This window comes from Silurus aristotelis, assembly GCF_946808225.1.
Source record: "Silurus aristotelis genome assembly, chromosome: 25".
NCBI lineage: Eukaryota > Metazoa > Chordata > Actinopteri > Siluriformes > Siluridae > Silurus > Silurus aristotelis.
The window spans coordinates 12,026,360-12,098,448 of record NC_139598.1 but is presented as its reverse complement, the minus strand read 5'-3'; the positions used below and the strand labels follow the sequence as shown (position 1 = coordinate 12,098,448).

The following is a 72,089-nucleotide window of genomic DNA, read 5'->3' as shown; positions in this document are numbered from 1 at the left end:
AAAATGTAGACAACTAGTCAACTGTATCCATTATCACCTAATACAAGATTACAGTTAACAAAATATTAGATTAACAAGATATTTAAAGATATTTTCACTTGCTAAGATCACATTTTTTCAGTGATAATAGGTAGATTTAAACACTGGATCTGTTTAATTAACTTTTTTCCTGGATAGGATTGCATCTTATCATATCTAAACACATTTATATAACCTGCAAATACAATTGCAGCTTATTGTCACTGTTTTTGAGAGAATCCTTTGTCTTGGCACTCCAACTGTTATTTTGAAGTAGACCTGGAAAAAATGTCCGATAAACAAGGAACTTATTTGCTGTGTTGATGAGTGAAATGCCTTTATTTTAAGACTTAGAGGGGAAACAAGCACAGGCATTTTGTCAAGAAAAAGGGAAAAGGAAAAGAACATGTTTTCTTACCTTCTGTTACTTTTCAATAAAGGTGGGAGCGAGAAGACAAATACATCAAGCCGGGCATGTTCACAGGAACAACCTCACTGGCTGACAAACACCTTTCCCCTGAAAATTTGTGAATTCAGCTTCCTGCCCCACACTCATGCTTCTGCCGGAAACAGATGGTTGCCGGAATTGTCCTCAAGCAAAGTTCTAAAACTGTTTGTCAAGAATGTGGTTGACAAGCAGTTGGGGTATTGAATACATTTATACTATTTAACATTTTTTTGAAGACAATCAACTCACTGGATTTGCTTTAGTCTCGTGTGGAAAAGAAATAAAAAATAAAATATTTATAAGTTAGTCTTTCAAGGATGTTTGATAGATATGGTTATATATATTACCAGGGATTGCATCCCATGCAATATATATGACTAAATATTTAGTAATTTTTAGTATTAAATAAAATAATGGTTAGAAAATCATGGAGTAGAACAGTGCTGTGTAAATTTCTAAAATGGCTTGAGAGTCAGAGCTGTCTAGGGTCCTGAAGAAAAAACTGTTCTTCTGACCTTCTGCTTTCCAGATTAATTTAGCTATTTATGAATATACTTTTGCTCTTTATAATATATGTATATACTTATAACAATGACAATATTTGCCACTGATGATGATCCCAGTATATATTAAGCAGCATGGTATTGAAATAAAAAAATTGCTCTCCTTTACCGTCCATCTATTTCAATTACCCTGTTGTAACCCCCAGCTCTCTGCTGTGTATGCACTGCTTATTCTAGCATGATACCCACACTCAATACTTTGATCAAAAACATGCAACCCTGACAGACTGGCCTCTGCACAAGGGACTAATGTGAATGACCTGGCATAACCTTGACCACATAGGCCACAGTCCTGAGTTTAGATCAAAGTGACCCGGACAAACTTCCTTCCTGTGAGAATTCACTTGATCACTTCTTTAAATGTCCCACTGCACATGGTCATGTTTCTCGTTTAGCTCCGAAATTAGAGCTATGTATACTAATATATGTTACACCAAGTACACCAAATCCATACACCCACCAGAGCTTGATCTTAAAAGACTAACCATGCCTTTACCATGCCATATATATATATATATATATATATATATATATATATATATATATATATATATATATATATATATATATATATATATATATATATATATATACATATATACACTTTTTAGATTTAAGGAAACAGAGGACAATATTTTTTTAACCTAGAAACACATTTTTATACTCTAAAAATAATACCAAAACAAACCATTTACTTCTAAACAGGTGTTTAAGCACATCAAGGAGTTAAACACTTCATATCATTTTGTATATGCTTGAGCCTGATAATCTTAACACCAAATACATGTTTCGTATTTAATACTGTAAACCATGAAATCTATACTGTTGTTCTGTGTTTGCTGCCTGTATTATTTGCAATACATGTTCCCTAATCGGATCTGATTACAGCAGTAGTCTTTAGCAAATTTACTTTTGTGTCCTTATACCTTTTATTAGCAATTCAGACAGGTGGACTACATTGTTCAAAAGTAGGAAAAGAAATGATACAACACTATAGACGGGCAATGAGTGTTTGTGTGGGCAGGGTTTTTTTTAACGTCTTTTTGTAGATACCAAAATTCCCAGTAAAGATATAGGAAGATCCGACAGCTTTTACCTTGTGGGGATCCCATACTGGTTAAAAATAAAATATAAAAGAGGCAAAAGGTTTTCTTTTAAGGTTAAAGTTGAGGTTAGATTTGGATGTAGGCAAAGCATTAATTAGCTCAGGAGGATGAAAGTGGAAGGTCCTCTGAAGGATTGTAAGACAAGTTTTGCGTGTGTGTGTGTGTGTGTGTGTGTGTGTGTGTGTGTGTGTGAGAGAGAGAGAGAGAGAGAGAGAGAGAGAGAGAGAGAGAGAGAGAGACTTTTTCCCCTCCACCTCCTCTTTGCAAACACCTCTGCTACTCTCATTCTCCGCTGGAGAAAAACGGCAAGGAACCGCGACGCGCAGGGCCGCACATAGCTGATCAATATTCGATTTAGTTGCTAATTTAGGGCCTTTCTATAGCTGTCATCCCGTGATGTATGAGTCCTAACCCGAGGTCGCCGTGGAAAAGAAGAAGAAGGTGGAAAAGAAAAAAAAAATCAAACACCAGTCAACTTTTCACTTAACAATAGACTGGCTTGAATATTATTTATGGACGAAAGCGCCACTTTATGGGTGAATAGCTCCCATCGCTGGGTGATGAACCGGGATTGTAGGCCTAAATACACAACATACAGTGACATAGTCTGATGCATGCACAAGACACAACGGAGCGGAGTAACGCAAACAACAACCAGGGATGGACGTGACGATGAGCAGCATAGTGCCAAACACTCATCCCAAACAATATATATAGTCAAGTGCTTATAGACTGTTATTTCCCAGAACATACTTTTGAAGGAATGCAAAATGCAGGTCAGAGAAGACTGGATCTCATAGTGCATATGCATCGACCTACATACCAAGATAACGTAAAGTATCATCATACAATATCTACATTATTCCAACACGTACACGCGCACAGACACACACGGGCGCGCGCGCTGCTTTATTTCCCCCCCCCCCCCCCCCTCAATCTCTTCCCGATCGATCACTGTTCTCAGGATGTTATCAATAATTTGAAAGCTTGATTAACTTCAGAGTTTCCATAACAATTCTTCGCGTTCATACTCTCCCGCATTTTTAATTAACACTTGCTTAATTAGTTCGAGATCGTTTAGGACTGAGATGCTTGGCGGAGGCGGGATGGTGATGAGGGGAGGTGGGGATGAACGTAAAATCTCGGGCTGATAAATTGATACATTATCGGGAAAGAAATGTTGTAGGGATTTCTTAGCGGAACGAATCATAAACAGACATCAATCAAAGAAACAGCTCAAGACAATGTAGACAATATGTAATAAAGAAATGCGACCCCCCACCACCACCTCTTCCCACCCGGTTATTTAATTATTACACGCCTTTGCGCCAATTTTATGAACTGGAATCATTAGAACGGAGTTTGCACAGGCATAATTTTTCTCCTCGGAATAAATATTAATATAGCTAATTAATATCAGCCAACGCATAGATCATTAACAAATAGCTTAAGTATATGACTGCCCCGTGTTAGTGTTGGAAATCATTTGTCTATCATTATTGCAGTGCTTTGAGGCCTCCTCGGTCCCACTGACAATAAAAACGTCTCCTAAATGGTCAAATTGTCATTAGATTTTAATTGTGATTAAACCTTCCTGCTCATTCATCTTAATTGCTGTGCACATAACACCTATGGCTCTAAAGCAGTAATATAGAGACCTGTTTGTTAGGATATTGGGTGCTCAAGCAAATCAATAGCTCAATGTGGCTTCAGACTGAGGTTTCAATCAAGTGTATCAATCAAACTGGATTATAATAATTCTACTTAGGCTAATTAGGTTTTATCAGACAGCAGCTTTAAGTATATTAATGATGAGATGCGAGTGATACACACGAACGTCGTGATGCCAGTCTAATTAATAGGTTGCACTAATTAATAGGTTACACAAAAGAACAAGGCTCTATCTTCTGTCGGTCTTTAAGGTGGGGATCACATGTTATTCAACTCTATTTATTTGCACAAGACAGGCTCTAAGGGCCATCTGGGGTCCCTCGATCATTTGTATAATCACTTGAAAGAGTTCATCATTAAAAGAGAAAAAAAAAACGGTTGTTCTAATGACAGGGGAATAGTACTATCTATCAAAACATTTATTATGTGAAAACATTATCTATCTTCTTGCGTGCACAAAACTTACACATACAGAGTGACCAAATGTAACTGTACTTGAATGAGGGCAGGTGGTTATATTGTGTGTGGTCTTTGATTAATACTGTTCAGACACATGGTCATGTCAAACCTGGACATTTGATTACACTCAATATTGCCTTTGAATAGTGTGTAGAACAGATGCCAGCATATTAGAATGTTAATGAGGTGGGAATTAAATGAATGGGAAAAAAGGAGTGGGGCATTGAAGGGGTTGACTGGTGAAATTCCCTGACCAGACCAGACCTGCAAATCTCACTTACTCTCACTTGCCATTAAATGCATTTGCAGAGAATAAACAAAATCAGCGAGTAAAGATGAATATATTCAAAAGGATGAGCCAGCAGGCAGAGATATTCTATACATAGTGTATGCTTAGATATATAGTAAACATATATAATGAATAAGTTAAACATTATTTAATATAAAACTATAAGTGTTGGGTGCAGCAAAAGGCAATTTAGTAGTTCAAAGACTTTTCAAAAACTGTACTGAGAGGTTTGCTGTTTAACTCAAGCAAATGAACAATTATTTAGCAATTGTATTTTGCATGTATTTTTATTTTATTTTTAGCCATAGAGGAAAAAACTGCTGAAGCTTTTTTTCCCTAATCCTCCACTAACATTAACCCTTGGGGCTTAGTGAGTGAGAGAAAAGATAGGCATGGGATAGAGACGGAGGTGCGAGAAAGAAAGAAGGAGAGAGAGAAAATAGGGGGGTTTAAAGTGTTGATAATTTAAATAAACCCTTTGGCAGACTAAAACTGGCAGCTAGCTTCCCCTCTGTGCACATGAAGAGGAAGCAAAACAAAGAAAAGGGAAAAGAATAAGGGCAGAGGAAAGGGTGAAATAAATAGACACATAGAGGTGTCTCCACGTGTGTTTGGCACCAGTGGGTGAGTGAACTAAAGGTGGCAGTAGATCATGGAAAGGTGGAAAGAGAGATATATGCTGGAGGACAGAACAGGAAAGCATGTGGGAGCTTGTAAATCAGGCAAAGTAAGTTACGCTGCAGTAGCAGAGATATTAAAAAGGTACTGATAATCCATTATAAAATGTTAGACTTATTAGAAATACAAGTGACCAGCTAAGTGACCAGCTTGTATTTCACAAACTACACAACAGCTGCTTCGTAAAAGCAAGAAAATAAACTGGGCGTTAATTTGTTTAATATTATTGTAAGCAACCCAGTAGATATTACTACAAATAATCCAGTGCTAATGGGGCTTCAGTTAGTTATTTATCTAATAAGGTAAAATGTGTTCATTATAGTTCAATACTGGTCTTTTATATCTAGGGGAAAAAGTTTTGGAACACCTCACTTTTCCAGTACGTGTGCTTCTTCCCCAAACTGTTGCCACATAGTTGGAAGCACACAATTGTATAGAATGTATTTTAGTGCAAGCGGGATCGAAATGTTCCCTTCACCTAAACTAGGAGACCAAATCTGTTCCAACATGACAGTGGCCCTGTGCACAAAGCCAGGTTTGGAGTAAAAGATCATGAGTGGCCTACTGTAGAGCTCTGACCTCAACCCTATTGAACACCTTTGGGATAAATTAATTTATTGACTGCACCCCACACCCCCTCACCTTACATCAGTACTTGACTTTACTAATGTCCTTGTGGTTGAATAATCACAAATCTCCACAAGTCACACTCAAAATATTTATGGAACATAAAAACATGGAGATTATGTCGACAGTAAATAGTAACTAAGTTTGGAATGGGATGTTCAAAAATCATAAACGAATTAGGTGTCCAAGAACTTTTGTCCATGTGCTGTAGTTTAATAGTAATATAGCAGTTCTATTCAGCAGAATAATGATGTGGTTATCTGATGTGTGAATGGTTATCTTGCTACAAAAACTGGCTTTTAAGATATTATTTTTTAAATGTGATTGAAAAAGCAAGAAAGAAAATTTTTTTTTATAGTTTGCCCTGGACCTTACTAAACTTCATCCCCAGTGGACATGTTTGCACACATGAATAACTCTCTCATAAATAACATTTAACAATCGTCTTGAAGCTTAGTCTTTTTGACAGCATCAGACCTTATATTCTTTTACTTATTTAGACTAGGCATATACAGCAGGTTACTGGCTAACTGCTATTAACTGTTATTGTCTGTTGTAAGACTATTTTGTACAAAAAAAAGTGAAACTTAAATGTAAAACATATATAGATATTTTTAAAAAAACTGGTCCAAAAAGCGTACAGAATTTAGGAACCTATTTCAAGTGCTTGGTCTAACATAAAGATTTCTGGGGATAATACTAAATGTTACATTTCCCTCATTTTAGGGTATCATCTCAATACTGCAGACTTGAACCTAAGAACTGGTACTGTTAACACAAAGACTGTTACTCACACTGAACATCCTTTCAGCGGACATTGTATTGTTTGACTTGATAATAAACATCTTCAGAAGAACAGAGGTTTCCCTTATCACTCTGGTTCCCCCATAAAAGTTCCCTGTCACATTTGACTTGCATGTTATTAGTCCAAATATTAATCTAAATATAAAACTACATCTTCATTTAATGTCTATATTTCTATAAAGCTGCTTTGAGACAATGTCTGTTGTTGAAAGTATATTGATTTTACAAATTAAAACGAATGGTTCTGAAAAATAAATTGTTCCTGATTGGTCATTTGATTAACCCACATGAGCACCAGTGGGAATTTTAAGCTTCCTGACAGCACAGGAACAATATAAACTTTTTGCAGTTCCTTCCCTTTGTCCCTTGTTCACTCAGATCATTTAAGATCTCCTGCTTCATGATTGTATCTCTGTTAACCAGTTTATATTAACAAACATGAAAGACCAAAAATTCTGTTGAAAATGTGAACTCTAACCAATGGTTGCAAAAATTTTACAAAATAAAAATAACTTAGTAAGGACTGTGTTTTTGTCCATACTTAGTTTGAGAAACTTGATCATTTAGGTGAAGGTGTATCTGTGTCTGTGTGTGTGTGTGTGTGTGTGTGTGTGTGTGTGTGTGTGTGTGTGTGTGTGTGTGTGTGTGTGTGTGTGTGTTGGGGGGCTCTTTGACATAATATGTTATCTAATCACCAAGCAAAAGTTGCTATCCAAACGCACAGTATTTCACATTAACGAAGGTGAAAACACAGCGTCAGCTTTGTGTAGTGGAATATAGGTGTGTATGGAGTATGGTCAGCTGTGGGATGAAGGGTCACTTAAAGAGACATTTGGTTGCTTTGGACTTTTAATTAGTACATAGTAACATAAATAATGCATTAAAAGTAAACAAAGAACTCAATTTTTTTCCCATTGTTTAATTTACATTGTAAAAGTTAGCATTAGCTTAGAAACTGTGCCTAAAATGTCACTAAGGATGAATTTGTTTGCTGAGGTCAGTAGACATATGCAGAGGTCTGTAGAGGAGTGCTGAGGTCTGTAGCAGTTTGCTGAGGTCAGCAGTGGAGTGCTGAGGTCAGTAGAGGAGTGCTGAGGTCAGTAGACATATGCAGAGATCTGTAGGTCAGTAGAGGTGTGCTGAAATCTGTGTCTATGCAGTATGGACATGAAATTTGAGTTTTTTCTTGCTACTGTCACCACCGTCTTGCTCATTAGGGATACATTTATAAATCTAAAATGCATTTTAGGCATCTGCTGTGTGACATTGTCCATTATTAAAAGCACTATACAAATAAAATTAATGAATCGAAGTGAATATTTAACTTTGTGCAGTCCGAGGTTTCTTACTAGAGAAGCAGAACAAAAATAAAAATAATTTATTTGCCTATTAGATGTAGACTTCTTTTGCCACAGTTTGCTCATTTACGTTGACTGAACTGTTTGGGGTAAAATCCGGGGCCAGGAGAATTACATTTACGTTTGGCAGACACCTTTATCTAGAGCGACTTACAACTCGGCAGTTAAGGGGTTAAGGGTCTTGCTAAAGGGCCCAGCAGTGGCAGCTTAGGGGTGCTGGGATTTCATCTTGTGACCTTTTGAGTCCAGTAAAATCATGTTCGTATTTAAAATGTTTAATGTAAAATTCACATATGAAGTTAAAAAAAATACTCCAATAATATTTTATTTTTGTTTTTTGTTTGTTAAAATATTTTTCTTATTGGTCATAATTTTCTTATTTTGCCACACCTGATGACACATCAGGGGCCTGATAACAAACTCCTACATGCTCATAGAGCAAAGAGAAATCTCAAATTTCCTGACCAATGATTTATTATTAAGACCATTAAAGGCTTAATTTTGTTGCGATTTGTGTTTTTGTGCATTTTTTGTCAATGGGTGTATTTCAAAATATGATGTAAGCCAAAATCTACCTGACACAGACAAAGAGTATGACATATGGCACAGTGGGATTACACAGTGTTCCGGTATAAACAGGAGTGCAGTAGAAACGAGACGCGCGTTTTCGTTAGAGGTAGTAGGCCTGTAAGATAAAGCAGCATTCTCTCTCTCTCTCTCTCTCTCTCTCTCTCTCTCTCTCTCTCTCTCTCTTACACACATACACAAACACACACACAAACACACATGCGACCTGGCTCAGGCTTCGGCGGCGCTGAAGTGAAGCGGCGACACGGAGAACCATAAATCTTCATATAGCGGCTGTTTTGATTAATGCAGCCGAGTCGAGCTAGGGGGCTGGACCTATCCCATTACGCCCTAATGGAAGATGGAGCGCCGCTGTCTCCACCACTAGGCCCCTGTCATTTGTTCCACTTTGCAGTCCATTTGGCCGAGAGACTACAAGCCACTCCATCAAAAATATTTTCAGAGTTAATTTCCGCCCGCTTAATTCGCCTTGATTCGGATTGCGTATCGAATGGCAGGATCGATTTTCGCCTGGCGTCTAAATTAAATAAAAGAAAGGAGGAGGGGGGTGTATGCTTTAAGACTGCATTTCTTTCTTTTCTCTTTTCCATTCGTCCCCCTTGCCCCCACCCTCGTTTCCACCCATCTTCCACTTCGGTTTGCCCCTCTCTTCATTTTCTCTCACTGCATCCAGGTTCCCTCCTTCTTCTGGTTTGTTATGATGTTAGATTGTGGAAGTCACACAGCTCCTCCACACACACACAGGAAGACTAATTAAATGGGTGGACAGGTTCATGGGTCATTTACAGATGTGCACAAAAGAAGACATCATGACTATGCATTTCTAAGGCATTTCTGGCATTTCCTTAATAGCTACATTTCTTAGAGTACTAGCTGAATCAGTGGAAATCTTTTTCAGGTGGGCATGAGAGCCTGGGCATCAAGAGAAGTAGCAGACTGCTGGAAAAAAGTATCGAGGAATGGGGAAAAAAAGGCTACAAACGTAAAAAGCGCAGTGACAAATTGGTCAAGTGTGTCACAAATTCCCTTTTAGATTTAAAGCCGCATGTAGCCCACCGTCATATCTTTCCAGAGTAATTTATTTTCTCATCTCTCTCTCTCTCTAGCTCGTGCTCCTTCTCTGTGTGAATTTATCTGTCGGCCCTCGTGCGTGAGCGGCAATCACGTGAGCCAAAGTGGAAAGACAATAAAAGTCTCTGGAGAGAACTGTTTCCCCCTCAGACTTTTTGATTTCGTCTTTCTTTTCAGTGGGTTTACTTCTAATGCATTCCCTACCTTCGAGCCTCAACGCACACTGAGTGGTAAGCCACTCATTTTCAACAGAAAACTGCTAAACTGAGGAATGTTAAATGTGTTATGGATGTAATAACTGCTGGAGGATACATGATACAACCTTGGTATTAAAAGTATTAAATGGAATAATCAGCTATTGTTTGTGTGTTACAGCTGGGACAACACTAAAATGTTCAATGTGGAAGGGGTGCGCATTTCGCCCTTTGAAGAAAAAAGTATTTTGTCACATATACATTACAGCATAATGAAATTATTTACATTGCATATCCCAGCTTGTTAGGAAGTTGGGGTCAAAGCACAGGGTCAGCCATGAGATGGCCCCCTGGATAAAAGAGCATTAAGGACCTCGATCAAGGGGCCAACTGGGGCTTGTACCCTCCACCTTTTGATCAGTAAAACTAAACCTTAGCCACTGAACCCAATTTTTTAATGTCCTTTCTTTTTCAGGTTTGTGTAATATAGACTTTAACCAAATGTTATGCTCTCAAGTCCTAGTACTTACAGGTCTTGAACTGATTCTGTAACCTTCAGTGTCATTACCAGATATATGATCTGTAATGCTGGATGATCTGATCGGGCCTAATTTGTTTTTAATGCTGTGTTTTTCTTGTGCCTTGAAAATAGTTATAATAATGTAATTTTCCCACTTTGGTATGTTTGAAATGTGAAGTGGGAAAAACATGAACATCTCTTTGAAAGTGCACTTGTTCTTCATAAAATACTACTTTATAACTATTCCTTCTACAACAGTAAACATGAGGCATGCACCACAACAGAGTACATGTGAGTAGCTTAGTATGAAGTTACACAGCTAATAATAGCAATTAGCTTAGCAAAAGGCTAGTTAGCGGTAGTTTTTTTACAAATCAATTAGTTTATAGCATATTAACTAAAACTGCTATAAACTAATTGAAAAAAATTTTGATTTTATGTCACTTTGTAAATAGGAAAGGGACCTGATAGTTGAGGGTATCGCAAATAAATAAGTTGAACTTTCAAGTTGACAGAAAGATTTCAGTGGGTTTTATCAGTTCAAGGTGGGGAATTACAGGTTACATGTTCAACCGTAAACATAGCATCAGTGCTTAGGTCTGAAGAAGGGGCCCTGCAGCTGTGAGACAGCAATACTACTTGCTGTAGCACCATTGTTCATAGTACAGCTTGCAGTGTTTATTAGGTGTATTGATACAGATTAACAGCTCTATCTTCACACCTTTTAGAAATGCACAATAAAAGCTGGTTACCGTTTGATTTTATCAGTGGTGGACAAAAATGAAGTAAATGAAATTTGTATCTGTATCTGTACTGTTTTGGCTGACACTTGGTAGTATCTACTTAGCATAAACATACAGTTTAGTATCAATTCAACAGCAAATATAACAATTTGAGAGTAATAAATGATGGAAGAAACCTCTGACTTTAACTTCTCACAACACCTGTGGCCTTAAATGCACGATTTTTTTAAATAGTTGTAATAATGCTCAGGATCATTTTAATAGATATCAATCAGTGTTTGACTTAATATCATTCTATTTATAGATTGGTGTGTTAAGAGTAAGATATTTTAACATAAATTAAGTTGATTAAGCATCAGTCTTATCACAAAAATGGCATAAGGAACATTATATATATATATATATATATATATATGCCTTGGCAACACACTCTAGCTGGTAAGTATTAACTATAATAAAATAGCCAGCTTAATTTTGAGGCTTTGTGCACCAGTCTAGTGCACCTACTAATTAGCTGTTATTGATCAGTTATTATAATTACTTATTATTAGTGGTATTGATCTGCTTTTGTTGTAGTGCATTTAAAAGTCAATATTTTCATAGCACGGTCACTCACTGCATGTTAGGGAACGTATTGTAGCAGCTATTAATTTTGTAAATAAACAATAATCAAGTAAATAAGGTAGCTATATAGTTTAGTAATGATTTGTTCTGTAAAATTCTGTAGAAATATATGACAGGTGCCTATATATTCTAGATATAGTAAGGTCACAGAAACAGTGAACGCTTACTAACCAAGCTTGTTTATCTCCTTTGCTATTCTAGTAATGGGTCATGCTAAGCAGGTGTGGACAGGACAAGAAGCTTTTAGGGGAATATTAAGGGTATGGGTGTATGCATAGAGAAATACTTTAATAAAAAAAAAAAAAAAGGTTATGTAAAAAAAATGTGTTAAATAAAATGTGTTATGTAATGTTTGCTCATTGTGGTGTTTCTGCTATTGAACCAAGAAGACTATTACTCATTTTAAGACAATGTTTTAGAATAGGCATTTCAGCTAAGACAGAGTGGACATTAACCATCTCTAAGCAAAGGCGACGGCCTGCAACAGCCTTGGAAAAAAAACTAAATTATATATATATATATATATATATATATATATATATATATATATATATATATATATATATATATATATATATATATATATATATATAAAATATGGATTGAAAATGTAATAACATGTACATAATATACCCTTTGCAACAACACTTTAAATGTAGCTCAAGTGCCTCCTATTTCTCTTGATTTTTGCTGAGATGTATCTACACCTAGATTGAAGTATAATTGTAGTAAAGACATGATTTGGAAAGGCACACACCTCTCTATAGAAAGCCTTACAGCTGACAATGAATATCAGAGTAAAAACAGCTCAGATACTGGATTGATGTGAGGAACAGATCTGGGGATGTCTACAAAACATTTCTGCTGCACTGAAGATTCCCCATTATGGTTGCATAAATTTGAAATGGAAGAATTTTGGTACAACCAGGACTCTTTCAAGAGCTGGTCGCCCAGCCAAAGAGCGATGACCAAGACTCTGATGGTCACTCTGACTGAGCTCCAGAGATGTGGAGATGCGACAAAGTCCTAGAAGGGCAACCATCACTGCAGCCCTCTACCAATCTGGGCTGAGTGGCTAGATAGGAGCCGCTCCATGGTGCAAAACCTATGAAAGCCTGCCTGGAGTTTGCAAAAATGCACCTAAACAATTGTGAGGTTGTGAGAAGATTCTCTCGTTTGATAAAACCAAGAGTGAACTGTTTGTTTTCAATTCTAAACCTTAAATCTGAAGGAAACTAGGTATCACTCATCACCTGCCCAATACCATATTAACAGTGAAGCATGGTGGTGACAGCATCATGCTGTGGGGGTGTTTTTCAGCAGCAGGGACTGGGAGAGTGGTTAGGGTTGAGTGAAAGCTGGATAGAGCAAAGTACAGAGATATCCTCAATAAAAATCTATTTCACCGTGCTCAGTACCTCAGACTGGTTCACCTGTGAATGTCCTAGATTGGCCCAGCCAGTGACTTGAAAGAAAGACATCTTTACTTGAAAGACATCTTGACAAAGACATCTGATCCAACACAGTATTTAATTAGCAGCAGGGGTGTCACTTTGAGTCCCCTGGTGATACAATGCCACTGGGCTCTCGATCTACTATCTATCTATCAGGAGCCTAAAGTAACGAATTCCATTTACTCAAATTACTGTAATTGGTTCGTTTTTTGTACTTCTACTTTTAAAAGTAGTTTTTAAAATCTGTAATTTTACTTTTCTTAAGTATGTTTTGTTTGAGATATTGTACTTAACTAAATTTTAAATCATATCCATTACTTAATAAAAAAAATTTTTATAAAATAATGCAAGAGAAAAAATAATTAGCCATGGTACCTACTGCACTGATTGATTGATGAGTGGAGAATAAACACAGTAAACTCACAAGAAAGAATGATGGAGACAAGACAGACGCCATTGACGCCAAAGTTGTTCAATTTGTGTGCTCACTGTCTAAATTCTGAATCTGCATTTGTGATTTCTCTCATTCTCCCAAATAACATGGAGGTTTTTTGTTGCTAAATTGCATAACTTAAATTAGACTCAAGTCGTAAACTGTAGTGGTTTTTTTTATTATTATTACACTTTAATTTGTAAAGGTTTTCCTTTAATTAAAAAACAACTAGAGATTTATATCTCATTGTCCTTTTTGAACTACACTAAAAAGCACAATATACACAATAGTACACACTAGGGACCATAACTCAGTAAATCTTAGTCTGATTAAATTTGAAATGAGATACTTTTTACTTTTACTTTAGATTTAAGGATCTTTTTTGTACTTAAATAAAGTAAATACATTTTCTTACAATTAAGTAAATTAACAGTATTTTTACTTGAGAATATTTTATTACTCTTTCCACCTGTGCTCTCTATGCACATAAAATGTACACTTAGCCTTCTCATACCGGTGTTGGACATATATTATATTGTGGATAGTGCATGTTGAAAAAGTAGTAAAGTGGAAAGAAGTTATTTGTTTAGATTGTATTAAAATGACCAAGAAAGTTTCTCATTGCTTACATTATTCTATTAATCTTAATAACTGTTCCTGTTGATGATGTGCACTTTTTCATGCTTGTACATTGATGTCTTTAAACAGTATATATATATATATATATATATATATATATATATATATATATATATATATATATATATATATATATATATATATATATATATATACAGTGAGGAAAATAAGTATTTGAACACCCTGCTATTTTGCAAGTTCTCCCACTTAGAAATCATGGAGGGGTCTGAAATTGTCATCGTAGGTGCATGTCCACTGTGAGAGACATAATCTAAAAAAAAAAAAATCCAGAAATCACAAGGTATGATTTTTTAACTATTTATTTGTATGATACAGCTGCAAATAAGTATTTGAACACCTGAGAAAGTCAGTGTTAATATTTGGTACAGTAGCCTTTGTTTGCAATTACAGAGGTCAAACGTTTCCTGTAGTTTTTCACCAGGTTTGCACACACTGCAGGAGGGATTTTGGCCCACTCCTCCACACAGATCTTCTCTAGATCACTCAGGTTTCTGGCCTGTCGCTAAGAAACACTGAGTTTGAGCTCCCTCCAAAGATTCTCTATTGGGTTTAGGTCTGGAGACTGGCTAGGCCACGCCAGAACCTTAATATGCTTCTTACAGAGCCACTCCTTGGTTATCCTGGCTGTGTGCTTCGGGTCATTGTCATGTTGGAAGACCCAGCCTCGACCCAGCTTCAATGCTCTAACTGAGGGAAGGAGGTTGTTCCCCAAAATTTTTTTAGATTATGTCTCTCACAGTGGACATGCACCTACGATGACAATTTCAGACCCCTTCATGATTTCTAAGTGGGAGAACTTGCAAAATAGAAGGGTGTTCAAATACTTATTTCCCTCACTGTGTATATATACAGTATATATATATATATATATATATATATATATATATATATATATATATATATATATATATATATATATATATATATATATATATATATATATATATATATACATTTTTTTTCGTCTATAGGTTCTTTTATTATTGAAACCTGAAAGTAAATTGAGGGTCATTTCTTAGTGGACAAAAAAAGGCGATGTCTCTTGGTGTGACTGTATTGACTTTGAGGCTATTGAGGCTACAATACACTATATCAATTTCAGGCTACACATCAGTTACCATCTGATTCTTAAGAAAAACTGCCCCAACCCCAAGTAATGAAATAAATACACATCACACACAGTCAAATAGCCCCTGGTAAAATACTCATTGTGTCAATATTAATCTTACTGGCAGAAGATCGAAATATGGCAACTGTCACACATCATCTTCCCTCTCAGTTGTCTCTTTCTGAAATTGGGAAATATAGAACCGAGTAAGCAGCAGAGAGAAACAGAGAGAGGCCTAGGTCAGGTATGGGCACTGTGGAAATGGGGTTCATTTGCAAGTGGAAAAATAGTATAGGAAAAGCTAATACAATAGTGTGACTGAGAGAAAAGGAAAGGGGTTTAGGAAGAAAAGGAGAGCAATCAAATGGCACGCAGGGAAATAGATATGGAAGATCCAGCAGAGATGATTTTATAAGCATGCAATTACATTCATTGGGGCACCATGGTTTCTTTTATTTAATTTATAGACCTGATTCAAGTTTCTCAGCTGTTATTGTATTGAAATTTGACTGTCCGTGGCAGACACAGAGGCCACAGATAATGACTATCAAAAACAAAATACACTTTCCACCCTAAAAACTCTTTCACAAATAAAAAGGGGATGCTCCATGAACAATAATAAACTTTTCTCTGTTATATAACTGTGAATAAATATACATTAATGTATGTAAAAAGAAAAAAAAAAAGAAAAAATAGGTTTTTGGATGTTAAATGTATTCTCAGAGGCATAATTAACACCAGAGGAGGCATCGTTGAAAATACAAAGCACTCTTTAGGGCTGAAGTCTCTAAAGGGCCCTATTTATGCTCTGGGAACACCTCAGAGGATGTTAATCCATGTATCATAAATCTGCCAATTGGTCCTTAGGGAACATTGAGGTCACATGGACAAGACTGAGGATTAAAGAGACTGTATTTAGTGCCTATTGACTGACAATTAGCACTGATGTTGTAGTTATTAGTGTTAATTACAGGATATTAGCCCATAAAGGCCTATAAGCTACAAGGATCCATAACTATAAACCTTAGCGAATGTAATTAGTGGTATTTGACTGAGATTTACAATTTCTTGTACTATGCTGCTTTACCGAAGAATAAACAATGCCTGTTAAAGAGTCCCTTTAGTTTTAATGTCACTTAAAAAAATACTGTAGGATAGAATTGCTACTCAGTGATGTCATAATTTAGCTGAAATAATTGTCCTGTTTCTTAATTCCACATTATGCCCTTTGGGTGATGTAAAAAAAAAAGACACTTCTGCTTCTAATACTATATCCTTTTCTGGACCTTTCAACATTAATAAATTTTTCTTTACAATAATTACAATTTTACTAGATTGATAGACCAAATAACGCAAGATGTCAAGCATATTTCTGCAATTGATTATCAACTGATGTGGAGTGTTGGGAGGCACATCTTAGCTTTTAAACATCTGTTCCAGTGTCTATGTGATAAAGGTTTTGATTTCATTATCCTTGCTGTGTACTTCTCTGCCAACATAGGTAGCATACATTGGTGTACTGATTTTTTTTCAATGATACTATTCCTTTTAAATTATTGTAAATTGAATGCTCACAATAATTTGTTTATATAGTGCTATATAGTGCTCTTATTCTGACAAATGTATTTAAAACATCTAGAGCGCATCCAAACAGCACTGTGTAAAAAGACGGTATCTGAAGAGTATGAAGAGAATACACAACACAAATATCATTTGCCTTCGAATGACAGTTCAGGATACATACAAACATGTATATAATACAATTTGTTCATCAAAATCTCCAGATGAATTTTGGGATATTTCAGATGCTTCCAGTATGTTTCTCTGCAGAGTAAAATCTAGACGGTTCACAGATCTTTCACATTTTAAGGCAATAAGAATCAACACATTATCTTACCCATCAGACATTTGTAATTTACTCATGTTCCTTGAACACATACACACACATGTACATTTAGGGGCAGTTTATAGTAGTCAGTTCACCAAATAGCAAATTCTGGGGAGGTGCAAGGGCCACACAGAGCCACACACAAGCAGAGGTTTAAAATGGGTACTCTGAAGTTGTGATACAGCAACCCTACTCACTGTTTTACTGTCAACCACTGAACTATGCATGCAGTATATTTATATGCGATCTGCAAAGTTTTGACTATTCTTGCATTTATTTTAATGATCTTACTCATAATAAGCTAATGAGCTGGACCCCGTGCACTGGTGGAGGATGTACTTAAACCTCTTAAGTCAGTCCTCACAATCTATATTCAGTCTTTTTTGTTAAATCCTTAAATCTCTGTTAAAAGGGTTTAAAAAAAGAACCTCTGTGCACACCCTCCAAATAAGCTTTTGATCCCAACAGCCATTATCCTTTCACTTACTTTTTCAACTATTTCAGATGGTTTTATTCTGTGATCTATGTAAAATATCTAGTTTCATATTCCTTATATAAAACTAAAAATTATATTGATCTACTGTAATGAATCAATGTATATTGCATCAATGTAGCCTGATGGAACCTGACTGATTGCTGGCGTTAATGACTTCATCCTTTTAGAGCTCAGCTATGTGCAGTCTTAGCGGCTGTGTTTAGTAGTAAGGATTAGCCTTATCGGCTACAGGAGCACAATCAGGAGCAGATTACCTTTTTGATCTACATCCACCCCAATTTGATTTGAGATTAAGTGAACCTTCTTGCTAATGCCAGTTGAACTGAACCTGCTGTTTTCTATAGTCCTTCTATTGTCTTGGACCTTAACCTGGAAACTAATGTTCTTACCCAGCTTACTGCTTTCCCAGCATCCTAAAGCCATGTTGTTCTTCACAGTTACTCATTCCCTCACTCCCTCCCTCTGGCTCTCTTCCTCCTGTGATAAATGAGGCTGTCCGTTTGGGTGCAGTTCATATTTACTGAGCAGGGGAGCGCTGAGTGTCAGTCTCGCTCTCCCTTGATATCTCTATCCCCACACTAAACAGACATTCAAAGCCAAAGGTTAGGCCACAGGCCAGCAGAGGAAGGAAAAGGAGGAGAGGAAAAAAGAAGAGAGAAGCGATTTGGGGACTGTCACCAGAGTAAATGCACAGGCTGCAGCTGGTCAGTGGTTACAGAGGAAAGTGAGAGCAGAGGCATTCCAGCAGCGGGGCTGAGTGCAAAGAGTTACTGTTGTACTGTTGATGAAAGCAAGCTGACAACAATTGCCGATGCAGTGAAGCTAATGGAATATGAGATGCTCCTCATTTTTACTTTGACAGCACCAACCCCATTCACTCACAGCACTAAGCAGCATCCCTGCAGCTCTGCTCAACAAAACACACCACATTTCTTTTTGCCTGTCTGTGGTTTAAGGCATTTTGGAAAGCCATACATTCCAAGACAACGCTACGACAAGCCCAAAAACATGTCCATCTAAAAATACACAGTTTCATCTACGCCCACACAAACCCTCCCTCATACACATGGTGTGGGTTATTCGGGGGAGCAGAAAAGCGGTAATTTGACCCATGTTCTGACCCCTTCATGAATGAGAGAAGTGGATCCAGGCTTGGCTGAGCCCAAAGGGACACGGGTGAAGACGCCCCAAAGCCCTGGGAAGACCCCGAGAGCCGCCAGCTCTTCCCACACACTGACCTCCAGGGCCAATGAGCAGCAAAACCACTGCACTGTGACGACACCATGACACCAAAACACCAAAGCCAACAATGTGTTCCTCCATTAAATTGACAAACATATAGACAGTAAATATGGTCCAAATTGAGCTGCTCAAATAACATCGGGAGAAAACCTGAATGCTGAAGGAAAAAAGTACAAGTGGACAGTTACTGGATCCAATATGAGTGTAATTTAATTTTCAGACAATAGACAAAGGTCTATAGGTGGCAGTTCAGAAAATGGTTTAGAAAATTGCAATAGAATTTAAGTGTGGAACTTTATAGTATTTGGGTTTATCTTTACACTATTCTGTAAGAGTGTGATAAAAAAAAAAATCTGTCACATAAAACATAATTTAAGATGTCTATCTATCTATCTATCTATCTATCTATCTATCTATCTATCTATCTATCTATCTATCTATCTATCTATCTATCTATCTAGCTATCTAGCTATCTATCTAGCTTGTCTTAATTTTTATTTCCACTTAAAACTATATCAATTATTTGAGTTTAGTAAATGGTCACACATTTCCACAGCTGACATGTTTTATGTGCACATGCGATTCATTTGCTTAGGGAATAGTTAACGGTCTACATAAATGGTCTCATTTTGTAAGTCAACTTCAAATGTTATTATGACACTAAGTGACTAGTGACATTTGAGGACTTCTTTTATTCATACAAATGATGTTGGTATTCATTCAAGTACTGATAATCAACTCACTTAGGTATGTGTCTAATTTAAATCAAAATCAGTTTAAGTCTCTATTAGATCATCTCTTAGATTATCTCCAATCCAGGTCTAATGGCTTCTGCCCTCTGTTATAAATGTATTGTATGTATAAACTATTTCTTTCTAAATACACCTAAACTGATACACAGACCTGTGATTGAGAGAATGACACAGAGGCTAATACTTAGAGAAAGGGAATAATTAGAGGCATTATGCACACACACACACACACACACACACACACACACACACACACACACACACACACACACACACGCGGTTCTACACTAGAATTCCCAAAGCACCTATCGACAGCTATCTGTTTCCCTCTGGTGCCTTAAAAGAGGAACTGCTTCAACATTAGTGAGCAGTGAGAGTATGCTATTAGCATGGCCACTGTTAATTATATTTTGAATATGCATTTAAGTACAGAGCCATTTTCAGAAGCATCATTTTGCACTTCACTTTTCAGGTCGGTATTTTATCTTTACTTTATTTTTCTTGTATCTTGTCATCTTTACTATCATGGGGGCAAAAATGTAATAAACACTTTACTCCAAATCTACCATTATATTTTTTACTGTCCAAACTGTTCACTAGCTAATTGCTGGTAAGCAGTGAAGGTATTGCATACATAATAGCAATACATAATACATCACACTAATTGTAAATTAATCTACAACAAACATTGGGATATGATGTTCCTTTATCACATATCCCAGCAATGTTGCACTCTTGGTGCACAGAGGGGAAAGGGCCAAGAGAGGCAGCTAGGTGATATTGGGGTTTTAACCCCCTGACTTTTCCCATCAGCAACCCAGAGTCTTAACCACTGAGCAACCAATTGGGTAGATAAATATTAATGAGGTGGTGTGTTGTGGTGGGACCACCTCGACGCTGATTTAAATAAGTTTAAATCTTATTTGCTCATGAATATAATGTATCATAATTAAAAAAATAAGAAACAATTATTTTGGTTTTTGACTGCATTTAATTTTGCCGAATGCACTTGAAACAAATACAGTCAGCAATCTGTTTCTCTTGAACTTAGACAATAGAAGTGAAGCCATACACTAAATCTGAGTTCTGCCTGAACGGTAGAGAGGAAACAAAAGTCAGAAAATGTTCACCTGTGACTGTGTCTAAATGCTAACACTGGAGACTCCTTCCAAAAATGATAAATGAACAAATATTCTAACAAAATGAAAACAAAATATTTTGGCATTAAAGTAAAAAACTAAAATAATAATACCATGCTTGTTCCTGTCCCTTGTTGTTATGGAACATATTAAACATATTAACATATTAAAATGAGCACATGACTACAAGTTGGAACTGCTGCTTTTATAAAAAATGAAACACCAGTCTAATAAAGCTTAAATCGAAAATGAACAGCTCTGTGTATTTTTTTAATATAGTTTTATCCTGCTCATCTATGAAACTGTGCGAAGTTAGATTATAGAGTAACCTGGTGTCCATAAACCTCACTCCCATTTGATCATAATTGTAGCTTCAGTATAAAAATAATAAAGAAATCCTCAGATATCCAGCATGACCTGGCTTATGAAGAGGGAAATTTGTGTAAATATAATGTTAGACCTAACTATTTTACTTATTTCATTAATATATTTCTATAGTTTGTCCTCTGAAGGTTATTATTTCTATGGCAACAGCAAAAATGACTCACCACATCCATTCATCTCCATGCCCCTCCTCTAACAGACAAGACCCACTTGCTAAATGAAAAATGGACATGCTTAAAGAAGTATTGATTCCAGCTTTAAACAGAGGTACACTCAATATTATTTAGCCCTAAATACATCTTTGTTATCTGTGTTGCTGGACCAGTTACACTGCTGTCCTAGTAATTGTAGACATAAAAATAATAGAGCAATTCCCTCAGCATTGACTGAAGCAGACCTGGTGTGTGGGCCTTGACCAAGTGAGTGATCCATCTGTTGTCTCTAAGTGTCCGTTAAATCCTGATGCTTATGAGTACACCTTGGGGTAAGTATGCGTGGTGTTATAAAAGAGTGAGAAATGCAAAAATCTATAAAGATTTATTATTAATGATGTCATTTATCATTATATACAGATGAAGATAAATTGAGTTAAAGTAGTCATCTTATTTTTGTTACTATTTCAATTAGAAAACAAATGCAAGTTTTAACAAACCAATACAAATACTGATTTTTATAATTTGAATAAATAGAAATCATGAAATGAATCAACTGAACACTGAGATGAAAGTATTTTATCTAAACTAAACTTTAAATGAATCTACACTATATAGATAAAAGTTTTGGGACATGTACATTTTTCAGCCTTATGCGGTTCTTCCTCAAACTGTTATTGCAACGTAGTGCCAAAAGAAAGTACCCAAAAAAAGCACACAATTGAATAAATGTCTTTAGATGCTTTAGGTAGCATTAAATATTTCGTTCACTCAAACTAGGAGACCCAAACCAGATCCAGCCTGACAATGCACCTGTGCACAAAGCGAGATCTTGAAGATCTTGAATGGCCAATTTTACTGAACAACTTTGGAATGAATTAGAATGCTGACTGCACCCCAGGCCTCCTCACCTTAAAAAAAAGTACCTGACTGAATCAGTACAAATCTCCAGAAGCACACTCCAATCTAGTGGAGCATCTTCCCAGAAGAGAGGAGGTTATTATAACAGCAAATAGGGGATTAAATATGGAATGAGATGTTCAAATATCAAAATTAATTTTGTCTGAATAGTGTGTTTAAGACACCAGGTCGCACTTTAAACTCAGCAAAATTAATTTTAGTATATAAAATAAAAGGGGACTGTGCAATTAATTTGCCAAAACCTGTATTAGCAGTGTTTTCTAATCAAATGCAGCACTATTGATGACTACATAATAAAAAAAATACTTTCGAAATAAGCTTGCCTGATGGCATGGCTAGTTATATAATGTTTAAATGTTTTACATTCAAAAAATTTCAGAAGTTTTTTGGGCATGTGTTTGCAGCTGTAATCTACTAATCAATCGTGGGTGTATAATAAGTTACTTATATACTTAACATGGCTTTGGAAGGCCCTCAGATCAATGTTTTCTGAGCCTCTCATACTGTGCATTTCAAGATCGTTTTAATAAACCCTCGCTGACTCTTCCAAGAACTGGATGACATGCCAGATGCTTCTTTTTTTTTTCTTTTTAATAGTCATGAAGACTGAGAGAATCTTAGTGTCTATAGAACACAACTTTTATTCACATTGCCTGGCGAATTACACATAAAAAAATACTGAAATACTAAAATGTTGCTTCAGTTTCAGTCAGAAAAAATGTTAAAAGGTCCATGTTTAAACAAAGTAATCTATCAATAATTAATCTATTAATAAAAAAAAGCAGAAACTTTTAACTTTTATTTATAAGCCTGATGTCCAACACATTTTTGCACAAGCAAATAATTTAATAATTATCATTTTATAATTTTATAAACAGTATTAAGATATTGTGATGATGTTTTCACTGTAGTGTGTCATCTTTTTCTAGAAAAAAAAAAACTTTTTTCTTCTAATTTTAAATAACATTTTTAATTGGGAAAATGCAGTCATTAGTTGTTCACTCGTTCGTACAATGAAAAGAAAGCAGTAACAAATCTCAAAAGAGTGAGTTGAAAGAATATGCTTATGCTAAATAAATGGATCGAGGTCTAATATGCAACATTCTGCAATACGTCTATGTGACATGACTCTTCATTGGGGAAACAATCGTGTGTAAATTTGGTTAAGAACAGACGTTTAAAAGATCTATTGCAGACAGTCACATCAGAGGAAATCCCAATAAAAAAGCATTACTTTTTCATAAACAAAACATATTATATTTGTATTTTTTATTTAATACAAGCTGCTGTGTTCTAATTGCCTACAGATGCAAATATGAACCCTTTAATCGACTGCTTTAACTTGTAATCAGCAGTATAGATATGGATTCTCAATTACTTAGCAATTATGTGCCCAATGCTTGTTTTTGCTTGGAAAACACATATTACACTGGTAAAGTCTGATAGAATTAGGCTTGTTTTCTTCAGGAAACCTGGTTCCTATGATGTGAAAGTTCTAGTAATTTTGTATAAAATATTAGAAAGCAATCAAAACCTGCAAATGATTATATGATCTACATGTATAATGCATTGTACGTTGTTTACTAATGGAAATCTGAATTAAGCTGGCGAGTTTGTTGAAATATGTTCCAAACTACTGAACAGAACCTACTGGCAGGATACATTTCTTCAATTACAATGGTTTTCAATAGCAGAATAAATTTGAATAATCTTAAATATTGATATGTGGACAAATTAATTGGGATCCCCACATGAAAAAAGAACCCACAATTTACTCTAGAAATTCAAAATGGATCAAAGTAATTGCTGTCCATCACAGTTTATAACATGTTTAATAAAAACCCAACATTGCTTTTTATTTTAAATTCAACTGAATATTTTTAAATAATAAAACATAAAAAAGAGCATGGAAAATATTCTGGCAAAAGTTATGGTTATCTTTTAGAGGCAATCACTGAAAATAAGCGATTTTTCCATAGCTCTCAAACTTCTGCACCTGTCCACACTCTGCTTCAGCTGTCGAAGGTTTGAAGTGCACAGTAATGTGTTCTAACTTGAAAGCTTCATTTGTGAGCATACAGATGATTTATCTTTCACACAAATCTCTGGTTTTGTCTCCTTCACCCAAAGGACATTCTCCCAGAAGCGCTGCAGCTTATCAGTATGCATTTTAGCTAAATTTGGGGAAAAGTTTGCACTATATTATAAACAGCACTATTGTCCAATAATTGTATTTGTTTTATAGGGATAATATCACATTTGTCTGCATATGTAAGCGATGAAACAAACACAATGGTGTCCGCTGTGATACCAGCAGGAAATATCTGTATTTCTTTTTTATCTCTAAAGTGTTTACACATGAAGAAGTGATGATAATAAAACATATATTGTACTCAATGTGGTAGTACAATATAATACATATACTGTATGTATTATATGCAATACATTATACATACGTTGTACTGAATGTGGTAGTAAAAAATAAAAACTCACAAAGACACTATCAATTGAACTCTAATTTTATTTTAAGAAAATTAACCTATTATTCACACAAATTGAATACTATTCAAATAAAAAAACGCAAACCCTCCTATTTCTTTTATTTTCCTTTAAGCAGCATTAACTGGGGAGTGAGAGGAAATGAAATGCACATGACTCAGTACTCAGTACGTGCAGAACTGAAGGGTTCAGTTTCTCGGCTCGCTCGCTTCAGCGTCCTGCGCTCACAGGTTCCTTTGTGTTCGCAAATCATGGCACCTCACGTTCATTTTTAACGACAGAATCTATTAGCTACAATAAATATAGCTGAAATGTAGGATATCATCACCCAACTTGTTTATTAATCAGTTATATTCACATGTAGGAATAGTTACATGTCCTGCTATGATGAACATTTCTTTGCATGAAATAAAAGGTAAGTCAATAAAAGTGAATGAAATGTTTGAAAAAAAGAACAATTTTATTAAGTGTTTTAAAGTCTCATTAGGGATTATATAAACATGACAGCTTTTATCACAACTCATAACACAAAAGGGAATAACTTTTATTACTTTCAAAATTCTCCAAACTTCCCATAACCTTGTGGTGCGTGTTTTATTTTTTTTTACATGCGGTGGCATTATTGCGGTGTCTTAATCACACTTTGGTCTTGCTTTTGTGCTACAAATCTTGGCATCTGGTGCGTTTTCATTCGCATCTTTTTCAATGGCATTAATAATCCTATAGAAGAATTCAAATCAATCATTTACATCATCTGTTCCTCTGCCGTGATAAAAGGGTCGCCTTCTTTCCAAAGCTTTTACTAGTAATTACCTAAAAAGACATTCACACACAACCTTTAGGTCAGGAAGTTGATCATTTTGACAGCCAACGTGCCATCTAAATAAAACAAACGCCTAATTTGCCTATAAATCACACCAGCTATATTAGTCTGCATTCCCATTATTTGATTAAATGAGACAGCAAACTGGCTAGAGAAAAATAAACGCTTAATTTAAATAGCTTTACGGGAGTTATGAATGATGTGGGTCACTGAGCCAGTAATAATGGCACAAAAATACTTATAATTTTATAGGGGAAGTTTTTTCTAAATACGAGCGTAATCAGAACTATGTACAAGTAGTCGGTGCTCTTTGAGAAAAAACATTTAATTAAATGAGCTATTAAGACCAGAAGAGACACTACGCATGGTGTGCATTCAGGTGCTGGGTGAGGTGGTGCGCCCGTATAAAGGTGCGGGGACACTTTGGACAGACATGCGGCCTCTCTCCAGTGTGTGTAAGTGTGTGTGTTTTCAGATGTTGTGGCATGAGGAATGCCTTGTCACATTGCTGACACCTGTAAGGCCTCTGACTGCTGTGAGTGCGCCTGTGCTTGCCCAGGTCTCCAGAATTACTGTAGCATCGATCGCACTCAGGACACGCATAAGGCTTTTCCCCCGTGTGCCCACGTACGTGTTTGGTCAAATCTCCGGATTGTGCGAAGCACGCGCCACACTCTTCGCAGCGGTATGGCTTCTCGCCGGTGTGTGTGCGCTGGTGGTTGGTGAGGTGCTGGATGCGACTGAATCTCTTGCTGCAGACTGTGCAAACGTACGGCCTCTCACCATTGTGAATACGGAGGTGCTTCTTTAGGACGTCGGGCCTGGAAAAGGTCTTCCTGCACTCGTCACACTTGTGGATCCTCTCCTTGTTGTGTGTCAGGAGGTGCACTTTGAGGTTGCTCAATGTTGCGAAGGTTTTCTTGCAATCCCCACAAGAGAATGGCTTTTCTCCCGAGTGGACGCGTTGATGTAGACTCAGTGTTGACCGGTGACTGAACCTCATGCCACACTCAGAACAGGGGTACGGCCTCTCGCCAGTGTGTGTGCGCAAGTGTGTGCTCAGGTGGCTCATTCGAGCGAAGCTCTTCTTGCACTCAGGACATGAGTAGGGTTTGACACCGGTGTGGATGACCTTGTGCTTGCGCAAGCTGCCCATGTCTTTAAAACTATGCCCACAGTCAGAACAGATGTATGGCTTCTCGCCCGTATGCGTGCGAGTGTGTATGGTTAAACACTGCAGCGTGGGGCAGTTTTTTCCGCAGTGCTGACACAGATAACCGCGGTTTGTACATAGCGTTTCCTTTCCATCTATTTTTGGCTTTTGTTCTTTTTCTTGCTTGTTGCACTGATGTGGTCCGAGGCCCCACATTCCTGCAAAGTTCTCACCGCAAGAAGCGCAGCTCAGCTCTCCATCCGTGCACACGGTGGTCAGGTTGTGGCAGCGGCGGCAGTGGTTCTGCAGGTTGCCGAAGTAATCGAAGCTGCGGTCGCACTGCGGACACGTGTATCGTTTGCGAGTCGGTGCAGGTACGGGGAGGTGGGCGCGTCGCATATGCACCTGCAGCTGCTCCTCGGTGAAGAAGTGGTGGTTGCAGGAAGAGCAGCTGAGCATCTGCGAGGAGATTTTGACGCTTTGTGGGGCTTTCTGAGATTTGAGCCAAACGAGGTAATTACTCCGATGGGTCCATTTGAGGTGCTTCTCAAGGTAAGAAAAGTCGGTGAAGGACACGGCGCAGTATGGGCAGTTAAAGAACGACTCTCCGCCTGAGGAGAACGACAAACAAAACAAAAAAAAGAAGTGTGAGTACTTGTAGCACATGGCAATTTCTGATTATTAAGAATTACTATTAACATTTTTGGACTACTCCATGCAATGTGTGAATTTTTAACAGCATTCATCTATTTTTGTACCATTTATAAGCGACCACAAGCAATATAGATGTTTTAGATAGAATGTTTTAGCAAGTCATGGTCAAGGAACAAATTTTTTTTCCCCGTTCATTATTGTCATCACTGAGAAACATGCACACTTCTCATAAAAGCGCTGTCATGATGTTCAAAATGTAAAATCCATGAAATTTCTGTGATGCTAATGAAGGTCACCACCACAATCATTTACAGGTTTCTCAAAGGATTTACAGCCTTTCAAAATCTCTTAAAATACTGTTTTACAAATATATAGAAATCATGTACAATTTTAGAACTCATATAACAAGAAATGGCTTTCACCTGCACTTTTACAATGACAGTGAGGGGACAAAGACAGGAAATATTTCACCCCTTTGTTTTTAGTTTTGTTTAGACGTCCGGATCCCGGTTTTACATGCGACACGGTGTCTGGTGAAAGAACCCTTTCGAGCAAACAGGGCATTTCATAGCTTTGGCTGGAATACAAACCCACAACCACAGGAGTCGTTTGAGATTAAGGCTGGATGTCCTTGGTGTAGAGGCAAACAAAACAAAGCATTACCAGCAGACAGTGCAATCATTAAATATTTTATCATTCTCACTATTTAGTTATTATGTACTTCGTTCAATTAATTCTTTTTTCTTCACTGTGAAAACGTAAAAGAACAGGGGATGAAAATTGAACGGTATTTTATTTTTGAGCGCTGATAGTTCATATCACTGAACTGAATTAATTTAGCACATTTATGCAAACCACTGTTAGTTGTATTAAATGGTGAAACGTTTTTTCCTCAGGACTGTGAAGATTTTGCTTTTTCTCCAACGTTGCCAAATGTGTTTTTGTTTTCTTTTTTCCTTAAAGGCAAAACTTGTCTCACAGACGATTACACGATTACAACAAATGCTACTAAAAAAAAACGCACTGCAAGATGAAACATGTTCAATTGTTTAATTCTCAACCATCTGATGATTTTTTTTTCCTCAAACATGTAACATGTTTTCCTTCAACATGAAACATCTCACTGATGAAATACAACTAATTACATCAAAGAAAGAATATTTCAACTTGTCCCCTTTTAATAATTAATCATTATCCATCAAGGTCAATGTGATGTCCCTGTGACCTTCATTCACGGAAATTACCTGCTTCTTCATTTTGAGGTCTGAGATCACACTCTTCTTCTTCTGCCTCTAGCTTGATCTTCATCACCTCCTCTTCCTCCTCCTTCAAGGGAAAACAAACTTCTCCGTTTGCCTCATCATGGATTTCAGACTCGGTTTTGAGACCGAAACTCGAGTTTTCAATCGGAACACAAACCGGCTCTGTCTTGGTAAACACTCTGGAGTCCAGAGATTGGACATTTCGGTACCCGGATTCTGGATCAGCATGGCCTGGCTCTTGCTTGATGTGATGAAGGTCTAAAGAGGGGCCACCTAAAGCCAAGTCTTTATCTCCAATGCATGGATCCAGGAGCTGGTTGTCTGGTTCGACGTTATCGAGACCCTCTTGTGTGAGACAGGGCTCGGTTTTGATGTGTGTGTCTGGTGTTGACTTCGCCGTACTGCCAAATGAGCTGATTTTAACCATGACGTCAGATTGCACCAACACCAACCACTACTACATTTCCGTGTTCAGGAACACTGAAGGTTACTTCCTGTTTCTACACAATGCACTGAACTCGCCCAATATTTATGCTTTATTGATGACACTATATATTATACAGCAGCATCGGAGATACATGTTATCTCGAAATAACACTAACTATCTGCTGCCCAGTGGAAAATGCTAAACCTGTGATGGTATTTATTTAAATCCCCAATAAATATATTGATCATATTATCTCGTAAGCATGCAAAAGATCAGCCTGTTCATAACTAATTACCAAAAGCATGCAGGTCTAAATCTAAACAACTGACAACAAGAAAGGGAAAAAAAAAAACAATCCTGCCATTCAGGTAGCACAACGTTACCGAAAATGCACGAGCTTATCAATTTCGTAAGATTGCACTGGCTAGATGATTCGTCGTTTCTGAAAAATTGGTCTAGAGATAAAAAATAAAAATAAAAACCCGGGATGGATTTGTTCCTTTAAAAAAAAAAAAAAACAATAAAATAAAAAACCAATAGGTACGTGAGAGAAAACCAAAGGCAGAGAAACTAGTTAGATTGGACTCGGCAGCTCTATGAGAACATGGCCGACGGCGCTCTGGTTTTCAAAATAAGTGTCGCACAGCCACGTTTGCTTCAAGATTCAATTTTGAAAGCCATAATGGGCCATGCATTGGTGGGGATTTTTTTAATCGCTATTTTTATATTATCCGTCGTGATTTCAACATTCGAAATTAAAATTTCACACGTTTTAGGTAATGCTTACATTACTCATTCTGATCTTCAGGATTAGGTCTTCCTTCTTTCCATAATCAACTGAACTCATCAACAATAACTAGGAAACACCAGGGTTTCTGATCTGCCTCCACAAACACTAACATTAATATAAAGCTCACACAGTCATCATATATGTTACATTAACACAATCACTACACAAGGACTACTATCTCACAACTCTGGACATTTGGACCTATTCAGGGAAATATCATTTGCACTGTCTTACATACCTGAGACCAATTGTATAGTTAATGTTTTATCTCTATTTATAACTTCCTTTTTTTTTCTAGTTTTGTGTTTTTCATATTTTTATAGCACACAATGAGAAATTCTGTGCACACAGAAGTGTAGATCACCTGAAAATCCTACTTGAGTACAATTTTAGATGCCTTACTGCAGCCGTACTCCATTATATGTTAAAAAAATCTAAATCAACAATTGCAATATGACTTGAGTAACAGTCTTAGAGTTTCTTTCTCCAAGTATTTGAGTATTTTACTCATATTGAATATAGGTGCAAACATGCACTAGTCCTTGACACCAAGGCATGTTAGTGAAAAGCCACAGTTGATCTGTGTTTTTTTATTTTCATTATTACAAATGTACACATCATCACATTAACCATCAACACAATAACTTTCAACATTTCAGAATGAAACGAAGATCAAACCAGTAGTAAAACAATCCTTCAAAAAGGTTGTTCAAGGTTCTTCAATTAACAAATAATATTACACCATCATATTATAATCACCCTCTTGATGTCACCCAAATGAAGATGGGTTCCCCTTTTGAGTCTGGTTCCTCTGAAGGTTTCTTCCTCATAACATCTAAGGGAGTTTTTCCTTGCCACAGTCGTCACGGCTGCTCATCAGAGATAAATGCACACCATTCACCTTAACTGTTGATTTGTGTAAAGCTGCTTGAGACAATGTCTGTTGAGGAAAGGCGCTATACAAATAAACTTGACCTGACTTGTCACAAAGTAGACAAACCATTAGTATTCAATGGACAAAATAAGCCACGGCAGATAGATCTGCTGTGCAAAATATAATTGGTAACAGTTATTGTCAATTAAAATACAGTACAGCAAAACGTACATATACTCAAGAGTCAAGAAGCTAAATCACAAATGTAGACAGTAGCCAAAAAAAGAATCCCATAGTAAAGTAACAAAGCACATTTACTCAAATACTTTACACCACTTTGTAGATGCAGCCCATGATAGTTGGCATCAGATAGATAATCAGATAGTTCTGATTTTAATGAACATGGCATGATTGTGACCAGCTGAAAGGTAGGTTTAAGCATCAAAGTAACTAGCAATCTCCTGGGATTTCTTCTCACAACAGTTTACTCAGAAGGGTGCAATGAAGATGTAAGCAGCAGTTCTGTGCAGGAAACTCCTTGTCGACGAGAAAGCTCAGCAAAAAAACAGGCAAACTGATCACTGGAAGAGTCACTCTGTACAGTTGTGATGAGCAGAAAAGCATCTCAGAAGGCATAACACATCAATCCATTAAGCAGATGAGCTTGACCACGTTAACACTGTAAATACTTTACTTTTTCGTTTGTTTTGGGTTTTTTTTATCACAACTTTCACCCTTTTATTTATCCACATAGGTTTATGATTGCATCCCATGATTTTAATCTCATCTGTGTTATTGATATACGTATTTTGTTCTGGAGGCAGCAAATGCTCAGTGCAATACCACAGTACTTTTTTTTTTAAATTTTTTTTTTAATTATTATCATTTTTTTTTTCTTTTATCAGACTCCCTCCAGCTGTAATTGCTGTCGGTCTCTGATTGGCCACTTTCACATTAGTATCCAACAACCCAGCAATATCAGAGATTTGGAGATGGAATTTCCTTCTTGTTAAATGCGTTTTTTGTGGGGTTTTTTTTTTTTTTTTTTGTAACAAAACACGATGCACCAAAGCCAGGGTCTTAACATGTATGACCGTAATCTTTATCTCTTTTTTTTTGCCACTGATTTTGAGCTTTTATTTTGAAAATGACATGAGCCCATTGCATTGTTGGAATGCAACTATGATAGCGCTGGTTGGATACTTAGAAATTGTCAGGAAATCTTCCGGGTATTCCCTCTTCTACACCAAGCAATATTTGTACCTCTGCTCATTGATGCAATTACCTAATCAGGTATATTAATGGGGTAAAACTGTGATCTGTGATTTTGGACTGTGGCATGTTGACTGATTTCATCAGAGTATTTCTATAGCAGTTAATTTCCTGGAAGATCAACTTAGAATGATCAGACAGGTTTGAGACGACAGAAATGGCTGCTCTAAAAAGTGTGGTCAGCATAAAAGCACACAGAATTGTACACCACACCAGTCCTTCAAGCAGATGGGCTCTACAGCAGCAGACCAGTGAAGCTCTGTGAAGATGTTCTGCAGTGAATTCAGGCTTATCAAAACAGTTTAAGACAAGAGAATTAGGTCTTGCCTAAATAATCTATTGCTGCTGAAGCAAAGAACACATATGAGAGCAAAAATTATATTCCCATGTGCAAATATATTGGTTCATATGAAGCACATATTTGGAATTCATTATAACTGTGCTTATAATAATAACTGACTGCAATCTACTAAATAGTAGGCAGGCCTAAATCTTATTTGCTTGTTTGAAACCAATTTCTGCCCCAGTTGCTTAAAATATAAGGAAATAGAAATCAAACACAATGGTACATTATTAACCACTATTAGTTTATGTTTAATAGGGTCAAACTGGTATATACATAGAATGCATGAGCATGAATCACATAATATAAAAGCATGTGTGTGGGACTAAAGAGAATAAATAGCATCCACATTTTTCAAGACACTTGTACATGTTTTGGTCTTCAACTCCTAAATAGTACGTTTTGTTTTATTACAGCACCAAAAAAAATAAATAAATCATGACAATTGTTTCTTGACATTGGAATTGAATTGGCAACCCAGACTGTTGCTGCCAGGGTTTTTTTTTTTTTTTTTTTTTGCAAGATGCAATACAGGCATAAGTGTAAAGGTTTGCCTTTTAACATTCATTTATTTACTTACAGTTACCGCATAATCCCAGTCAGGGTTGCCATGAATCCAAAACATATCCCAAAAACACTGGATGAACATTGGGGACAATTATTGGAAGGAATGGCAGTCCATTGCAGGACATCAAAGGAATTCACAGCTAGGGTGAATATAGTGCCACCATTATTGGTAGACGGTGAGAGAAAACCAATCTGGACGTTCTGTTACAGAGAGTAACCAAAGATCAGGTTTGAACCCAAAAACAGATGTGTGGGAGGGAGCGCACTTTGTACTACCATGCTGCCCTGTACAACTTGATTAACCATCTCAAAATATTCTCTTTAAATGTATGGCAAAACTGACTGTAAGGAAAAATTTAACACAAACTTCAAACAATAAAATACTGAAAGGTATAGTCATAGTCTTGTTTCTCATTTTGCTATCTTATGTACTAAAACCTCTAAAATATACTTTTTTTTTACACTTTTGAATTTGCATTGCTCATTCCATTAAGATGCCGAATAATATTCTTTAGTGAATTCCTCACTTTCCACCTACAAGCCTTTAAACCATTATAAATAAATACTGTTCAGTCAACAAAATGTAGCTGGATTAAAATGCACGATTGCATCAACCTTTTCTTAAATAGTATTAAATATTAAAGTAATAACTATTACTGTACACTCTGACCACTGTAACAGTGACAAGATAGCAGGGGACTCATTCTTTTGTAGGCCATGACTTACCATTATAGCACACCAATCAACCTTTGCATTTCCATTGCAAATAAAAGTCCAAATCTGCTACCAAGCAATATGACTACGGGAACAAACCATTTAAATACCACATGTGGCAAAAACACTGAAATGCTACTTTTGCAGAGATAAGCGTGTATAGAACCAACCACACGGTTCACATAATTCAACACGGCTCCAGCCCCCAGCTTCTGTTAATTCAGTTTGGGTAAAGTACATCGTCTGTTGATAAACAGATTACACATTTTCAGCCAATTTTAATAGATTTTTACAATTCAGTTCAACTAATAGCGATGATCGTGTTAATGGTCATTTAGATTGTCATTAGAGTTTTAAAGCATGTTTTGATTCTGTAACCAGGCAATCACTCTCACTGGACAATAATACACCAGAAAAGCTATAATCTTTCTTTGTCACGGCGTGTCACTTTAACTTCGGCGGTGTATACGGAACAAAGGGAGGCTGCAGCAAGAAAACATATAGTGCATTTTCTTAACACTGCTGCCAAGCTCATGGAAAGCTTTCCACAAAGGGCAAAATATAAATTATTGAGAGATGCTTAATACTTAAGTGTGTATATGTACAAGAATAATCACATCTATTCCACATTATCTGTTCCACTGTTTCAATAAATACATCCTTTATAAAAAAAACCACACACATTCTTCAGGTAGTTTTGTCCTTTCAAAAACATTCACTTGAGTTTTCAAAAACTGTCCATCTGGTTCCATTGTTTTCTTTCATTCCTGGTAATGATTTACCAATCCATCAATTGAAATTCTCATATGCCCACTTCCACCTTTCTTCATGTTCCTCACATGGCCATTGTGGTAAGATGTTGGTGGCCCAGGATACCCTTTCGGCCTACGCCAACACCTGGATGTGTGCCGGCTCCACCGTGCCCACAGTACTCTTGCAGGTTCTGTCTCAAGGTGACCAGGGCAGAGCCCAGACAGGCTCGGTTAGGTGCCAGGATGCCACCAGGCAGCTGGAAAAGGACAGTAGCGACGCCCGCCATGCCATCGTCAGTGGGCTCTAGTGTGATGGGTCCCACTTTAAAGGAGGAGTAGGAGAAGCCCAAGAGCTGTGAGAGGAAAGGGTCAGAGCGGCAGAACTGCTGGTAGCTGCCATGAGAAGCTGGATGATGGTGATGGTGGTGTGATGTTGGATTGGTGGCTGAGCTGGGAACATATTGATGTGTATTCAGGTAGTGCAAGGAAAGGTGCTGCCCACTGTTGCCTCCACTCAGAGCAGGGTGGTGGTGATGGTGGCGAGTCAAACCAGGATCATGCTTGTAGGACGGAGCTCCAAGTCTTCCTCGACTGACCATGCCACCTATTTTGCCTGTTCTGACATGTGCCAGTGAGACAGCGCTTCCTCCTCCAGCTGAGGGCAAATATATAAGCTGCGGCTCATCGGGCTCCAAAAAGACAGTGAGCTTGGCAAAGGGGCGTGATGCCATCTTGGTCATCTCCTGAATGTGACGCCGCTGTTCACGCCTGAAGTCCAGGAACTGTTTGACTTTCCAGAGCAGCACGCACACAGACAGGAATAGGAAGAAGCAGGAAAAGAAGACTGAGAAGAAAACAAACAGATCAATGTGCGCCTGGTCTTGGCGCAGGAATAGCAAACCTTGCGACTCTCCGCCATGGCTGTCCGTACCGACACCACGCAGAGCGATGAAAAAGCGGCTGGATTTGAGAGAATGCACTTCATGTGGAAAGGTGATGACGACACGATCACGTACACCACGCACAATCAGCACCGTCTGTGGTTTCCACACTGTGATGTATGTGATGAGACCCTCTGCTCGCTCTTCACGCACTTCTCGCTCAGCACTGTGCGGTTTACTGTGCAGACCAAGTATAGCAGAGGAAGACGCATTAGCATTCCCTTTTAATGGCGACAGCGCTAAAGGGACCTCTTTGTCTCCTCGAGTCATGGGCACAGAGGCAATATCGTCTGCAATTTTAATGGTGTGTACACCCGTCTGGCGGTCAACATTCACAATGAAAGTGTCATGAGAATTAGACACATACACTTCCACCTCGCCAAAAGTAACATCGATAGTGACACGGATATCTACATTAGTGAACTTGGGCTGAGCTGCAAAAAACACTGTGCGTCCCAAAGGCAGATTGCGGATATTGGGCTCGTGAAAGCAGTTGACTTGCGATGTCGGGTCAAAACAGCACTCGTTGTCCACATTGAACTGCCGGTAGCACTGACGGCCATTGATTGGTGTGCCATTAAAAGCGTCTTTGCACTTGGCACACTAGGAAAAACAAAAGCATTGAAAATGGTTTAGTTCTTCCAGATCAATAGTACTTCCTTCTCTTGTATGCTACGTGCTACAAGGATTTCTATCAGGTAACCAACAAAATTAATTAAACTCTTACTGTACAAGCCTTTGAATATTGTATAAGACACTGCAAGGAAGTTACTGTAAATCATGAAGAATTTCCAAAACAACACTACCTAGACTGTGATTATATGTACATAGTTGTTTAGAAAAAACACAGGTTTACATAAGTCTTGTTTGTCCTTTAAAGGTTTTATTTTCATTAATTTTAAACACCACCAACAGCAATAAATAATAATACCTGCTGTCTGTAACATTCCTTGCGATCATTCTGTGAGCTGCTAAGACAGGAGGATGTTTCAGTGTTGTTTTGGCAGGGGCAGCCTGTTCCATCATGCTCATTACAAGTGTCTGCATGGCCATTACACTGACACCTAAAAAACACAAAAATAAAAACAATTGCAAGAATTGAAGTTTCTATAGTTGATTGTTTTCTACACGTTATATTCGGATTTTAATTTACCATTTGATTTTTTTTAACCCTTATATTTTGTTAGGGTCAAATGTGACCCATTTTGTGATATGTAAAATACTGTGTGATATACTTTTTTCTGTTGGAGCAATATGACATTCATTATATCCTCCAAGACGGCTATTTTAACATAACATAAGAAAATGTCACCATTTTAGTAAATTCTGAAAGTCTTAAAAAAATTAAAATAAATAAGTGACGTGTTGTGCTACCAGACAAATGTGACCCTCCTAGAATATCGACTTATATGAAGCCATGATTTATATAAAAGTTGTGGGTTGCTTTGTGAATCAAATTTGGCTCAATTACCCACACCACACAACACAGATTACACCTCCCCCACCCACCCCATCTTCTATGGTGACATATAAGCCCATGGGAACAACTTCTTGTGGAATATTAATACTCATCATTATTGGGGGTGTGGTGTGAACAATATGCACAGAATTCTCTGTTTCATTCTGGCAGCATTATAAGTCTATTTAACATGAGCAAGAGATTCAGTGCCTTTAGGCTGTCCTCTTCATCAGTTGTGTCTTCTTGTTCAGGATCATACTCCACATCATCCTTATACTAATTTATTTACCTCATAGATTCAGTGTCATATCTTTGGTCATGAAAGTAATATTGAGGACAGAGAGCAAAATGACAGTAAGGAGGATGTGACTGAGGATGAGTATGAGTAAGATCCAGAAAAAGAAGACGCATCTGATGAAGAGAACAGCGCAAATGGCACAGATGCTCAAAGGGAAATCTTCAAATAAAAATCCCTTATGACAACCAAGGCAGAGCGCCAACTGAGAACATCCTCAGAATTACCCTGGGATATGCTACATTTTCAAGACAGCATTTGAGTTGTTTATTAACCATCGGTTCAGAAGATCCTGCTTGAGATGACAAGCACTGAAGGGAGAAGGATGTTTGGCAACAACTGGGTGGAGATTGACAAAGCACCCCTGGATGGTTACATAGGGCTGTTGGTTCTTGCTATGGTATACAGATCCTGTAATGAGGCTACAGCCAGTTTATATGATGGTGAGTCTCCCCGTAGTATTTTTCGAGGTACCATGTCACGTGTTGTCAACAGTTATCCGCTTTGACAATCCAGAGACAAAAGCTGCTCTCCGTGTGAATGACAAGCTTGCTCCCATTAGGGATGTTTAGGATAAATGCATGGAGCAATTGCCACACATGTGGGAAACATATGCAAGGAGCACACATACTGCGATTCATGCATATGCACACACACACACACACACACACACACACACACACACACACACACACACACACACACACACACACACACACACACACACACACACACACACACACACACACACACACACACACACACACACACACACACACACACACACACCCCTTGTTGATGTTCAGTATTCAAAGTCAAAAACTTTGTTTTTAACGTATGCACACAAACACAAATTATGTTGTCGTTGTTCAATTTAAGAGAGAGAAAAAAAAGCCGTTGTTCGATGTTCTATTTGAATTTGCAATTCTGAGCAAAATTAAGATTGATTATGTGAAAAAGTTTTTACCTCTTTCCTAACATAAAACTGTGCCGACCCATAACACAACAGATGTTACTATGGTTAATAATACTAAGTTTAAAAAAAAAGCAAGTAATTTATTTTAGAAGTATGCTCTAATATTAATCTATTATAGTCAGATAACATAAATACCAATTGTCTTCCCTAACAAACAATGAGTGAATTTAAGTATTTTTTAAATGAGAACAAATGGTATATTCTTAATAAAATAACATGCCATATAATAATGCCATTGATAAATAGTCCATGTGTTCAAAAAATGCTTTTTATTTAAAATGGTCTTTACATTGTTATCATTCACTATTATTATTTTTGACCTCATTGGTCATTGTTCTTTGAGCATACATTGAGCTCAGTTAAGTCATGGGTCAAATTTGACCCGCTAACACTAAATATGTAGGCAGCTTTAATCAGGTTAATACATTTTTTTTTTTTAGCTATTTAGCCTGTAACATTATAAAAAAGTAAACACATTGCATTTTAGTTTAACCCTTAGGTTGTAGTCCAGAAAATAAATTTACATTTTCCCCCGTTATGAAAAGTCACAATAGAATGAAATTATTTTAATTGTGACTGTAATGTTGTATGCTTATAAGTAAAATGCAATGCAATGTAGGTATAATTGTAATATATATGATTTAATCTATCCACAGTATAAACTTTTTGAAAATAGTAACTTGTCAGTTGTAGTTGTTGCAAACTCGTATTGTTAAAAAAGTAAATAATTTTTCTTCTATTTTTTTTTTTTTTTAGCATTTACTCCAGCTAACTCACTTTTCACACTTGCCCTGCAGGAGAAAGTATCCACTCAGACAGCTCTCACACTTGTCCCCAACACTGTTGTTCTGACAATTCACACACACAGCATTATCCTCAGCTGGTCCCTCTGTTACCCAGTGGACAATCTGAAAGAGACATGTAGCAAAATTATAGCAACATCAAAAAGGAGAAGAGATTAACAAAAAGAAAGAGCAGACATACTCCCTCAAGATCTAGTGGATGGTCTTTTGTGTAATCCAGTGCCAACTTGAGTTCATCTTTGGACAAACATACATCGCTGTTTCCTCTACAAAACTCCCGACAGGGACGACAGACTCCACCACCTAGTGCAGAGCCTACGTACAATGGCTTACACTTCTCACAGTGCTGGCCCTAAGTGAAAGAGTATTATTAAATAAATAATTAAATCACATTTGAGAAAATCAGCTTGTATTGTTCAAGAAAAAACAATATCAACAATGTCGCCGGCGTAGGGGGTTGCCAAAAAGTGTCGAGATAACCGATAATCGAGATAAACGAAAAATCAATATGGCGGCAATATATTAACGTGCTTAAAATTTCTTTATGTACATGATGTGCCTTAATAAATGAAAATGTGCATGCACGTGTTTTTGGAGGTTTTTTACACAACGGCGTTGCCGCGATTTTTGTTTGATGAAGGCATGCTATAAAAATGTACATACATGTTTGTTAACAACAAAAGGCACATGTACACCAACTAACAGCAGAGATTTACCAGTATACAATACAAACCACTGTCAATTCTCAAAACAAACCTTTATTATATTCTCCAACATTGCAAACACAAAGATTGCTCACAAAATCACACAAAACGTGCGGGGTGTAGTTTGTTTTTACAAAAAGCTAACCAGTGTCAACATTAAATTCTCGAGTCATTTCCCTCGGACACACAGCTCTGAAAAGTGTCCTACACCTGTAAGGCTTGATTTTTCCGCCACTTCAACGAGTTTTTCTGCGGCTGCCCAGTGCCGTCCCACTACCGTATTTTTGCGTATATAAGATGCACCCTGGGTGATGGGTATGTAAAACTTTCTATAAGAAGCATCTTATATACGCGAAAATACGGTAGTGAGATGGTGATGTGGCAAAAGACGACGATTGGTCATGCGGATCGAGATAACCGACGTTAAGTGGCAAATTTGCCCCCCCTTGTGCTCGAGATATTAGGGTTCGTCAACATAAAAGAATCGACATAACCGATGAGAAAATGCTTAGACAAAGCAAGAATTTGGGGGTTCCACTTGAAAAACGTCGACTTAATAGGGTTGGCGAGTTAACCGAGGTCGAGATAAGTGGGCTCGACTGTATTACACATAGGATCGAACAAATCAAACAATTTTTAGCTAAATATGCAAAAGATGAGACTGACTATAGATGAGAAGACTTGCAATACCTTAGTGTGGTTATAGCACTCCAGACATGTATCCAGGTGAGCGACACCTTTACAATTGCTATGCTTATTACAACGGCACTGAGATGAGCAGTTCTCCCCAACGAAGCCAAAGTGACACTGGCACACGCCTGGTGACACACATGTGCCATTAACGCAGCCCTGCTCACATAACGGCTCACACTGCCCAGATACACTAATGAAGAGAGAGAAAAATGTTTTTTTTTTTTCCATAATATATGTTTTGGCAATGTTAGCTGTTAAATAGTTTGAATAATTTTCAGCTCAAAAAAATCACTGGGCATGCAAAAAATAAAACCAAACAATATACATACATAAATACATACATGATCTTAGTGACCTAAGCCTTTGCGCATACCTGCTGAGTATGTAGCCCTTTCTGCAGGTGCAGTGGTAGCCATCAGGTAGGTCATGGCAGTCCTGGGTAACATTGCAACGATGGTGACCATTAGCACACTCATCCTCTTCCGGACATTGCAGGAAGAACCAGCTGCTGTTCAAGCTGGGACAATGAGATTCTCCCACACCTACATATGAAGTCCAGCAGAATACTTTATAACTACACAGTTGCAGAACTAGGTACTTTACTACCGCAGTGTGTCTTATTTTAGAGGCACATATAGAAGACAACAAAGTACTCAATAAAAATAATTGAATTGTTAAGAAAATACATGACAGTATTATATGTATCTTGTGTAAATGAAGAATACATACCATCTAGTCCTCCTTGCAGGCAGTTTCCTGCACCATTAGCTCCACGAGTGGCACACCAGCCACACTGTGGCCGGGCAATGCACTGGGAGCACTGGGTAAGCTGGGAGCACTGAGGAGAGCAAGAGTCTCCGCCAGAGAGCAGACGACCACACTGACCAGCTTCACAGCGCAACGGAACAAACGAAGGACTCATACACTGAGACAAAAGAGGGAATCAAAATGGACCATATATAATATTAAGACCTGTTAAAGACCAGAGGATTTTCTATTATGTCCTGATACATAAATCCATAGAACTATAAATAAAGAATATATATATATATATATATATATATATATATATATGTATATATATGTATGTATGTATGTGTGTGTGTGTGTGTGTGTGTGTGTGTGTGTGTGTGTGTGTGTGTGTGTGTGTGTGTGTGTGTGTGCGCATGTGCGTGTGTATATATGTATATGTATGTGTGTATATATAGATAGATAGAGCATGAAGACGAAATACAATTCTAAATGTTTTAAAGTAATTATAGTGTTTTAAATTCTGTAAATCATCAGGACACCAAACGGAACTTTTGCTATGTGTTCACATGGATTGCTTAAATTGACGAATGTTGAGACTTGGCGCATAAGTAAAACAAATGTTTAGTGATAAAAAATGTATTATGTATGTATTTGAGAGAGAGAGAGAGAGAGAGAGAGAGAGAGAGAGAGAGAGAGAGAGAGAGAGAGAGAGAGATCCAAAACAGTTGCGCTTTATGTACTTCAGAAGACATTTTCGAAGAATTGGAGAATTGATTTATGGTTCACCTGCTGCAGTGCCATGCTCCAAACACAGTTCTGCCAACCCCCATCCGAGCCATTGGAGCTGAGACACTGGTGGCAGGTCTGAATTTGGTGACAAGGCTCAGGGCAGGGCATAGGGGGAGATGATTCCACTTTCATTTGTGATACATTCAGTAGCGCATAACTAAAACATGCCCAGTCATATGTTGGATTCACACTCAAAATGCGCCTGGTCTCCCCTGAAAAAAGAAAATAGAAAGAAAAAAATTTTTTAATTGAAAAACAAAAAAAACACAATGTGGTACTCAAAACCAAGTATAAATAAAACAGATACTAGTATATTTGGTTTTTAAAATGGATTAAATTCATAGAATTAGCATTGGGTATGATATAATGCCAATCAAAGGCACTAGCAGCATTAGAACCAATACAAAATAAACACGGAAACTGAATTTAAATTCATATTGCATCTTGAATGAATTAACTCATTATTGCGGTTGCTGAAATAATAAATAAATTGTAATTTATTTAAACTGTAATCATTAACCAGGTCAACACTGTAGATTTTCAGTAACAGAACAGTTCCAGTACAAGTATTTAAATAATAAATATTTTGTGATATCTAATAATATATTTTGTGAATTCAATGCTAAGTTAAGCTACAAACTGTTCTGTACCAGTTAATTATAAGATGCAAAGTAAATGAAAAGAGAGAGTCCAAATCAAATCAGTATTGGCTGTGACCAGCCTTTTCCTGCAAAACAGAAACAATACTTCTAGGAGGGTCAATATGACTATAAAGTGCATTTGGTGTCCTCACTCAGTCATCATCAACATAATGCAAAACAAAGAAATTCTGATGTTTCAATATAAATGGGCAAACATTTTACACACAAACGCACACGCACGCAAGAAAACGCACACACGCGCACGCACGCGCACGCACGCACGCACGCACGCAGCAATGATAAGTCTATCGAAATCTCATTTTATACTATTTTCTAAGATTGGATGTCCCAAACACTGTAAAGCTAAATTCAATAATTGATTGTAAAAAAAATCCATACTTTTTTTGATGTTCTTATTGTCCTCAACGTTATTTGATAAAACAAGTCATTTTGACCATTTATATTCTATTTTCATTATATTAAACATTTTGCATATGTCCCTGAAATTGCTGTCCACCATCATATTGTGGTAAATGCCCCTATATTAAGCCCTCTGACTTACTCAGTGATGGCCCTTCCCACATTTAGCCTTTCTTCAGTGGAGTTTAAAACATCTGCTGTACATACAGAAACTATCTACACTTATAGTTCCTAATTTTCTTCATACTGAGTTTGTAGTTTAAAAGTCGTCAAGTTTACCATGTCCACCCTGTCATAGTGAAATATCAATTAATCATTTTTTATTTAAAAATTAAAAATATATTTAAAGTGTACCATTAGCTTCAACAGTAAATGACTTTAATTGCTGCAGATACACCATGTATTCATTAAATGCTCGATGTGGACGTTTTTGGCAAAATCTAGGGTTTTAATGAATACATGGTGTACCTGCAGAAATTAAAGTCATTCACTGTTCAAGACACTGGAACAAAGGCGGCTATTAATGACCCAACTCTCCTAATATTCCCACATTCTCATTTATTAACGCACATCATGTACACAAAGAAATTTCAAGCACGTTAATATATTGCCGCCCTATTGATTTTCGTTTATCTCGATCATCGTTATCTCGATGCTTTTTGGCAACCCCCTAGGACATCGACATAACCGGGTTCCACTGTACATACATCATACAGGAAATACAAAAATGCAAGCAGTTTATTGCAAAAATGGTCACTGGAAATATTAAACTTTAGGAGGTCCCTCTAACCCCACATTCGTCTGATAAGTCCCAAGCCAGTGGAAAGACAAGATTTCCAATTGAGACCAGAAAAGATTGAATCAAAGCACATCGGGTGAGTGATGCTTTGTGAATTATGACAACCAAGGCTACCCTTGTTGTCATTATCAATGTGGAAGTTTAAGCCAGTTCCCCAGTTCAATTGGTACCATGATTGACAGATGCCACAACCACAAGCTCTCAACAGACGCACTCTACAGATTACTAAGTCTGTTTGGAAGTATGTGTAAAAACAATTAGAGAAAAGTAGTGTGGCAGAGGGTGCCATCACTCAATTGACCGTCCCACAGAGTCTCATCGGTGCCTCAAGTATGCATTAAGGGATATCAACATAAAGTCCTACACAACAGATCTAAAAAATCTATATTCTATAATCACTATGCAAATGTATTTATACTACTTTAAATTTGTCCATGATAGGGTTGAGATCTATTGTGGTTAGTTCATAATTTGTCTACTTGCAGTTTTAATTTATAAAAAAGTGCTGGAGCTTGACCAACATTCATACAACATGCATACAACATGCATAATACAATAAATATGTAATATGTATATAATAAATGGAAACTCTCTGATTTTTATTTTGGAAACTGAAGTCTCAAAGGCACCTTATCGTGATTTTGACCCAGGTACACTTGCAAACACCTTTTGAAAGGAACCAAGCAAATAAGCTGTTCCAAATATCTTTGAGAACTAAATACAGATATGTGGATGTAGGCTGCCACTCCAAGGATTCCTTATTCTTCTCTATGCTGAAGATAGTTTTTAAGGATATTGGCTGTATGTTTGGGGTCATGGTCCTGCTGCAGATTATATTTGGGGCTAATCAGATGCCTCCCTGGTGGTACTTACAATGCATGATGGATAAGTATTTGCCTGCATTTCTCAGCATCGAGAACACAATTAATCCTGACCAAAACTCCATTTGCTCTGAATTAGGTTCCAGAAGATGAATGAATTTAATTCTAGTTTAATTTGGTGGACCAGATTAGAACAGTATGTTTGACATCTCATGCTAAACAGTGTAAAATAATCATTGTGTTCATACGTACCAGTACGTTTAAACTGACGGGTCCACATACACTTCCCTGACGCTGTGCACTTGGGGCAGTCAGACGCCTCACAGCTGGTTTCAGTGCAGTTGCTGGAGAGAAAAATCTCCCTTTGGTTTATCCTACAGTCATGCTCCGAAGTGCAACTCACAGAGCTGCTGATACATGCTCCTTCAGGACAGTTAGTGCACCACTTACACTGTAGAGTGCTCTATGTATATAAGAGAATAAATAATGTGAAACCCCACACACAAAAAAAACAAACAAAACATTTGTAGTCAAATGTGTTGAAAAAGTTGTGTCTGAAAGAATTGTAATGTCAAGGCAATTTTTTATTCTATTGCTCTACACTAAAAACCCCTGGGTTTGAAGTTAGATGATTCGACTGATCAGAACCTCAGCTCTTATTTCCTGGTATTTGTATCCAGATGGTTTATATAAGCAAATAAAAAAACTGGAAAATGAGACTGACAGGTGTTTCTTGTTTTCCAGGTCTGACATGGTATGGACTGTTTAAACAATGAATATCTCTGAATTTATACTCTTGGTTTGAGCTCTGGGTTTTGCATGTGAAGACTACACTTTGCCAGCTGAGTAAATCAAACAGAGTCATTGCACAAGAATTAAAGAAACCTGGTGTAGTAACAACTAACAATGAACTGGTCAGCCATGGTATCAGATCACACATTACATAAAAAAAAAAAAAAACAACCTTTAAGAGCAAAAATACAGAGGCCGTACAACAAAATGCAAACCAGTCATCAGCAACCAGGCTGGAATTTGCGAAGTAATACAGAGATGAACCACAAATGTTTTGGGACCAACCTGTACCAAAGAGATGGAAAAGTCTAAGTGTGCCAAAAGAAAGTCTCTGCTCTTAATCAAAGACATAGAGGCCCCTTGTTCAAAAGGCCCTTGAAGGTAGTGTCATAGAATCGGCTTGTATGTCTGTTTCTGCAACAAGCTCATTCCTGAAGGTGTAGCTCATTATCGCAGAAGAAACAAAGTTATAGTTTTTTACTTATATAAAAATTCTCTCCTGACCAAAAAAACAGGTTGACTGCCACCCAACAAATATGATCTCATATTTTGATTTCAAGCGCAAATATCCTCAGTCTATAGCAAAAATAACAATAATGATATTAAAAAACAATTGCCTTGCTGCACCAGCACTTTCAGATGGGATGATGTGTTTGAATGTTAAGAACTTTAGAACTGCGGTGAATTATGTCTGCTACCTGTCCAGAGTTTGAAAACATTTTGGGGTGTCGAGCCAGACATTCACTGCATGTCTTCAGCCTTCGACACTGATCAGGCACACGGGGAGTGGGAAAGCATGGGGAATGGCCAACAGGACAGCCAATTCTGGAAAAAAAAAGATAGAGAGAAATAGAAAGAAAACAGTTACAACATATGATTATTGATTGCTTGAGTTTTACACTGTTTATATATTTATTTAAGTTTTTAACTTCTGTAATTCTCAGGCTGTACCTCTCTGCTGTATCCGATGAGGTGCAGGTACCCCTGCACCACACACAGCTGCCTGTGTTGTTATTACAAGCCTCGATTGTAGGCAGCAGAAAGCAGGGGTCAGAGGGCACAGAGAGAGTAATGAAACGTCCAAGCATGACCCCGTTAAATCCACCTGATATGAACAGGCGATTCCCCCAGCTAGTCATTGCCAAGGAGATGGAGTGATTAACAGGTTCACCAACTGAAGACACTGCAAATGAGGAGTAAATAAAGAATCTCAGTGGAGTGAGAAAAACCATTTGTATTTTTCTGCAAGAAAATGGGGGGGGGGGGTGATTTTACAGTCACATAGCACACTGCTCTAAAAACACTGTACTAATACTGGGTAGTGCCTCCATTTGTTCTCAAACCAGCTCAGCTACTGGGTAGTGCTTCCATTTGTTCTCAAACCAGCTCAGCTACTGGGTAGTGCTTCCATTTGTTCTCAAACCAGCTCAGTTCTTTAGGACATAGTTTCCAGTTGTTGGAAACGTTCCTTTGAGATTCTGATCTATGCTGATAACACTGGTTGATGCAATTTTAGGTGCACGTTCATGTTGTGATCTTATTCTACCAATTTCTATAGGCTTCTATTAAAATTACTGTACTATTCTGAATGTAAAAATCCCAGAAGATCAGGAGTTACAGTATTATTCAAACCAGCCCACCTGACACCAACAAGCATAATTTTATGCATTTAAATTCTGCCCCATGTTCTGTTGGTTAGCAACTGCATTAAAGAAAAGGTGTACCCTATGAAGGGCTCAATAAGTGTATACAATTACTACAGGTAAAATGGATGTTTGTGTATGTATAATTATGTTTGTTGAAGGGTTACCTGGCTGTATCCATGTATTGCAATTGATCTGATAGAGGTACACACTGTTACTATAATCTTCTGCTCCTGTACGCCCTCCAACAATCACCATGGTGTCTTTCAGTAGAGCTGCCGCATGAAAAAAATGCGAGGGAGGCTGCAGGGAGGAAAGTATGCTAATTAGCCTGGCGGTGACTTACTCTAATACTGCCATTGTGGGGTGAAAGGTAAATTTCTTCATTTTATTTGTCTGTTTAATCACCTTGTTTCCCCGAGAGGGGACCAGTAAAGACCAGGTAAGGTTGGGGTAGTAAAGTGTATAAAGTTCTTCAGAAGGTTCTACTGCCTCCACATGAAAACGGTAACCTCCAAACACATACACAGCATCAGTCGGCTCATGATAAACTGCAGAATGTCCATAAAGACCTGTGGCAAAAAAAACCAAAAAAAAAAAAAATTTAGATTACATCTTTAAGATTCAAGACCAGACACAATCCTTTCTAGTGTGCAGACTTTACCTGTAGGTGGTGTACCAGTGTGTGGCACAACTGTCCAATTCCCAGACTGTGGATTAAACTCTAGCACGTGGTGATTAAAACCATTCTCTTGAGAGTATCCTCCAATAAGAAGCACAGAGGAGACTCTGCGTACTGTCAGTGTGTGACCAGCCACAGGGGGCACCACTGTGCTCTAAAAATATATACAGTTATCAGATTTTTTTTATAATGAGACAAGCTGGAAAGCATTTAAAACAGTTGTTCTTCATACCTTGTACTGTGTCCACACCAGACTGCTAAGATTCAGACTGCATGTATCACTCAGAACACTGGTTGGTGTTACCCCTCCCACCACAAGCATAAAGTGGTGATTGTCTGTCTGAGTAGTAGACATATGGTCATGACTGACTACCACAACAGCTGCATGATGGTAACGGGGCAAGGGACTAGATCCTTCTGAACTGGTAAGCATCTGAGTCCAGCGACGATCTTTCACAACGTACCTATACCAAGCCACACATCATTCAACATGGGTGCAAAAAGTTTAAATCATTGTGTAGTTAGAATTATGTCACAGTGCTGATAAATTCGAGATTATTTAATATTCAGTAACAGTCTGACAGTACTATCGGCTTTCTGGTAACTGCTCATTCAAATGGTTTCGCAACTAAACATTTTTTTATTATAAAGTAATTCTTTAAAAGACTCACATTTAAAACAATAATGAATAAAGAAGTCATTGAAATAAAGGAATTTGCTCTTTCCAGTTTTTATGTGACACAGTAAGCTGTGTGTTTCAGCTGCTGTCAAGTTTGTTTTTTTTTCCTCAAAAAAATAAGGAGGCTTGTAGCCTCTGGAAAATTTATAGCAGGAAATTACTTATTTCTTGAACATTCCAGAACATTAAATGCAATGAATGTGTGCTTTGTAATCACTGACAAATCGTAGTATTAAAAAATAAAAATAAAAAAAAACACTTCAGTATGGGCGGTCATTAAAACAAATTCCTCTGTAGTAAGAGTAGTGTGACTTAATAACAAGCCACGTCACACCATCTTGTTGTTGGCTATTCTCCTATATCTCATGTTTTATCCTTTACATACTGTCACAGATCTTGAAATTGTTCACACCTGTAAACATTCCCCAGAATTCCCTCTGAGAGAGAGATGCCCCCATATAACCAGAGTGTGCCCTGAGGTCCAGAAACTAGTGAGTGTCCCATCCTCTGAAGGAACCTGTAAGATGGATTCTGTGGGTATGAAGGAGAAAAAAAACAAAAAACTAAATTGTTACATCTGTGAAATTTTAGTAGGTGTTAAGCATAGCAAATATCAACTTCATATGAAATAAAAGATAAAATAAAGTATTAACTATCCGAATATTTTTCATGTTCTGATTGTTAGTCTTTTTTTTTCCTTTCTTTTCAAAGCAGCCATATGAAAAATCATGTGCAGATTATCATGATAACGGCAATGCACGGGAAAAAAAGGAAATATTATATCATGGTTCACTTTAACATTTCCAAAAAAGTGTTTTAAATTTCTCACCACTGTAAACTGTGTGTCCAGCAGGTTCTCCCACACAAGGCTGTTTGCATCTGCAATGGAGGAGCAGTCAGGTCCAGCCCAGCCAAGAGTGCAAACACACACTCCTAGAGTCTGCAAGAACAAAAATAATTTTAGGTGACCTTATTCTAGCCTCAACATTGCTAACAGCAGCCTGACAATGAGCTGTCTCTCTTTATTGGCATGTATTTAAGATTTATGATTAAAAAAATGCTAAGAATTTCTGAAGATTTCTTTAAGATTTTTTTTTATATTCAAATACTTTACACTTGCATCTTAGTGCTCCAGAAACACTTGGCACAATTTAATACACAACACACCTGATTAATACATTCACATAGGCATATTCATGCACATTTGAGTGTTGTATACAGATTTGTACATTATATAAATACATATCTGTATTACGTTTCTACAAGTTATTAAGTAAACTTTCCATTTTCTACACCCAAACTTATCTAATAGACTGTCTAGTTAAAATTTAAGCCCAGCACTTTATTTTTCTGCAATGGAACAGGTGGAAATATTCGTTCTCACTGTGTTGCAGATGCCTCGACCCTCTCGAATGCCACAGTCCCCTGGGCAGATCTGCCAATTACAGTGTGGCCCACCGTAACCTCTGGGACACTGGCAGATTCCTTTCCGGCACTGAGCTAAGCCCAGGCATTCTGAGGAGTTATCAAGACCGTCTTTGGATCCGCCTTCATTGCAATTTCGCACCCAGAAGGAGGCGTTAAAACCCTGAGGATGCTCTGAAGAAACATTCGCCTCAAAATAGACGGAGATCACACCTAAAATGACAGACATATATATTTATTTTTTTGAAATTATACATAAATTCAATGCAACATATGAAACTAGATCAAAATATATTACCAGATGTGGCTTCTACTGTGATTGGTTGATTTCGAGTTGTGCCACAAAAAGCTCCAATCAGATTGCGACCCGAGTACATCACACCATCGCTGAGAAAACGGGGCAGGCCATCAAAAACGTACACATACGAGTTCTGCGTGATTATAAGAACAAACAGGGAAATTATTGTGAACCCAATAATAGCAATGTAATATATTTTATGGATGAAATACATATTTCATACTCCTTGTTGATACGTACTGTGCAATGTGTGTAAGAGTCCGGATGCAGGGTCAATGCCACAGGTGGGCACATCTGGCCTGACATGCATGATGCCAATTCCTGAGAGAAAGAGAGAACCCATAGACAGTGTGAGAGACCATCATGGCCTGCTGCTGATCCATGCCAACCAAGAGAGGATGAGAGAGGGAGCGACGAGGAAGACAATGAAGGATAATCAACGGAGCGACCTTGACACTGTCTGAAACATGTGCCATTGTCCCTGAGGGCAAAAAAAAATAAAAAATCATGACATTTTAAATAAGACTTTAAATTCATTTGTATTGAATCGACTATGCAGAAACTCCCAAATAAAAAATATTAATATGTCCCCTATTCATTAGCCTAGTCTGTTTATTTGTCTTTTACTGTGCAAATTGTTACACACTGACAATAAATGAGACAATGCTGGTGTCTCACCGAGGGTCACCATAGTAGCCAGGTAAGCAGAACTCGCAGTGTACTCCATGGGTATGATGTGTACAGTAGCACTGGCCCGTTTGATTGTGGCAGAATCCCTGCAGTGGGTCACCATGTCCATTACACTCACATGGAACACAGCCTCCCCCCCCTGCCACAGCTGATCCAAAGCTACCAGGCCGACATTGCTCACAGTGCAGTCCTATAGTCCAATCTGGCAAGAAAAAAAAAGAACAAAAACAATCGACCGTTAATAAAGGCAGGCAAAAGTATGCACATGCCATAAGAAGACTGAGAACAGAACAGATTAGGTATTTACCCTGACAATGATCGCAGATTCCTGGTGCCGTGATACAGGTGCTGTGGAAGTTACAGCCGCAGTCGACATCACACTCAACACCACTCAGCACCAGAGTCCCCGGGTCTGAAGTCCAACCCAGAGAGCACTGGCACTCAAAAAGTGGACTGCCACTGCACTTTCCCTCACGACATTCATTGTAACATCTAAGAAAGCAGGAAAACAACCAAGCATAGCCATTAACAGCTGGAAAAACTAATTCCTTTGACTAAACAGCATGCATCTGGGAATCAAACTAAATAAGAACTAGATCATTTTTCTATAAGTAAAGAAATTGCAGGCTTAAGTTATTTTTTTATTAAACTTAATCTATAGAATACATGTGTTTAAACTGTGGGTTATAATATGTATTGGGTTTTTTGGCTTGCTGATTGTTGAAATACAATACAATAATGACCATATTTAAACAGACAGTAAGTAATGTGAAAAAATGACTTGCGTCTGATTGCAGTAACGCTCTCCATCTCCTGTGAAACCTCTCTCACAATGGCACTCATAAGAGGTTGGTGTGTTCACACAGGTAGCTGAGGGATGGCAGGTGTGGAGACCCAGTCTGCACTCCTCCACATCAGGGCATGATGCATAGGACCACACAGCCTCTCCATCAACATCCACCCCCTCCAGCAACTCCAGCTCCATCTCCAGCTCCATCGGCCGTGGAGGGGAAAGGGTGCGTGGCTCAGGGCTATCAGAAAAACAATATGATGTTTTACTGCTATTAAGAGAAAATCCACTATGATTGACATTAACATGTAGGTACAACTGTTTATCGATAACAATACGAGTGTGCCACTGTAGCACAGGAATTCCACTGTGTCACATTTACTATTGGATTGATAATACTTGATAAGCATCTGATTGCACGATGTTCTGAGCTCACGATGTTTAAACTTAGAGTATTCCATGGAAATGTTGGTCAATATTCTCTTGGTTAGCAACTGCCTACATTATAATGCCATTCAACTGCCTGCTAATAGTATGCAGTATAAATTATCCCTTGCTTCATTTATCCCTTGATTTACCTGAAGACAGCAATACAGCTTGGTAAAACGGACGATTGTTGAATTAGTTACTTCGCAAAAACCCTATATATACATACAATTATTAAACATGAAACCTACATCTGTCGTGTATTGTAGCTTTACCTTGAGGCCTTCACTTCTGCAACGGCAACAGTGCAGTTAGCAACAGATGAGTCAATTATTCCTCCCCAGTCTCCTTTTAAACACCTGTAATCAAAAAAGGGTTTGAGGGAAATAAAGCAAATGGGATTTAAAAAAATAAAAAATTTACAAATGTGAACCTGATCTGGGTAGCTGCTTACATACTCTACAAAATGCATACAGTGGAATACTCGTGATCTTGACACATTAACGGCCACGATAGTTCGCGACTTTTCATTTGGAATCGGACTAAGAGTAACTCGCGAAAAATCTGATAGTTCACTAACCCACGAGTGGCTCGATAGTTCGGAGTAACATTTTAAAACAGTTTTTGTACTAATAAATTACACAAAAATGTTTGAAAAACTATTTTATTATTGTATTATTCATTTAAAGTAGTAAAACATCTATGACAAGAAATTCACTATTTTTGTTGAGTTTGACATGTACAGTACCGTACATGTCAATTCCCCTTAAAAAAGGAACCATCAGAAGAACCTCAAGATTTTTTGTTACTCGAAAGGGGGTTATAGAACGTAACCCCCGCGAGAATCGAGGTTGCACTGTACTTTACTAAAAAATGAGTAGTGCTACTAATCAGATAAAACAAAATTAGCCACAAGCACTGGAATACAACATTATGCTTCTACATCCATTTAGAAAAAGTTAATTTAAAGTGTGCATAAAAACTGTGTTGAACTGAATATATATATATATATATATATATATATATATATATATATATATATATATATATATATATATATATATATATATATATATATATATATACATACACACACATACATACATACATATATATACACACACACACACACACACACACACACACCGTAATTTTCGGACTATTAAGCACACCCAAATATAAGCCGCACCCACTGAATTTGACAAAGATTTTTATTTTTAACATAATTAAGCCGATTGTCTACACTGAAACTAATATACTTTACACAGGCTTTAATGAAAGACAGTGTCTGCTACACGGCTTGTATCTAAACAGTAGCCTACAAAGAAAGTCATTGTTGACTGTCTTCCTTCTTCCTTTCACAACTATTTCTCTCGGGAGTTTATCTTTTGGCATCGTCGTGCGTTTAAAAATCACCATCGGTGAAGCTTTTCTCCCGATGCCGTGCAGCTCAGAACACAGGTGAAGTGGCCCGGTTGTTTTCAGGGTGACGAATGATTCGCATTTCCTGTAGACAGTCCGAGTGAGTGGCAGCTCAAACGTCAGAGGAACCTCATCCATATTTATGATGTGGTGCGGCCCGATTCAGTGGGAGCGCATCTAATTTAATATAAAGAGTTTCATTGGTTCACCTGAACCCGTTCCGCAATTTCATTGGTCTAATGTTATGGTGCTCAATTTTTTGGCTTGAAGTTTGTGAAACCGGGAAACACCCAGGAAAATTCATATATTAGCCGCTTCGTTGTTTAAGCCGCGGTGTTCAAAGCGTGGGGAAAAAAGTAGCAGCTTGTAGACCGGAAAATACGGTATAATATATATACACGCACACACACACCCCCCAAATAAGGTATAAAAACTATTTTAACCAAGGTTAAAAAAATTGTTTTAAACGTTGTTGTACTCATTTATTTGACATGTTAGATTCATAAACTTACAAGTCTCTCATATATCTAATAAAACCCTCATGAAATGAAAAAGATATATTAGCAAACATTTTTGCAGTTAAAGAAAACGTGTCATACCTGCCAAAAGTAGGGTTGCTGTAATCCCCACACCAGCCACACTGAAAGGTCTGCAGGCATTCTGTACATGTGGCTGAAGCAGAGCACTGCTTACACTGAGGAACCGAGTGCACGCTTCAAGCAGAAAAATATTTGTACAATAACTAAAAAGCCAACAAATATATCTAATACTAAGAGCAAAAAGATTTTTTTTTTTCCACTTTTTGTGGAATTTTCGTAAAATTTGATTCTTCTTCAGCTGCTCCTATTAGGGGTCGCTACAGCGGATCATCCGTCTCCATACTACTCTGTCTTCTACATCTGCCTCTTTCAAACCAACTACCTGCATGTCTTCCCTCACCACATCCATAAACCGCCTCCTTGGTCTTCCTCTTTTCCTCCTTCCTGGTGGCTTAGCATTCTCCTACCGATATACTCCATGTCCCTCCTCTGCACATGTCCAAATCATCTCAATTGGGCCGCTCTCACTTTGTCCCTAAAATGTCCAACAATCGCTGTCCCTCCAATAAACTTGTTTCTAATATTGTAAAATTGGATTAAAACGTAAAATGATCAAATTGCTTTTGTGTTTTAAAACCTTTGGATTTTCTAACTTAGTAAATACCTCAGTATGTACGGTTTCGATTTAAGACACAGCCCATGACAATCATAATTACAACAAACATTTGAAAATCAATAATACATAAATATTTATAATATATACTTAAATAAATGTATTAATTTGCAGATGCAGCATCGTACCTGTCATACCAGTCCCTGCACTCCCCGTAGGGGAACTTGGTGAGATAAGCAGCGAAGTAAAAGCAGGTCTGAGCAGACTCGCACCATGCACACTGGCTAGAGTTTGAAAGACACTCCCCACATGTTGTTCTCCTTTTACAGAAGGGAAAAATTGCTATAAGCTGTGATTTATGTGTATTATAAAAAAATTTTCGCTAACACTCTGGATTAATGGTAGCGAAATAGTCAAGGCAATAAGGCCTTGGGAAATTAAGTCATGCCACTATGTAAATTCTATGTAAACTCTTTATGAATAAGAAGCATATAATTCAAAATAGAAATTGTGGCAAACAAAGTGGAAATAACATCACATTAAAAATGTGTTTGTAGTTTAGTATAAATTATTTATGAACCTGTCTCTTTTGCTTTTATTTTATTTAGTCTAGCTTCATTCCTGATAATTAGCCAATTAATAGATTTTAGAGTTAACTCATTAACTTAATTAACTCAGAGACACAGAAGGGTAATGGAAAGTCTAATGAGCTCATAAATATAACTGGATCTTTTAATCTAGATCTGGAACCTTAATGACATTTACAACTCAAAGTGAAAGTACTGGGAGTATGTTCCAGAAGGAGATGATTTTACACTCACTGATTACAGACTTTTGGACACCACAGTGGATCTCGAATGGAGCCTTCCAGCCTCCCACGGCGACTGCATAAGTAATCCCCCTTCTTACTGGAATTGATTTGCCACTCACAGTAAGGGTCCTACATGGAAACAACAAAAACTGTAATTTACTGCAGTGTCATTTTACACAATATGGCTGTTTTGGAAACACCTGATGAGAACACCCACATGCGAGTCTTCCCCAAATTATTGCCACAAAATATATTACAAACAACTGAATAGCATGGATATAAACGCTGCAGTTTTTATACTTTTTTTTTTTTAACTGGAAACAAGTGAACGTTTCAAATCAACAAACTACGTCTTTTGGAAAAATCACTGTTATGTACCTGGGTGCAAGCCCTGCAGTCTCTGTACTCCTCACACAGAGTGCAGTGCTGGGGACTTAGCAACAGATAGTGCTCTTCACCCTGAGGCTCTAGGCAGCGCTCTTGGCTGATGTTGGAGCGCAGCATACACACATTTGTGGTTGGGCACCAGCCACATGACTGATCAGAGAGACAAGCCAAGCAGGAGTGGTACCCTGAACACGAGCCAGAGCGATATGGTTCCAGAAACAAAAATGAGATCTCCTATTGGATATTAAAGAAAATAGACATGAATCACGGCAACTGGACTAACAAAGCTACGATGAAAATGTTCTGAAATTGTCCCATCAAAATTAACTCATTTTATTAGCCAGTATCTCTTGCAATGGCACATTTCTATTCAGAAATGTACTTACACTACATTGTGGATAAGAGGCCTGTATGATTTCAGCCTGCATCCTTATTTGAACCTTATTTGCTGTTAATACACTACAGAAAAAAATCTTTCTAAATCATCAGTCCAGACCCTGATCAATGTACTATAAACAAAGTCCTTACACTTCCTCCAGGTATGGCAGTTCGATTCCAGGTAAGGGCCATCTCACTGGTCTGGCCTGAAGCCGAACTGTTCAGGTAGCCCTCTGCCTGCACCAAATAACGATTCCCTCGAGTAAGATTCTGAAACAGACGAGAACCATCTGGACGTGACAGCAAGCGGCTCTCCTTTTCCTCTTGAGCTGACCAGCGTCCAAGAACATCAGTCTGTGTGCACAAAAAAGACAAAATATTTTATAATAAATAAATAAATAAATAAATAAATAAATAAATACAGTGGTTCTTGATTTCTTATTATTTTGCATGTTTGTCACTGTTTTAATGTTTCAGATCATCCAACTAATTTAAATATTAGTAAAAGAAAGCAGAAGTGAACACAACATGCAGTTTTAAAACAAAATCCAAAACTACATGGCCCTGTATGAAAAAGTGTTTGCCCCACAAACCCAATAACTGGTTGGGCCACCCTTAGCAGCAACAACTGCAATCAAGCATTTGTGAAAACTTGCAATGAGTTTCCTACAGTGCTGTGGAGGAATTTTAGTCCACTCATCTATGCAGAATTGTTACACTTTTTCACACAGGGACATGTAGTTTTCACACCACTTCAAATATTTTTTAGACATGGCATAAATACTGAAACACTGATGTAAAAGTATAAAGCAGGTGCTACCTGACTTGCACTAAAAAGCCACACTGGTGCAAAAATCATTGTACTATTCTCTTACCAGCTGGACTGAGTTGGGACCTGTAGCAATCTTCACTGTAAAGTGAAACTTTTGAATCCTGGCCCACATGGCCACGGTCTCTTGGGGAGGAGGTGTAGGAGGTGGAGCCCCTAACAAAGGGTGAATAAAACCATGAAACTGCAAAGTGACATCCATCTCAGTGGAGGGGTTGAGTATTATGGAGGTACTCCTTAGAATGGACACCTGTAGAGGAGACAGAAATAGAAATGTAGATTTAAATCTGATTAACCTTTTTATTTAAAATTTAGTTGAGGTGGCTCAAAATTTTCATGACATGGTCCAGTGTGACTGCTGAACTTTGCCTTATCGAGTTTAGAGTTGAGTCCTGACGTACCTTGTCTGGCTGCGAGTGATTGCGTGGGTGCTGAAAGGTGAGCAGGTGCAGTCCTGGGACATAGTTCTCGGTGCGACAGGAAGGGAGGGAAGTCAGGAAACTCGTCCGCTCCCCCCACCAGCCGTACGCCCCTGAGATCTGGTCCACGCGGCATGCACTACGCTCTGCGAGGGGTCAAAATGTGTTGTTACACAGGACTCTATGACTTATATCACCAGAGACATAGCTGACACTGAAGGCTATAGAAAGATCGTGAAACTCAAACTGCAACCACAGAAAAAATAAACAAGCCAGTATTTCACAGACACAGGAAGATAGGCATGTCATGAGATACTGATTTGCTACAAAAACTGTGGTTGCACATTGTACAATAATCACTCACTCATGCTTCTCTCTTCTTCCCTGTTCATACCTGAGACCGGTAAACAGGAATCATTCTGGACACACCAACCAAAATCACCGGGGGCACGAGGGAGAGAGTTGGGCACGCCACTGAACACTAGACATGATTGGCAGTCGGAAAGGAAGCGTGCCAGACCTAAACAGCCTGTGCTGCCACACTTTGGACACACACAATCAACACTGGTCAGTAAAACGTAAAAAGACTGATTATAACAAATGCAGTTGATAAAATCTAAACTGAAATGAAATGAAAGTAAGGGAAAGATAAGGCAGGAAGTAGGTATTTAATGTATTACTGGATTAGTTGGCTGGTATTCCCGACAGCGACCCTCACACCAACTGCATTCTGGGTTTTTTAGACACATTCTCTCATCTGGGGCCTCAGCACATACTGCATCCTGTCACATAAAAACACACACAAAAACATTTTTAGTAAAAATTTTGTCATGAATAAATAAGTAAAAAACACAACTCCGACGTTTTCACAGCTGGTAGCAGAATTGAGTATTTTGTAACAGTCAAAAAACAAAACAAAAAAAATTGCTGTAACCAGCCAAAAAATGGTTTGGGGTTATTCTGGAGGAGGGAAGTTTGGATACTTATTCCGGGGGGGAAAGGAATTGTCTGGATGCCAAGTGTGTGTAAAGCTGTTATTCATCTTTATTTTCATTGAAAAATCTTCCCATAGCATTAATATCTTTACATTTATATATTTGTTCAGGCTAATTAAATCTCCTTACCATTATTTACAGTGGTGTGAAAAACTGATTTCTTATTTTTTTGCATGTTTGTCACACGTTAATGTTTCAGATCAAAATAATTTAAATATTAGTAAAAGATAACACAAGTGAACACAACATGCAGTTTTTAAATGAAGGTTTTTATTATTGATGGAAAACTACATGGCCCTGTGTAAAAAAGTGTTTGCCCCTAAACCTAATAACTGGGTGGGCCACCCTTAGCAGCATCAACTGCAATCAAGCGATTGTGATAACTTGCAATGAGTCTAAGCAGAATTTTTGTAATTCAGCCACATTGGAGGATTTTCGATCATGAACCACCTTTTTAAAGTCATGCCACAGCATCTCAATAGGATTCAGGTCAGGACTTTGACTAGGCTACTCGAAAGTCTTCATTTTGTTTCTCTTCAGCCATTCAGAGGTGGACATGCTGGTGTGTTTTGGTTTATTGTCCTGCTGCAGAACCAAAGTTCGCCTTTATCTTAAGGTCATGAACAGATGGCCAGACATTCTCCTACAGGATTTTTTGGTAAACAGCAGAATTCATGGTTCTATTTATCACAGCAAGTCTTCCAGGTCCTGAAGCAGCAAAACAGCCCCAGACCATCACACTACCACCACCATATTTTACTGTTGGTATGATGTTCTTTTTCTGAAATGCGGTGTTACTTTTACGCCAGATGTAATGGGACACACACCTTCCAAAAAGTTCAAATTTTGTCTTGTCAGTCCACAAAGTATTTTCCCAAAATATCATCAACATGTTTTCTGGCAAAACTGAGACGAGCCTTTATGTTCTTTTTGCTCAGCAGAGGTTTTTATCTAGTGAGGCCTGCAGTTATTTGGATGTTGTTGTGACCTGTGACCTCTTTAATTGAGTTAATGTTTCTTGTGACCTCTTGGATGAGTTGTCGCTGTGCTCTTGGGGTAATTTTGGCCGGCCACTCCTGAGAAGGTTCTCCACTGTTCCATCTTTCTGCCATTTATGAATAATGGCTCTCCCTGGAGACCCAAAGCTTTAGAAATGGCTTTATACCTTTTCCAGACTGATAGAGGTCAATTACTTTCTTTTTCATTTGTTTCTAAATTTCTTCGAACCTCAGCATGATGTTTAGCTTTTTAGGATCTTTTGGTCGACTTCACTTTGTCAGGCAGGTCCTATTTAAGAGATTTCTTGATTGTGAACAGGTGTGGCAGTAATCAGGCCTGGGTGTGGCTAGAGAAATTGAACTTAGATGTGATAAACCACAATTTTAACACTTTCACACAGGGCCATGTAGTTTTGAATTTTATTTTCCCTCAATAATAAAAACCTTCATTTAAAAACTGCATGTTGTGTTCACTTGTGTAATCTTTTACTAATATTTAAATTAGTTTTATTGATCTGTCACATTAAAGTGTGACAAACATGCAAAAAAATAGGAAATCAGGAAGAGGTCAAACACACCACTGTGTGTGTGTGTGTGTGTGTGTGTGTGTGTGTGTGTGTGTGTGTGTGTGTGTGTGTGTGTGTGTGTGTGTGATGATATATATATAAATCAACTCCTAAATCTGTGATTTTCTAAATCAACTTACTCTATCACCAGGGTCACTGCTGACAAACAGTGGGACTTTGTATGCCACCAGGTCACCGAGTGCAACACCACTGTAACCACCAGCGATGAGCAGCACACGGCCATCCATGACAGCAGCAACATGAGCGTAACGACCTCTCACAGAGTGGCTTCCTATCGGAAAATAAACAGAGGAGTTTGGGAGCTGTAACACAAATGATGTGTTCAAGGAATTTATACAGAACCCTCATCTTTTTTACAAATTGTTACAACCTTATTCACTTAACAGAACAACTGTTATTGGCAACTGGCAATATTATTCATTAATTTTTAATCAACTGATTCTTTATTCTCTTTATTAGCATTCATAAGGTACATAATGTCCTGTGGTCAGAAACGGATATTGATTGCTCTGTTCGTTAAACCACTTACGGTGTGAAAAACTTTCTCCTGCAGAAACCCACTGGTGGCAGCCCAAATGGTAAAAGAAGATCTCCTCATCATAACATTTCTCCTCAAGGTAATGGATGTGCACGTTTCCACCTACCAGAAAAAATAAATTAGATAAATTTTACAAAATCACAATCCATTCACAAAATTCTGTCTGCTGATCTAATGCTGTGGCTTCTCTTACCCTTTAGACCAGCCTAATTTATCCTGATGCTTCTTCTACTTGAAACTTCTGCCTATGTCATTCGTTCTCTGCTGACATAGATGGTCCCATAGAAAAAAGCCGGCACTTTTAAAAGTCTAACCCACGTTTCAGTGGAAAATCTCTCCTAAATTCTGTAACCTTATCTAAAAGAAATGTTGCTGTACATACAAAGACTATGTTGCTTATACAGAACATCGTTTGAGCAATCTTGGAACTGTTTGCCATTATAGTGTACAGGTGAATAAGAATAAGAATTTATTGTCTGGCATCACCTAGAATAGGATTCCTTTCTGAATCTGGTTCCTCTCAGGGTTTCATCCCGATCATATGGAGATTTAATTGCCTCTGTAGCCTCTGGTTTCCAAACTAAATATTTACATCTTCATCTGAATTCAATGTCAATTCAAATGTCAACATGCTTTATAAACAAGAATGAACTGAATAAATTCTCATCATTTACACAACATATGTCACAGACATATTCCAATTCCTGTTATTAATCAGCTTTAAAATAATATGACAAAGACTCACCATATATCACCATGTAATTGCCAATTATGGTGGCTGAATGAAAGGCTCTCTCACGAGGTCCATTAGCAGGGTAACGTGACCGAAGTGAGGTCCAGAAACGTTTGTCCACATGAAAAATATCTGTGGAGTTCACTCTTACGCTGAACCTGTAAAAAAGACAAGGGAAATACAGGCATGGCATTATACCAGAACTTGAAACATTTTAAACTCCAAATTCATTCATAAAAGTTGATTTGATTCGATTCAAACCAGAACAAAATTCCACCATTTTTATGTCTCTTTCAAAAAATTTTAATGCACTGCCTCTGATTTAGACCAGGCAAAGCAGAGATCCTACTTTAATAATACAGGGTTTTGGATGCCCAAGTGGTTAGTTGTTAGAACAGCTCCTAGCTCTAAGTCTACATTTCAAGCAAACATTCTGTAACATGGCTGTTTGGGGTACCTGGCTGTAGTAGGTCTGTGCCCTCCATACACCAACAAAGTTCTGGATGCATTGTGAAAGACCATGCTGTGGCCTGCAGTAGCAGGGGGCTTTCCGCCATGAGGTTGTACTTCCTCCCAAACCTCATCACCCAGCCGAAAGCGATACAGAGAAGAGGAAAACATGTCCATCTCTGTGCGTCCTGTGGACAGAGAAACATTAGCAAGAAGTTTAAGATTTTAAGGCAAAAAAAAAACTGATCTGGTTCAACCAACAGATACTAATAATAACTACTACTGACAGATAACCATGTTAGATTTTATGGACAAGCTACTGATTTTATTTAATAAAAAAATAAAAGATTATAAATATTCACTTAAAAAACCTTGCTATTTACATTTGGAATATAATATTGACTTGACTCTCAGATCAATTTACTATAGGTGGGTAAATTAGAATAAACAGACGATGTAAAAACACTAAAAAATAAAAATAAAAAAAAAATACTAAATAACGAAATCTGAACTATACATTATTGCATCCATTGCAACTTTCAATTTCTAGCCTAAACAATTAGGTTTCCAGGCAGTCGAAAGATAAGCATGTTTTATTCCTTGCTTAGTGAGCTAGCTAATTTATCATTTTTACACTTATTTACATAGTTGTTTATGCTGACAATGGAAACAGCCGATTCTTTCTTAAAGACTAATAAAACTTAAAGAAAGCAATTGTGTTTCAGTATAAATATTAGATCTACTTTTAAGGGTGCTGAAGGCTGCTACTTACCCCCAAACACATACAGATCATTGTCTACCAGAGCTGCTGCATGATTTGCTAGCTTGGGGGCACCTGGAGCATCTGACAGGCCAAGCTGTCGCCAATCATTTTGCTGTGGGCGGTACAGCCAGACATCACTAGCCAATGAGTGGTTAGAAAGCTCACCACCGTATACGACCATGTTACCCTGCCATTCCACTGCTGTATGAGAGTGCCTAGGGGCCTTGAGCAAGAAAACAGACAGAGAGAAAACTTAAAGTACATCAATAAAGCAACATGTTTAACATTGAATGCAACTAAAAAGGTAAAATAAACAGTCTTACAGGGGCAACAGAGTGAAACTTTTTCTCCCAACGATTGCTGGAAAAGTTGTATTCCACAAGATCTCCTAATGCTTTGTTTAAATCAAAACCTGAAAGACAGAAAAATGCAGTAATTTATTTCAACAAGCTTCCAAACAAATGTCCTTATTATATTAGATTTAAATTTCTAGGCCATCTTTACGCAATGGCCACTACTAAATCCCACAGATTCTAAAATATAGTGCTCGTGCACGGCCACACTTATTTGTATTATGTATGGCATTTGGTTATTTATGTCCGACAACGTTAAAAGCAACTTTAAATAACCTCACTACCTGTTTTGAGTAGATCAAATTCAGTAATTAAATAAATTACAGGAAAATCTAATTCAATTTGAGAAAAAAGTAAATATACTTAAAAGAAACAAATAAATATTTTATAAACATGTATGCACTTTATATCCCCTATTACATAATACTCAATGACATAAAAATTATTTTTGCTGTCCTTTCCAAGAAATGTAATGTATGGCAGTGTTATATGAATGAAGGTAGGCTGCATTATCATTCAACTCGTCTCATATTTGTTGGGAAATACCAGTAAATGCTTCAATTTATCTTTGAAATATACCTATAGCAAAGACCTAGAATAGAGATCAACTAAAACTGCACTGGGCAAACAAAATCAACATATGATCCAGATCTTACTCTCATTAAAACACAAACAAAATTCCTTCCAACGATTGTGTCCACGTTGAATGTCTTTATCATGTGAGCACCCGAAATCAGTAATTAATCAATCAATTATACTGATATAAATCAGTATGAGACATAGACACTCCTTGTAGTCAGCGTACGTGCTATTACAGATTACCATCAGTAGGAAGAATATATGTTCGTGTCCATTCATTTTAAATACCTGTACACCTGCGCATTAATGCAGTTGTCTTATCAGCCAATCACATGGTAGAAGTTTAACCTATAAAGTCATACTGATCAAGGACAAGAGCTTCAGTAATTGTACAAACCAAATATCAGAATAAGGAAAGGGTGTGATCTGTGTGACTTCGATCGTAATATAGATGTTAGAGCGAAAATGGCTGGTGAGAATATTTCTGAGCAGTATTTTATTGGCCAGAAACAGCCACCAGTCCATACTACACCACTCCAAATTTCATAATGTTATGGGGGGAAAAAAACATAAGTACAACAACCTCTATCTTATGGATAAGCATGTTATAACTTTAACAAACATTTGCAAAAGTGACCTTAAACATAATAATATTAAAACAAACATCCCTGCTTATGTCTCCTTACCTCCAAACATATAAAAAGTTCTGGTGGAGGAAAGGAAGGCACCACCTGATGCAGTCCGTGGAGAAAACCTTCCATCCCTGGTGTTTACCCCCCACCATTGTCCCACACCACCTTTATCATGCAGGCCCAGCTGACAGCTCTGTCCTACAAAGCCAGAACTGCATAAGCAATGGTCTCCCCTCTGAGGAAACATAGAGGGAGAACTCATGTTACATGCCACAGATTTCATTTATTCAGATCAAAAACATAGAAACTGTCATCCAAAAAATATATTAAAAAAATAAAAATAAAAAATAAATAAACAGAGGCTATATAACAGTATAATTCAGTTGCTGTTGAATAAAAAATAATAGAATAAATGAAGTCTTTCATCAAAACTTTGGTTACATCACAAATTTGGTAAACAAAACCTTATCACAGCGCCCATGTCCATGTTGTGTGCAGTCCGTGGAGCAGAGAGGTAACGAACAATCAGTTCCTCCCCAACCTTGATGGCACTGACAGCGAGATGACATTGCATCACAGCGCCCATGACCTCCACAATCCCCAGGGCACAACGAGAATGTGTATGTGGCATTGAAGCCTAGCAGGTTGTAATTAGCATCACTGAAGAGATGGAGCAGCATCTGAAAAAATAAATAAATAAATAAATAAATAAAAGCATCAGATGCAAGATGCTGAAGAATAAGAAGAATATTGTATAACTCATTCATTCTTCCTCAGTAACTGCTTCATCTTGGACAGGATCACAATATCATAGAGCCTATCTCAAAAACACCAGACATGAGGTAGGGACACATCTGGGATAGGTTTCCAGTCCTTCATCCACACTGAAATAGGAAAACCAGCAAAACTCCTCACAGACTTTGAGTAAAAGTCAAACTGGGGCTCACTGAGGTCACAACCGTCACCACTGTGCCACAGACTGTACTATTATGTTATACCTTAACACAAAAGAAGCCATAATCAAGCACATTTGGCTGCCAAAACTAAAACCATTTAATATTATACTACAAGCAAAAGTAAATTAATTTTCAGGTCCAATTATTTGGAAATGGCTTAATTTACTAGATTTTTTTTTTACCCAGAAAAACACTGAGGAAAGAAATAACTGCGAAAGAACCAAAATTAAATAAAAAGTGCCAAAATAAGAATGATGTATCGTGATGGAAGGTAGGTGTTACTATCCCTAGATTGCATACTTCACTGTGTAATATACTGTAATCTCTTGCACACCTCTTCAAGTGCAAATAAAGACCAGGTCACCAGCACCTCTGAAAAATTAGCATTGTTATCATTCCCCAAAGACATTAGCCTTTTTACCAATGCCAGTTGATACAAAGCTCTCAAAGCTATATTTTATTAACTACTTATATTTGCTAGTTATTTTACATCTATATTTTTTATTACACCAATCATTATGGCCACCTGCCTAATATTGCGTTGGTCCCCCTTTTGCTGCCAAAACAGTCCTGAACTATCCAGCATTAACAGCATCAACCATCACCTTTTCATCTCCATCACCTTTGAGGACAAGCATGTTCACATGCTGCATAATATATACGACCTACTAACAGGTGCCATGTGAAGAGAAAATCAGTGTTATTCACTTCACCGGTTATAATGTTATAATGTCAACGTTATGCCTGATAAGTGTATTATTTAACGGTTTTCTTATCTGTATACTCAGGTTAAACAGATCAGCATCCATATCTACCAGAGCTGATTGCTGACCGCACGCTCAAACTCAGCATCACTGCATCACATAAGATTGCACATACAATTCTGGAACTTTAAATCCAGCGTTTGCTGTCTACATGGACACCTGGTTTTACCAGTCATATGTGGTCCTTCCACAAACTGTCACCAAAATTTTGGAGGCATACAATTGTATCGGCCTCCTCACCCTACATAATTACCCAACTATACTAACACCCTTGTGGCTGAATGAGCACAAATCTCCACAACCACACACCAAAATCTAGTGGAACTTCTTATTATAATAGTATTTGGGGACTAAATGTTCATGTTCAAAAAACACATCTTATGTATAGGTGTCCACAAACAATAGTCCATATAGTGTAGGATGGAATTCTTATTAATATAAGATAACTTAAGATAACTGATATTTTAAATTTTCGAATGAATGATGAAAATTATGTAACAACCAAGAAATTACCACCTCTAAATTAGACTTAATAATCACATCACAAAAAAAGACAAGGGTGGCCTTTAAATTAGGAGGAAAAAAAATTTACCCGAAATCTGTATTGGACTAAGGGTATTGAGTGAATTTTCATTTGCTCTCCTTTTTTCTATTTTTATTTTCACAAGCTAGCTGAACATCAATTCGCCTGTTATGCCACACTTATTCAGTAATAATTATCTAGAAAATAATTGTATAGCACGCTCTCATACTCAAATATACTGTCAACATCGTGCACTTAGTGAAACAGAGGTAGGAGTGTATAGTAGGTCTTAAAAAATAAAGGCAGTCGAATATTGCCTTTATTTTAAACTCACCTTGCCAGATCTTGCCTCTATTGGTTGGGGCAGGGTGTTGCCACTCAGACTTGCAAGAAGGGGACTTTCATAGGAATCGCCATCGTACACAAACAGGTAATCATATGTGCACTCTGTGTCCATGAATGTAAAGTTGAGCACAATGCGATAATTGCTGCCAGGAGCTGAAAATAGAATTTGGAGCGGTTTCAATAATTGAATGCCATCCGATGGAAAAAGACATCTCCATTTTCCTGGCACATACTTAACATCTAAACATCATTGACTCGTGTAGGATTATAGTGTGGTGGTCTGAAATATTCAGGGTAGTCTAACCTTTACATTTAAAACCTTCAAAATCAACCTAGGTGTCTTTGTTAGTTAACCTAAAAAAAAAAAAAAAAATACACCCATTTAAAAACTCCAGAATTCAAAATAAAAGTTTTTTATTTACAGATTTGATATGAATGAATATAAAGCAAGGGTACCCAATACGTTGATTGCGATCCACCGGTAGGTCGCAAAAAGGTAGGATGGGGAGATTGCGTGCAAAAAAAAAAAATCTGATATCCCATCTCTTTGAACATACTAGTCACCACGCATGCACATATGCATACATACATAGCGAGCTAAGTAAATCACTTATTTATGCGAGTCAGCCTTTTCCCAAATGAACATTATTAAGTCCAAATACCATTCCACCATGACTGATCATTTGGAAGTCTACTGGCTACCCACAGCTACTGTAAGGACTACCCAACCCTGGCTGACTCAATTCCGTGCAAATTATCAGCGTAAGGTAACTGTAACCTTAAATGTTATGTAATAAATAAATTGTATTGTGCCATAAGGGTTCATGCAGTTATGCAAGGTAAGCAAAAATCCCTTGAGATGCTAAACTAAAATAGTTGCTGAAATGTGAGAGATGTACTCACTTTTGATACACTGTGTGTGTGTGTGTGTGTGTGTGTGTGTGTGTGTGTGTGTGTGTGTGTGTGTGTGAAGTAAAGCAAATCAATCGTACTGTATAACCACAGTGGTTAGCTACAGTTGCTTTCAATTCAGTTCTTTTGACACTTACCTGTGATGAGCCATTCACAGTTGCCGTTCACAGAGTAGTTTCCTGGGCCGTCTGTAATGTAGCTCGGAGACCCTCGCAGAATCTGCCTATGGCCCTTACAATCTCCTGACCAGCAACCAGGGGCCAGAGAGAGCAGCAACAGGAAAAGGCCAGGCACAGCCAAACCCATCCTCTTCTCCACCTACACGTGATCCAGGAAAACAATGAGAGCTATATGTCTTTTTTCCTTACAAGTCAAGAAGTCTTGCTAAACCAAAGACAAAAGTTAAAGCTAAGCATTTCTGTTGTGCAGGTGCCAAAACGCATATACAACACAATAAGTTTTTTCTTACAAATTGAATAATTGAATTGGATTAAATCAATTATTATTGATTATTAGTTGCACCCCTGTAAAAAATCTAGTTACAGATTTGGTAACTGCAAAATGGTGGCGAGTGCAGGATCAACCGGCAGCAGAAAAAGTAAATGCACTGGTGTCACTGACACCAGTGTCAGCACGGTGAGCAAAAACTGTAAAATACTCATCATGTGAAAATTTGCTTTAGTGTAAACTGTTTGTTTGTTCAGGACAATCGCACTGGATCTGTTCTGTCGTGACTCACGAGTATCAGGTTGCACAATCCACTCGCTCATGACAAGGCGATGAAGTAAATTAAAATGATGCGAACAAACACAATCTAAAAGCAGCAAATAACAGCAGCAGTATATGATCATGTTTTCAGTCACTGTTGTGGTTTTCATAGAATGATTATGCATATTTTTTTTCTTGTTAGCTCGATATGTTTCTCCGTTCCGTTCACTTTTTTATAGTTTTTGTCCACTACAACAGTAACTTTTCTGTTTTCAAACTTGATTTACTGCGGCTTTACTACGTTCAAATGCTTGTTTTCAATCTTTGCATATTTAATTCATGCATATATCATTTCATTATTATACAAAATGTAATAATTCTATATTCTAGATGTTTATATCTTCACAACTGAACAAAATGTCTGAGTATTTCTTTAAACAGAAATCAAAACAATGTTGCATTATATATTATATTGATTTTTTTAAGGCATGTTTGTCAACTTGCCATCTGCAATTATTATTAAAAACAAAACAAATGTTTATTTGCGCAAATTGCTTCACCTTGCATACTCAAAAAGCTGTTTTGTTTTTTACAGAAAGAAACAAACCCAGTTTGTATTTGTTAAAGGAGAAATTCCCCATGCACTCCTCAACAAGCAGCCACTATAAGCTTTAAAATGTCAAAATTAAAATCGTTAATCGTCGGCTTTTACATTTTTTTAAGTACAATTTTATACATAAATACCATGAATTAGGGTTTTACAGTATATAGTTATAATAAGCAAAACATCTAATTAAAACAACTGTCCGATTCATCGATTATCAGAATAATAGATGCAGCCCTGACTTTTTTTATATATATATAAACTAATACAGTAACACAGGAAATATTACCAGACGTCCTCTTTCTCAAGAAAAACTGCACAAAAATGTTTTTACCATTCTGTGTAGATTGTGCTACATAAACAGCAAGGTCATTCTTTAATTTCCTTACATCACACTTGTGCAAATGCTTGCAAAGCCTTTCATTAAAACATTTTTTTCTGTAGATCTTAGGGCTTTTGTTCTTACAGTATATATCTTGCGATGCATATTAAAAGTACATTTTAAGTGAAACAGACCTATACATCCAGATAGATCTGATTTATACTGCTTATAAATTTAACATTCATTATATATATATATATATATATATATATATATATATATATATATATATATATATATATATATATATATATGAATGTTGCATTTATAAGCAGTATAAATGAAACATATGAACAGAGAACAATGTATAGAAATAACAACAATGGGCACTTCGTGTATTGTGATGCGTTTTAATGCTGAAACTAATAATAATAATAATGATAATAATAAGCAGATGCTGCATTTATACAGTATAAATCAACTGGGCGCAGATGCTGCGTTTCTATACGTTGCAGATGTTGAATTTCTACTGTAGAAATCACCAGGGTGCAGGTGTGTTTATTTTTTATTTTTATTTTGTACACATTGTTGTGTGTACAGATGTTGCATTTCTATACATTGCTGTGTGTGCAGTTGTGTGTATAATAAATAAATCACCTGGGTGCAGATGTTGAATTTCTACTGTAGAAATCACCTATGTGCAGATGTGTTGATTTTTTTTTTTTTTTTACACATTGTTGTGTGTGCAGATGTTGCATTTCCATACATTGTTGTGTGTATATGTTGCGTTTCGAATAATTCACCTGGGTGCAGATGTTGAATTTGTACACATTTTGTGTGTGCAGATGTTGCGTACATTGTTGTGTGTCTAGACGTTGCATTTCTACTGTATAAAATCATCTGTGTGTAGATGTTGCATTTTTATACATTGTGTGTGCAGATGTTGCATTTTTACTGTATAAATCACCTGTGTGATGATGTTGCATTTACGATTAACGTTCTTGAAGACGATTATTGCAGACGTTAGGTTGTCAAATTTCCTCCAACAAATCCCATTGTGACTTACTCAGAAATAAAACCGATATCTGTGTATTTTGTCAACGAATGAACCATTTCTGTATGATAGCTGACAGACTGTAAGGGACCGGAGAGGAGAGTTAACGGTAGGTTGCTCAGGGAGCTTCGTTTAGCTTGTTTGCTAGTTCGCTAACACACGAGACGAATAAAAAACCCAGGTCGTAAAATCTGTTTCACTTGTTACTAATATATAAAACTAGGTTTTTTTTTAAACTCCGTTTTCCGCTTAGCATTAAACCGCAACACAATACGCCAAGGTTGTACATTATTGTTGTTATGTAGCCAGCTAGCCACAACTGCTCTCACAAAATGTCCATTTGTTGTTGTCATTAACTTACCAGATCCCAGGGCTTTACCTCCATTTCTCATCAGTACGCTGATGGATTACATTCTGGAGATATCTAAAATATTAACACTACACCTCTACAGAACTCCTCCCGGAGACGAACTGGTGGTGTTGTGGCGGTGTGTAGCTTCAAGAAGCCGAATGAAGACGGCGCTCATTCCCAGGACGGCGGCCTTTAATAACAAAAAACACCCCGCTTTAAGTTTAGCGTTGCTACAGCGATTTCTCCACTTTTGTAGATGAACGGCGGAATAAAATTGAGCGTAATTAATACCACTCGTTGTTGAAGACTGTACAAAATTGTCACCACAGTGAACCCAAACTTCAACTCGCAAACAGTGTAAAAAAAAAAAAAAAAAACCTTCAAAGCTTTACACTGAATTAGCTCCGTTAGCCTTGATGGCGTTTCCACAGACCCCCAACTACAGCATCACTGCTTACATACAGGGACTCATGAAAAAGAGTCCCTACATCGCTTCTACACACAAATCTGTATATGAGTAAATTAAACAATAAAATAAATATTATAAATACAATATAATAATGATGATGATAATAATAATAATAACAGTAATAATACATAATACAAACACAACCCCAATTCCAAAAAAGTTGGGACAATGTGTAAAATGTAAAATGTAAAACAGAATGCAATGATTTGCAATATGTTATTCACAATCGAAAACCAAAATAAGGTAATTTTAAAATTAATGGCTGCAACACATCAAATAGTTGGAACAAGGCAACAAAAGTCTGGAAAAAAAATAAGTGTTATTAAAATTAAGCATTTAGCAACTTATGGGGTCATTGATAACAGGTGAGTGGGATGATTGTTTATTAATAGTTTTTGATGGCGAAAATTGTTTGCCATATCATCCACAAATGCCAGTTAAATCTCTATTATGCAAAGAAGAAGGCATGCGTAAATCGTCTGGCTTGTTATCAACACACAAGTTCAAAATTTATATATACAGGTTTTAGGGCAAAAAATGCTTCCATCCAGAAAACTTATTTCTCATGGAAGGCCTTGCATATTTGAGACAATACTAACTGCACACTGAATATATTACAACAGCATGGCTACGTAGCAGAAGAGTCCATGTGCTGAATTGTCCTGCCTGCAGTCTAGACCTTTCACCATTTGAAAACATTTTGCACATCATGAAATGAAAAAGACAACAAAGTAAACTAAAAACTGTTGAGCAGCTCGAATCCCGTATCAGACACATGTGGGACAACATTCCTTTCCCAACCCTTCAGCAACTGGTCTGCTCAGTTTCCAGATGTATACGGCCAGAAGACTTGATGCTACACAGTAGTAAACATGGCCCTGTCCCAACTATTTTGAGACCTGTTGCAGCCATCAAATTCAAAATGACCATAGCATTTTCTTGGTATATCTAAAAAATGGTATATCTTCTTCTTCTTTTTCTTCTTCTTCTTCTTTCAGCTGCTCCCATCACACAG

At 37.4% G+C, this 72,089-nt stretch overlaps 2 protein-coding genes across 4 annotated transcripts; both read right to left on the bottom strand.

Annotated features, from left to right (window-relative positions):
• Positions 1–25,330: 25,330 nt before the first annotated feature.
• Positions 25,331–29,829, bottom strand: LOC310719430 (uncharacterized protein). Of its 2 annotated transcripts, XM_083529132.1 has the most exons (3): positions 28,764–29,814; positions 27,942–28,149; positions 25,331–27,476 (listed from the first exon to the last, which is right to left on the bottom strand). In XM_083529132.1, the coding sequence occupies exons 2-3, from the start codon at positions 28,081–28,083 to the stop codon at positions 26,071–26,073; spliced, it is 1,548 nt and encodes a 515-aa protein (XP_083385258.1). In that variant the 5' UTR covers positions 28,084–28,149; positions 28,764–29,814; the 3' UTR covers positions 25,331–26,070. The 2 variants fall into 2 exon arrangements, with proteins under 2 accessions (XP_083385258.1, XP_083385257.1); XM_083529131.1 differs by lacking the exon at positions 27,942–28,149 and having other exon boundaries at positions 28,764–29,829.
• Positions 29,830–32,710: 2,881 nt separating this feature from the next.
• megf8 (multiple EGF-like-domains 8) lies at positions 32,711–71,078 on the bottom strand. 2 transcript variants are annotated; one of them, XM_083529778.1, is made up of 44 exons: positions 70,615–71,078; positions 67,703–67,883; positions 66,643–66,806; positions 64,530–64,745; positions 64,120–64,300; positions 62,825–62,913; positions 62,511–62,724; positions 61,746–61,926; positions 61,301–61,446; positions 60,547–60,657; positions 60,137–60,288; positions 58,118–58,219; positions 57,832–57,979; positions 57,420–57,583; positions 57,065–57,268; positions 56,340–56,543; positions 55,803–56,045; positions 55,435–55,553; positions 54,802–54,933; positions 54,061–54,174; positions 52,315–52,398; positions 51,609–51,854; positions 51,131–51,315; positions 50,812–51,025; positions 50,374–50,614; positions 50,134–50,266; positions 49,795–50,048; positions 49,240–49,350; positions 48,823–48,941; positions 47,964–48,195; positions 47,714–47,885; positions 47,458–47,621; positions 47,217–47,352; positions 46,358–46,589; positions 46,105–46,231; positions 44,867–45,077; positions 41,931–42,145; positions 41,121–41,316; positions 40,765–40,933; positions 40,389–40,581; positions 39,176–39,346; positions 38,969–39,099; positions 36,393–36,525; positions 32,711–36,064 (listed from the first exon to the last, which is right to left on the bottom strand). In XM_083529778.1, exons 1-44 carry the CDS (start codon positions 70,636–70,638, stop codon positions 34,604–34,606), a joined length of 8,619 nt encoding a protein of 2,872 aa, XP_083385904.1. In that variant the 5' UTR covers positions 70,639–71,078; the 3' UTR covers positions 32,711–34,603. The 2 variants fall into 2 exon arrangements, with proteins under 2 accessions (XP_083385904.1, XP_083385903.1); XM_083529777.1 differs by having other exon boundaries at positions 57,802–57,979; positions 70,615–71,067.
• Between the last annotated feature and the right edge of the window lie 1,011 nt (positions 71,079–72,089).

Bases quoted from the DNA above. Each gene is read 5' to 3' on its own strand.
- LOC310719430 (XM_083529131.1), bottom strand. From the start codon at position 29,208: ATGGTTAAAATCAGCTCATTTGGCAGTACGGCGAAGTCAACACCAGAC. The intron at 27,477-28,763 runs GTAATTTCCGTG...CGTTCTCCTCAG, and splicing joins ACCTCAAAATGAAGAAGCAG to GCGGAGAGTCGTTCTTTAAC.
- megf8 (XM_083529777.1), bottom strand. From the start codon at position 70,638: ATGGAGGTAAAGCCCTGGGATCTG. The intron at 56,046-56,339 runs GTAAGGACTTTG...AATATCCAATAG, and splicing joins CTGCCATACCTGGAGGAAGT to GAGATCTCATTTTTGTTTCT. The intron at 45,078-46,104 runs GTAGCAGACATA...TTATATACATAG, and splicing joins TGTTTTCAAACTCTGGACAG to AGCACTCTACAGTGTAAGTG.